This window comes from Macaca mulatta, chromosome 4 (assembly GCF_049350105.2).
Source record: "Macaca mulatta isolate MMU2019108-1 chromosome 4, T2T-MMU8v2.0, whole genome shotgun sequence".
NCBI lineage: Eukaryota > Metazoa > Chordata > Mammalia > Primates > Cercopithecidae > Macaca > Macaca mulatta.
In genome coordinates this window covers 163286644-163358732 of record NC_133409.1, presented here as the reverse complement: position 1 = coordinate 163358732, position 72089 = coordinate 163286644, and the positions used below count along the sequence as shown (strand labels likewise).

The 72089-nt window shown below is 39.5% G+C and overlaps 1 protein-coding gene across 1 annotated transcript; it reads right to left on the bottom strand.

The window, feature by feature from the left end:
- Window positions 1–47238: 47238 nt before the first annotated feature.
- Window positions 47239–49189, bottom strand: LOC106997837 (uncharacterized). The gene is made up of 2 exons (XM_015135666.3): window positions 48638–49189; window positions 47239–47875 (listed from the first exon to the last, which is right to left on the bottom strand). Exons 1-2 carry the CDS (start codon window positions 48995–48997, stop codon window positions 47798–47800), a joined length of 438 nt encoding a protein of 145 aa, XP_014991152.2. The 5' UTR covers window positions 48998–49189; the 3' UTR covers window positions 47239–47797.
- Between the last annotated feature and the right edge of the window lie 22900 nt (window positions 49190–72089).

Genomic DNA, 72089 nt, shown 5'->3' with positions numbered 1-72089 from the left:
CTCTAGAAATGTGATGGTATTGGCAAAGTTCTTGGCATCAGAGAATGCCAAAAGAATCTTTCCAAGATGCACGCATGGGTCAAATAACTTTTACAGAATGAGGAAGAAAATCTCCCCTCTAAGAATACCAGAAGGAAGAAAAAAAAATGGACCTGAAAAACTCAGGCCTGGGAGAAGATGGAACATTTATCTGATAAAGGATCTTTGGATTAATTTAATTCTGCTGACCACAAGCCTCGCTATCCCACACTCAATTTCTCTGATGCTTCCTCTCCCCTTGACCTTCCCTGTCACTATTCTAGTTCCTCATCTCTCACAGGTACTACTGCTAATGACTCCTTACTCTGCCTCTGACATCTGGGCTTAGGCCCCTCTCATCATTCCTCCAACCTTCCCTTTTTTCAAGGCATTTCCAATCATCTCATTCTGTTCAAAACTCTGCAACACCCTCCCATTGCCCACAGGGTACAATTCAACGGCTTTACACAGCAAACAAAGCTGTTCACAAACCAGATGCTTCTTATGTGTCAGGTCTCACCATTTCTTCTACCAAAATTTTTATCCCGTTTTGACTACTTAAGTACCATACTGTCTCTCACCTCTCTCTTTTATCCACATTCCCTCTGCCCAAAATATCCCAGCCCCCTTTGTAGGGCTCCTCCAGTATTAGCTCTGCTCTTTAGACCTTGATTTTAGGAATCCTAATGTTGCATCACGTGATTTGTTTGTTTGCTTTTGTGTCCATCTCTCTGCTGGATTGTAAGCTCCTTGAGAGCGAGTTTAGTATCTTTCATTTTGGGATCTCTAGATCTGTGGTACTGTATAAGCCAAAAGGGATACCCACTGGGCCAGCAGCTATGTTTTACAAAGCTTTTTTCACATTCATTATCTTATTTGATATGCCTAGAAATTGTGCCTTTTAGAAACCAGGTGTAACTGGTAGAGCAGGTTTGAGGCTTTTTTACATTGTCAAATGATAAAACCAAAATTAAGAAATATTCAGAAGTGGCAGACTAAGGTTACATAGAGAAAAATAGCAGAAGGTTTTCCTCAAACTCTTTCATTATCTTCACATTCTCTCTTCTGCTAGACTATGTGACCTCTGAGTATAGGATTAAGAGCAAAAGAAACTGAAAAATAACGTAAATCATATAGCAAGAAAGCAGAAGGGATTTTCAGATGCAACACAGTAAACGCATCTATTTCATCACTCCCTCGTTGTTAGTCACTCCTCAAAAAATTTACTCACACAAAAGAATTTTCTGAATTGTCTTCTATTTTCAAACCAAACAAAAAAATCTTTCAAAATTTATGATCTACTTATTTTTATTTTTTTGCTCTTTACAATCCTCAGCTTCAAATTTCCAAAATGTTATCAAGTATTACATTTAATTGTGTAACAAACTTACATCCCAGGTAGGATGTTGCCTATAGGACTCATGCTGGGTGATGCCTGGGTGATCCAAGCAGGGAAACAATATTCCTTTAAGCCACATTAGCTCTCAACGGTGTCACTGGTCACGCGTAGAGAGGCAAATTCACGAGCAGCATTGGGGAGTTAATGAACGGCTGGCCAGATGGTGCCTGTCAGAAGGTGTTGACTTTTTAGACAACTGGGACTGTTTCCTGCGAGTAAATGAGAGGTGCAGCAGGGACGGATTGCATCTCAATCACACAGAAACAGACAGATTCACTGCTAATGAAAATAATCACATAGCCAGGCATATTTTTCCTCTTTTGATTTTATTTGTTTGTTTTACCTGGTAGACATAGAGGAGGGTCTAGCTGAAACTATAACACCGTATTAAACGATGCAATGGAGTAAATATGAAAAGCTACCTATAAACTGTCTATTAGTATTCTTGATTAGGAAATATCAAATAGAATAAGGAAAAATAATGCAAATGAGTGGTAAACTAATCTGGAATTAATAAGGGTATTTTGATTTCTATAGCATGAACTACTTCAAAATAAATAAAATTTGAAATACAATAGTGACCTGCAGATGCTATTGAAACATCATTCAAACTGGTGGAGTCCATTAAGGATATTCTGGCACTTTTGATTTTCTAGCATAATACATCTGAAATGAACCACTTTTACCAATTGGACCATTTTCACTTGCTGCTTTACTGAACTGCTGAAGTACATGCTTATTGACATCTTTGGCAGGTAAACCTTGATACTCAATGCTCACATTTCAGCTGATACAATAAGCAGAAAACTTAATTGACTTTTTTGTTGCTATCAGAGAATATTACCTAAACATTTGACTGCGTGTTGTGGTTACTCTTAGGCATCACATAAAATCAGTTAAATAAATGCCATCACCAAATTATGGGTAGCCTGTTTGGTCAGAGTAACAGACTCAGCAGATTGGGCAACTCTATTTCTTACCAGCTATGTGAGCTTAGGCAAGTTGTTTAGCCTCTCCCCACCTTGGCGCCCTGGATAAAGTGAAGATTCTATGAAATGAATGAAAAGAGTTTGACATAGTGGCTAGTATGTAGTCAACTCTCATAATGCTTCTTTGTCCTGACTACAAAGAGCTCTCAGTCCAGGCCATTCATTCATTTCCTTCTTACGTTTCCATCCTCCTTGACTGCACACACTGGGTTTGTCTTCAACCTTGTGCCCATCCTAAACTGTCTTCTAGAAATTCAGAGCGACATATTTGGAAATTTGCCTTATTATCTAGTAAGAGGCAGTGACCATATGGAGGATAATATTAAGACACTTAATATTTTACCATCATTTTTTGCCACTTGAGTCAACCCCCCAGCAGGGGTCAATGTAATGGATTTCTCTAGTACAATTTCCTCTCTGCTTTGAGGATTTCCTGGGGGCAGAGGTTTCTTACAGACAGCTTAAACAACGCAATCAGCGGAAATAGATGAAGTTCCATATTCCTAGCACTGACCACAATATGTCATTTTTTTCTTTCTTAAATGTGATTTATTTTTATTTGTTTGGTTGTGAAACCAAACACACACACATTGCTCATAACATGAGGTTAAGCATTCACTCAGCTTCCATCTCCTCCTGCATTAGATATTGAAGCAATTGTCAAGATGTGGAACAGGATTTTCTTGTTGTTGGAATAACAATGGCATATATTTATTTCCAGTGGACTTAATAAAATACAATGAATAACAGAATTGGGAAAGATTTTGACAATTTCTACACGTGTGTAAATGGAAAGGAAGGCAAAAACACTCAAAAGAGAACATTAAAGATGTTCAGCACATCATGTTGCAATGTGATTAGCATGGTACAGAACAGAGAGGTGATGCTGTCCTTGGGTACCACATGTAGTTCATCCAACCTGGAATATGATGTGCAATGACCACCTTTTAGACGTGGACTTTAAAAACCATGATAGCTAACTCAGAAAAGTATCTGGTTTTTAAAACTTATCTTAATTTCAACTCAAGACATTCCATTTGAGACAAATAATCCTTGATGTTAATGCTGAATGACTAGAATTCTACTGAAACTATTATTAAGTTGATTTGAGTAATGCTTTGTGAAGACAATGACCTGTGAACAGAACTATGTATATTAAAAACCAACAATGTTTCTATGTTTTAATCTCTCGTCATGTCTCTCTCAAAACCATGCTTTTATCTGGTTCACAGCATCATCAGTGAGAATCACAGCATTAAGACCCAAGTATACTCAGCACTCTTGATTACTTTCACATTGAGAGTAATGCATGTATAATTGCAAATCAGTTGGCCTCCTAACTCTAACCCATTAGGTTTTCACATATCCATTAGTACAATTTACAGAATTAGAAGTGCTTCACTCACAAACATTTGCAGGCCACCTTTATGCAGTTATTTAAACAAGTTTACTTGTATATTGCATGTAAGATGGCCACATAAACGTGGATAGTATTCCACCTGGAACTGTGAAATATGCATGTCTCAAATAGAAGTTGAATTTTAACAAAGACTTTCTTCCCAAGGAACCATGATTTTCACACTGCAAGTTCAAAACTAGGATTAGCTTAATCTCAATTCTAGTTTCTTATTAGGAAAATAGCTTTCCTCCATTAGACTCAAACATGTTCAGAAGAAAAGAAGACTGAGGATTGAAATGATGCTCTGGATCATTTGGACCAAATCCACTCTATCCTCATGTATTTGTACCATATAGCCTTTTTGCCTCAGTTCTATTTTTCTCTTTTTCTTTGGAGACACAATTAAAGAAGATTAAATACTGATAGATAAAAGTTAGTCTCGCTATAACAATATAGTCAAATCAGCTGGGCACAGTGGCTCACACCTGTAATCCCAGCACTTTGGGAGGCCGAGGGTGGAGGATCAACTGAGGTCAGGAGTTTGAGTCCAGCCTGGCCAACATGGTGAAACCCTGTCTCTACTAAAAATGCAAAAATTAGCCAGGTGTGGTGGTGGGCACTTGTAATCCCAGCTACTCCGGAGGCTGAGGCAGGAGAATCACTTGAACCCGGGAGGCAGAGGTTGCAGAGAGCCAAGATCACACCATTGCACTCCAGCCTGGGTGACAGAGTGAGACTCTGCCACAAAAAGAAAAGAAAAAAAAAAAAACTAACAACAACAACAACAAAAAACACCCAAATTAACCAAACCAGAGAAATGCAGTAGTGTATTAACTCACCAGTGCTCATCAAATGAGGCTCAACAGGTTAAAAACTGGAATTTCTGGGCTTCTACCCCACTGTGATAAACCACTTATATAAAGGTTTAATTTCTGAGTACAGTGACCTTGAGTAAATTTCCCTGTCCCCCAGGCTTGTCCTCCCCCACAAAATCTTCCCTAAGAATTCTTCAAATTCCTTTCATGTGAAGCAAAATTTTTCATTTCAAAAATGGCTCCAGAAGAAACTATACACTTACTTAATTTTACACTAAGGTATGGATATCCTTAGAAGGGGTACTTCCTCTCTTAGTAAAACTCAAAGCCATTAAAATTTAGCACTGGAAGGAGAATCTACTACTGAGGAAGTTTGGTTTCTTGGGGCATCGACTCTTTCCTATTCCGCTCCTTGCCAGTTTTTTGTTTTGTTTGGTTTTGCTTTGTTTTTGTTTTATTTTGTTTTTTGAGACAGAGTCTTGCTCTGTCTCCCAGGCTGGAGTGCAGTGGTGGAATCTCAGCTCACTGCAACCTCTTCCTCCTGGGTTTGAGCAATTCTCCTGCCTTAGCCTCCCAGGAAACTGGGATTACAGTCACCACATCACCATGCCCACTAATTTTTTTTTGTATTTTTAGTAGAGACAGGGTTTCACCATGTTGGCCAGGCTGGTTTCGAACTCCTGATCTCAAGTGATCCACCCGCTTCAGCCTCTCAAAGCGCTAGGATTACAGGCATGAGCCATCGCACCCAGTCTCCTCACCAGTTTTACCGCTTTGAGTCCTCTCCCTGTGGTTTCTGTGGCAGCCCCCATGCTAAACCTCAGGAATACCATGCTCTTCTACTAATATTCTGAGTCATGTATGGCTAAGACTTCTTTTCTTAGTGCCTCTTAGCATAGCAGATACTGACTGGAACACCCAGGTCTTTATTCTGTATTAAAATACAATGCTGACAGGAGCAGGGGGAAATAGAGAAAAACAAGAAAAGGAAAGAAAGAAAGGGAAGTCACACGCTATGACTCTGTATCTAGGGGCTTTACATGTCTGGGAGCTATTTCATTTTGTCCCCACCTCAATCATATAGGGAAGGTTTCATTATTCATGCTTTGTAAGTGGTACAAGATTCAGAGATTTAGGAACTTGTGCAAGATCAATCATTGGTAAATGACAGTGCTGGAATCCAAACCCAGGTGTGTATGACCTCACAGAGCAAGGTCACACTTGGCTCACATCAAGGGCTTGCTCAGTTGAGGGCACCAAAGGACCCCCACAGCCTCTCTGTCAAGTTGCTTAGGTTCCCCAATAACTCCCCATAACCAATCTATCTCTGTAGGGAAGCTGCTGACACCTTCCAAAGGGAACCACCTCTCTGACATCTGACTAAACTCACGGGTCAGACCAAAAGAGTTACCCTGCCGCCCACCAGGATTTGTCTCTCTGGGTTTTGGCTGTCCAGCCTGAGACACTCTTTCCAAGGTGACCGAGACCCACTCAAATCCAGTAGGTCCCTGACCTTTACAAACACACCACGACACAACAGTTTCTTATGACTACACAGGCTTCCATATGCCTTCCACAAGGCAGTTACATACAATGTAACAACAGAGAATACTTCCCCTACAGACAACAGTATCCTATTCTTCTTTGAGGAGAATACTAGGTATAAAAAGGAGGAAGAATGAGGTAGAAACAACTGTGAGCAAACGGGCTAAAGAGCTGTTTGGGTGTAACAAAATCAGTTCCTTTCCCCTTTCTCTGTGAAGATCCTGCTCATTTCTGAGGCTCAGCGCAGATTCCTCGTCCTCATGAAGCTTTCTCTGTTGTCTCCATGTAGTCCCAATTTACCCCTTCTCTAATCCCACAATGTTCTGTTTCTACCCTTTTTATTGCCCTAAAATTATGCTGTCCTATGATATAATTAGTTGTTTATGGTCCTCCACCCCAAGTAAAGTGAAAGCTCCTTGTGAGCAATGATTGTGCCCAGTCTTACGCGGTTCCCCAGGCATGTGAGAGGTAGTAAGAGTAGTAATAATAGTAATGGTAATGGCCACCATTTATTGAGTACTTACCACTGAGTACTCCTAGCCATGCGACGCTAGTGATAAGGAACATTACCTGTCTTTTACAGATGTAGGAAACAAAGTTTAAAATGACTAAGCAGCCTCCCCAAAGTCACACAACCAATATATGGCTTCCATCCCACATCTGACTAACTCCCAAAGGACGTGGTTTTTCCCAGTCACCTCCAAGTAAGTGTTTACTGAAAGAATAAGAATAGTAAAACTTCACCTGTTTCCCAATTTTGCTCTGTGAATGCCTCCAAGTAAATCAAATAGGCAGAAAAAAATTTTGTTGTTGTTACTGTCCAATATGGTCCTGGCCAAGAAATCCAAATGTCATGGGCTTGAGCTTCTAAAGAGTATCAGTAGCTCTGACATAAACATGTATGCACATAAAAAATAAATACGTATCTAAAGATGTACCATTTTACTTTTACCTCTTCCATTATTTACATGGTCCTCTTATACTGGAGATACTCTTTTACCTATTATGAAGCAAGCTGGCTGACTCACTAACTGTTCTAATGACGGTCTGTCTCCCTGACAACTTCTATAGATACTCTAGGGATACTCACACCCTGTGGGAAGGTATAAAACCAACCAGAGAATTTTCTAAAATCTGTATTAGTATGTATTAAGCAATGTGAATTCAGTATTTTCATTTTTAATAGAATGAAAAATCTATAAGAAAACTAGTCTTCAGATTATTTTCTGTGGGGAAAATATGATTCATTCCTCGATTAATCAAGCTTCATGGCATTGTGCACAAAATCTGTTTGCCAGAGGTCAGTGCTGTGAATATTAAATGGTTTCTGTGCTAGCACAGATTCATCCTAGCGTTTGGATACAAAGACTATTACCACTCCACTGAGGCAGAGAAGTGTCTTCTATCTGATGATAGTGTGAAATCAGACATGAGCAGACAAGTAATGAAGAATATGAAATTGCCATTATTGATGGTGGGGAAGTTACAAGAAAGAAAAATAAGGAAGTCACACACACACACTTAAAGACACATTCTTGGGAGAAGAGACCAGGAAAAGAGATGCTATGGCCACTATGGTACATTGGGCAGTCATGATCTTACATCAGGACCAAAGCGATATGCTAACAGCAGCATAAATCTCCATTGATGTTACAAGGTTTTAAAAGTATCTTTCGCTCATTTAGTTCATCAATGAATCAAATATATATTTTTTTAAAACAACCTGACTAGGGTTATTCATTCTGTTGGGCTGTTATTGGGAAAACAGAAAAATTATAAAATATAGTTCTTTTCCTTGGGGCGCTCACAATGCTCGCCCGTCTCTCTTAGCCCACTAGACAAGAAATCTTCAAGTGTAGAAAATGACAAACCACGTAAAAAAACCATTACAACGAGGCTTAGTCAGTGCTAAGGGGGGCGATGGCCTTCAGAAGGCTTCTCAGAAGAGCTGTTGATTGGGATTATCTTGATAAATGACTAAATGCTAACTACATTTCATTGCAACATGGGCCTGAGCCACTCTTCCACTTTTAAAAAACAACAGAGAAAATTAGGCAGGCATGGCAGCCAGTGTTTCCGGAATCGGGTTCTTGGTCTCACTGACTTCGAGAATGAAGCCACGGACCCTCGCGGTGAGTGTTACAGTTCTTAAAGATGGTGTGTCCGGAGTTTGTTCCTTCAGACGTTCAGATGTGTCTGGGAGCTTCTTCCTTCTGGTGGCTTCGTGGTCTCGCTCTCAGAAGTGAAGCTGCAGACCTTTGTGGTGTGTGTTACAGCTCTCAAGAGCAGCTTCTCTGGAGTTCATGCTTCCTGGTGGGTTCGCGGTCTCGCTGGCTTCAGGACCGAAACCTCAGACCTTAGCAGGTGAGTGTTACAGCTCATAAAAACAGCATGGGCCCAAAGAGTAAGCACCAGCCAGATTTATTGCAAAGAGCGAAAAAACCAAACTTCCACAATGTTGAAGGGAACCCCAACGGGTTGCCTCTGGCTAGCTGGGGCAGCCTGCTTTTATTCCCTTGTCTGGCCCCATCCACATCCTGCTGAGTGGTCCATTTTAGAGGGCTGATTGGTTTACTTTACAGAGAGCTAATTGGTCCATTTTGACAGAGTGCTGATTGGTGGGTTTACAATCCTTGAGCTAGACACGGAGTCACAGAGTCCTAGTTAGCTAGATACAGAGTTAGCTAGACACAGAGTGCTGATTGGTGTATTCACAAACCCTGAGCTAGACACAGAGTGCTGACTGGTGCATTTACAATCCTTGAGCTAGACACAGAGTCACAGAGTGCTAGTCTCCAAGTCTCCACTAGGTTAGCTAGATATAGAGTACCAGTTGGTGTATTAACAAACCCTGAGCTAGACACAGAGTGCTGATTGGTGCACATATGATCCTCTGGCTATATATAAAAGTTCTCCAAGTCCCCATCCAATTCAGGAGCCCAGCTGGCTTCACCCAGTGAATTCTGCACTGGGGCTGCAGGCGGAGCTGCCCTTCAGTTCCAAGCTGCACCTGCACTCCTCAGCCCTTGGGCTGTCGATAAGACCAGGCGCCAAGGAGCAGGGGGCGGCACCCGTTGGGGAGGCTCAGGCCGCGCGGGAGCCCACTGCAGGGGAAGGAGCTCAGACATGACAGGCTGCAGGTCCGGAGTCCTGGCCCGCGAGAAAGTAGCTAAGGCCCAGCTAGAATTTGAGTGTGGTGCCGGCGGGCCATCACTGCTGGGGGACCCGGCGCAACCTCCGCAGCTGCTGGCCCAGGTGCTAAACCCCTCACTGCCCTGGACCCGTGGTGCCAGCCAGACGCTCTGTGTGCGGGCCCGCTGAGCCCACGCCCGCTGGAACTCGCACTGGCCCGCGAGCGCCATGTGCAGCCCTGGTTCCTGCCAGTGTCTCTCTCCACACCTCCCCACAAACTGAGGGAGGCAGCTTCGGCCTCAGCCAGCCCAAAGAGGGGCTCCCACGGTGCCATGGCAGGCTGAAGGGCTCCTGAAGCGCCGCCAGAGTGGACGCCGAGGCCGAGGAGGCACTGAGAGTGAGGGATGCTAGCACATTGTCACCTCTCAACAGCTACTCTCTTGGAAGGCTGAGGCATGAGAATTGATTGAACCCGAGAGGCGGAGGTTGCAGTGAGCCGAGATGATGCCACTGCACCCCAGCCTGGGGGACAGAGCAAGACTCTGCCAAAAAACAAAAAACCGGTATCCACATGGTAGCATCCCAGTGTCTTTAAGGGAATGGAAACAGAAGTGGCTGGAAACAATGGGAGAGGCCAAGCATAAAGGAACTCAGATACTTTCATCTGGAATTTGAACTTCATCCCATTAGTAATGGAGAAATACTAAGGAACTAAATGTACACAGACAAAAATATAACCAACAGTATAACGGAGTAAATATGAAGAACTAATGATTAAGAGCTAGAAGATCAGAGGTCCTGTCTAGGAAGGTGAATGAACAAAGAAATGAGAAGATTATTTGTGGCAGACATGACAACCATTTCTTACCCTCCTCTCTCTTGCTTGACTCTCACTACAAAGCCAAAAATCAGGATACTGGCTTTCTAGCTTCCTTTAGAATTAAAGTAGGTCATGTGACCAATCATGTTGCCAAAGGATCCTGGTTAGCACAATGAGCTTAAGAGAATATTCACTGGGGTTTTCTGCATACACAAACCCAAAGGAATTGTACTAGTTAACAAAGATTTTCCTTTCTTAATAAGAGTAAAGGGTCACCAAGCAAGATTTCTCTCATCCCCTGCCACTCCCTGTTTAATGCCTTTGTAACAACTACAATTTGGTGAATCCCGATACTACAATAGCCAATTTAGGATCATGATCAGAAGGTTCAGGGTACTGTTTCCTAAACTGAGATAAATCTCATCAAATAAATCATTCCTGCTTGAAGTGTCTTCTCTAGTGAACAGACCATCAGTAACCACCCAATTATCACAACTTCTTTTCTAAAGTAAGTAAACAAAACTTCATTTTGCAGCATCATCAGGTTCAACAGAGTCAGAAAAATAAACATAAACAGCAGATAAGTGAAGAATAAAGTGAAGTCCCATATGGGTTTTTGTTCAGATGGCCATGCAATGTAATTTAATAGAATGAGCACTAGACAGAAAGCCAGATTCTGGTACTTGCTTTGTTTTTCATTGGATTATCAGGTTAGATGAACTACAAAATGAGGAAGCCGACTGGAAATCTGGACCTGAAACAGGATTCATCCCCTGGGCTTGAAGTCACGCTGGGTACAAAGATGCCCATGAATAATGGCCCAGGAAAAGCCCAGGTGAACTACTGTGTTCTTTCTGCTGCTGTATTTTATTTCTGCCTTTCTTTATATTGGTGTTCTACTTCAAGATCTTTACAAGTTATGGTAAAAGGGATTATTAGCAGAACAGACACTTGGGTCCTGGGAGCTAACCAGGAATGTATTGCCATAACTGAGTTCCAGATCAGAGTGAGATCAATAGCCTTTAGAATTGTTATATCTAAATCAATGCTGCCCTTCCTTTCTAAAGTGGAACTGTTCTTGAAAACAGGGAGGTTGTCTGGCCACTCCTGGGGACAGGTACTGAAGCTATACAGGAAGGATGAATTCCCACCAGGACACGAGACAAGATCTGATAGGCTTCTTTCTATCTGGCTGAAATGAAGACCTAGAATCTCCAAGTTTACTCACTTCTGATTTTCCTGTGACTATTCTAGGATTCAATTCATAAATTTGCTAAAATGTAGAGCTACATAAAGTACAGATTTTCTGTACTTTAATTTTAGTAAGAGATGCTTAGAAGTAGGCTTAATCCCCCCAAAATTAATTGCAATGTGTATACGAGAACCTCTGGGAGATACAAATATACCTTACTTTATTGTGCTTCACAGATACTGGGAGTTTTGTTGTTATTGCTTTTGCGGTGTATTTAGAGATAGGGTCTCAGTTATCCTGGCTGGAGTGCAGTGGTGTGATCATAGCTCACTATAGCCTCGAACCCCTGGGCTCAAGCAATCCTCATGCCTCAGCCTCCTGGGTAGGTGGAATTACAGGCACAAGCCACCCCACCCAACAGATACTGTATTTTCTTTTTACAAATTGAGGGTTTGTGGAAACCCCGCTTTGAGCAAGCCTATTGGCATTTTTCCAATAGCATGTGCTCAGTTTGTGTATTTGTGTTACATTTTGGTAATTCTTAAAATATTTCAAACTTTTACATTATTGTAATATCTGTTATGGTGATCTGTGATCAGTGATCTTTGATGTTACTATTGTAATTTTGGGGAGTGGCGTAAATTGCATCCATATAAGATGGCAAATTTAATACACAAATGTTGTGTGGTTGTGTCTGTTCTGAATGTTCCACCAACCAGGCATTTGGCCATGTCTCTCCTTCCCTTGGGCCTCCCTATTTCCTGAGACACAATGATATTGAAATTAGGCAATTAAAAACCCTGCAATGGCTTCTAAGTGATCAAGCGAAAGAGTTGTACATCTTTCACTTTAAATCAAAAGCTAGAAATGATTAAGCTTTGTGAGGAAGGCATATCTAAAGACAAGTTGGGCTAAAAGCTAGGCCTTTAGCACCAAACAGTTAACCAACTTGTGAATGCAAAGGAAAAGTAATTCAAAAATAGTATTAAAAAGTGCTACTCCAGTGAACACACAAATGATAAGAACACAAAACGGCTTTATGGCTACTATGTAGATAGTTTGAATGGTCTGGATAGAATATCAAACCAACCACAACATTCCCATAAGTTGAAGCCTAATTCACAGCAAGACTCCAACTCTTAATTCTGTGAAGGCTGAGAGAGATGAAGTTGCAGAAGAAAAGTCTGATGCTAGCAGAGGTTGGTTCATGATGTTTAAGGAAAGAGGCCATCTCTAGAATATAAAAGTATAAGGTGAAGCAACAAGTGCTGATATAGAATCTGCAACAAGTTATCCAGAAGATCTAGCTAAGATCATTGATGAAGGTAGCTACACTGAACAGCAGATTTTCAGTGTACATGAAACAGGCCTATATTAGAAGAGGATGCCATCTGGGAATTCATAGCTAGAGAGGAGAAGCCAATACCTGGCTTCAAAGATTCAAAGGACAGGTTGACTCTCTGTTAGGGACTAATGCAGCTGGTGACATTAAGTTGAAGCTAGTGCTCATTTACCATTCCAAAAATCCTAGGGCCCTTAAAAATTATGCTAAATCTACTCTACTTCTGCTCCATAAATAAAACAACAAAGCGTGGATGACAGCACATCTGTTTACAGCATGGTTTACTGAGTGTTTTAAGCCCACTGTTGAGATCTTTCATTTGGGAAAAAATGCCTTTCAAATATTACTACTCATTGACAATGCACCTGGTTACCCAAGAGCTCCGATGGAGATGTACGGGACAGGCATGTTGTTTCCATGCCTGCTAACACAGCATTCATCCTGTAGCCCAGGTATCAAGGGGTCATTTCGACTTTCAAATCTTATTACTTAAGAAATACATCTTAGGTTGGACGCAGTGGCTCACGCCTGTAATCCCAGCGCTTTAGGAGGCCGAGACAGACGGATCACGAGGTCAGGAGATCGATACCATCCTGGCTAACACGGTGAAACCCCATCTCTACTAAAAATACAAAAAAAAAAAAATTAGCCGGGCGAGGTGGCGGCGCCTGTAGTCCCAGCTACTCAGGAGGCTGAGGCAGGAAAATGGCGTGAACCTGGGAGGCAGAACTTGCAGTGAGCCGAGATCGTGCCACTGCACTCCAGGCTGGGTGACAGAGCGAGACTCCATCTCAAAATACATACATACATACATCTTGTAAAGTCACAAGCAGTGATTCCTCTGATGGATCTAGGCAAAGTACATTGAAAACCTTCTGGAAAGAGTTCACCATTCTAGATGCCATTAAGAACATCCATGACCGGGCACAGTGGCTCACCCCTATAATCCCAGCACTTTGGGAGGCTGAACTGGGAGGATAACTTGAGCCCAGGAGTTGAGACTAAGACCAGCCTGAGCAACATGGCAAAACCCTGTCTCCAGGAGAAAAAAAACAACAACTAACTGGTTATAGTGGCATGTGCCTGTAGTCCCAGCTACTTGGAAGGCTGAGGTGGGAGATCTATTAAGCCCAGGAGTTCAAGGCTGGCTGCAGTGAGCCATAATCATGTAACTGCATTCCAGCCTGGGCAACAGAGTGAGACCCTGCCTCAAAAAAAAAAAAAAAAAAAAAAAAATCAGAATATCAACATTAACAGGAGTTTGGAAGAAGTTGATTCCAACCCTAATGGATGACTTTGAGGGGTTCTAGGCTTCAGGGGAGGAAAGAACCACAGATGTAGTAGAAATAACAAGAGAACTAGAGTTAGAAGTAGAGTCTGGGCCGGGCGCAGTGGCTCAAGCCTGTAATCCCAGCATTTTGGGAGGCCGAGGCAGGCAAATCACGAGGTCAGGAGATCGAGACCATCCTGGCTAACTCGGTGAAACCCGTCTCTATTAAAAAATACAAAACAAAACAAAAAAAAATTAGCCGGGTGTGGTAGTGGGCACCTGAGGCAGGACAAGGGTGTGAATCCAGGAAGGAGAGCTTGCAGTTAGCCGAGATCGCGCCACTGCACTCCAGCCTGGGCAACAGAGCAAGACTCCATGTCAAAAAAAAAAAAGAAAAAGAAAAAAGAAGTAGAGTCTGAAGATGTGACAATTGCTGTAATCTCACAATAAAACTTTAGTGCATGAGAAGTTGCTTCTTATGGATGAGCAAAGAAAGCAGTCTCTGGAGATGGAATATTTTCCTGATGAAGATGCTATGAACATTGTTGAATGACAAAAAAGGATTTAAAATATTACATAAACCTAGTTGATTAAGCAGTGCCAGGGTTTGAGAGGATTGACTCCAATTTTGAAAGAAGTTCTATGTGAGTAAAATGCTATCAAACAGCATCGCATGCTACAGAGAAATATTTTGTGAAAGAAAGTGTCAACCAATGTGGCAATCTTCACTGTTGTCTTATTTTAAGAAATTGGCACAGCCACGTCGACCTTCAGCAACCACCAACCTAACCACTCAGAAGCCATCCACATCCAGACAAGACTCTCCACCAACAGAAACATTATGACTCACCGAAGTCTCAGATGATTGTCAGCAATTTTTAGCAACAAAGTATTTTTAAATTATGCAAGTTTTTAAAGCCATAATGCTATATTGCACACTTTAAATAGAGTATGTATGGTATAGTGTAACCTTTATATGCACTGAGAAACCAAAAAACAAATGTGTGACTTGTTTTACTGTGACATTTGCTTTATTCTGGTGGCCTGGAACCAAACCTGTGATATCTCTGAGTTATGCCTATATAGAAGTAAAACAGAGCTTAAAGACAAGAACTATTCTTGGCCTGGCGCGGTGGCTCACGCCTGTAATCCTAACACTTTGGGAGGCCAAGGAGGGCAGATCACTAGAGGTCAGGAGTTCGTCTCTTCCAAAAATACAAAAACTTAGCTGGCCATGGTGGCAGGCGCCTGTAATCCCAACAACTTCGGAGGCTGAGGTAGGAGAATCTCTTGAACCCGGGAGGCAGAGGTTGCAGTGAGCTGAGATCGCACCACTGCACTCCAGCCTGGGTGACAAGAGTGAAACTGTCTGGAAAAAAAAAAGAAAAAACTATTCCCTAACTAGCTCTGGACTAATCCAATTTGTACACTATCTTTAAAAGTTCCTTAAGCATTACGTTAACAATAGGGAGTAACAAAAGTCATACTAAACTGACACTATCCCAAATTTATAAATACATTTTGTAAAAACCCTCCCTGTACTGTGGAATGTTTTATTGTTTACTTTTTGTATGATTTCTTATTGTTACATAGTTCTCTGCTGGGGTTTTGAATCTCTTAACACATCTTTTAGAGATTCTTAGTTTCACAGCTTCTGAAATGACAACACAGCTAAAACAGAAGAAAATACAGTATCAAACCCCTGCTGGTGTGATTCTGTATAGCTTATCCAGAATGGAAACATTGTGTTTATAAATTTGCATATCAACTCCAACCTGTGCAGGGATATCAGTTGCTTCCAGTAGCTGTTCTTCTCTTTGTTTTCCTGAAAATAAGGCATGCCAATGGAGTATACCAGTGAGCTAGTATCTTTTCTCTCCACACACACACAGGAATTATGCTAACCATTTAACTTCAATCTGTCTAGGAAACAGGTATCTTTTTTATTAGCAGATTTGAGAGCAGGTGTAACACTTACTATTAATAAAACAAATGATAAATCAATGCCAGATTTTAGTTACAACTAATGTATTTCTAATAAGTTTATTTTGACAAGTATATAGTATGGTATCTTCTCTGATTCTGATTAATACATTGATCATCAAATGAGACACTGGAATGTGGAATGCATTGTCTCATGTATCCTATTTCAAGGGCTTCAAATTGTGGCAATTGAATATAATCATTTCAGTGCCTTGTGATTGTCAATGTCTGATTCACAAATATGATATATGCCTGAAAAGATGCATTGTAAACTGTATCAGGGTAAAGCCTCAATAAATTAGTAGCTTGTAACTACTGGCATTTGAATCCAATAAAAAAGAAACACTAAGGAAGATAGTTTTAAAAATGGATCTGGTTGGGTGCAGTGGCTCATGCCTGTAATCCCAGCACTTTGGGAAGCTGAGGTGGGTTGATCACCTGAGGTTAGGAGTTCAGGACCAGCCTGACCAATATGGTGAAACCCTGTCTCTACTAAAAATACAAAAATTGGCCAGGCATGGTGGCATGCAGCTGTAGTCCCAGCTACTCAAGAGGCTGAGACACGAGAATTGCTTGAACCCAGGAGGTGGAGGTTGCAGTAAGCCGAGATCACGCCACTGCACTCTGGACAGAACGAGACTCCCTCTCAAAAAAAAAAAAAAGGATCTGGGTTCTGGAATAACATGACCATAATGCGGAACAAAAGATTCCGTTCAGAGGACCATGCCCACAGCTGCTACCAGCAAGGCCAGAACATTGCAACACTGTCTTACGTATTCAAGGCTGATCATGAGTGCTATGCTGGAGTTGTGGCTGCAAGAACTGCAGTTCTTTCTGCACTGTGTGTAAGAAAGAAGTCTTCACTTCTGGTTGCAGCAATCATTAACAGAACCTACCTCTACTAAAAACGATGCAGCCTATTTTTAATGTGATACCGCCAAGATCTGAATTGCCTTATGGTCTGACATGCCCACTGCTTTCAGGAACTGGGCCTGAGCATCAAAAGTATATTCACATTTCTAAATACTTTTAAGAATTATCTGAAATGTTCTTGGGCCCTTAACTTAATGTGCACCTTTATTAGTACAAGTCATCTAGAGCTGCTCTGACAGAAGTACTAAAGGAATATAGGATAAGCTTTACAGAAATGTCCCATCTCCATCTCACCCCTACTCGTTGCTAAAAATGTGTATTAATTATTTATATATTCTCGATAAAAGTTCCTTATAACTTTGTGGGTAAAAGACATTTTTTTGAAGAAATTCACAAAGAAACTTTAAATTTCATATAGAAATACAAAGAACCTAGAATAGCCGAAACAACTTTGAAAAACAACAAAGGGAGAAGATGAACACAGCGTAATTTCAAGATTTATTTTAAAACTACAATAATTAAGATGGTGTGCTATGGTGTTAAGATAGACAAAGAAATAGACGAGAGAGTCCAGAAATAGACCTATACTGTATTAGTCTGTTTTCACACCACTCTAAAGAATACCTGAACTGGGTAATGTATGCAGAAAAATGGTTTAATTGACTTACAACTTGCTATGCCTGGGGAGGTCTCAGGAAACTTACAGTCATGGTAGAAGGTGAAGAGGAAGCAAGGACCTTCACATGGTGACAGGAAAGAGACTAGGGGAAACTGACAGACACTTTTAAACCATCAGATCTGATGAGGAATCCCTCACTACCACAAGAACAGCGTGGGGGAAACCACCCCCATGACCCAATCACCTTCCACCAGCTACCTCCCCCAACAAGTGAGGACTACAATTCGAGATGAGATTTAGGTGGGGACACAGAGCCAAACCATACCGTATCACGTGCACATATAACAAATTGGAGGGTTTTTTTGACAACTATTCTAGGAAAATTCAATGGAAAAATGGAAAACTTTTCAATAACTGGTGTTAGAAAAAAAAAATCCATATGCAAAAAAGTGAAAACATTTGATTCACATACACCAAAAAATTAACTCAAAAGTGAATCACAGGCCAGATGCAGTGGCTCACACCTGTAATCCCAGCACTCTGGGAGGCGAAGCTGGGTGGATAACATCAGGTCAGGAGTTTGAGACCAGCCTGGCCAACATGGTGAAACCCTGTCTCTACTAAAAATACAAAAATTAGCCAGGTATGATGACCCATGCCTGTAATCCCAGCTACTCGGGAGACTGAAGCACAAGAATCGCTTGAGCCCAGGAGGCGGAAGTTGCAATGAAACAAGATCACACCTCTGCACTACAGCCTGGGCAACAGATCAAGACTCCATCTCAAAAAAAAAAAAATGGATCAGAGACAAATATAAAAATAAAATCATACAACTTCTAGAAGAAGGCACAGAAGAAAATCTTATTGACTTTGGATTGGGCAAATATGTTTTAACTAGAACCCAAAAAGAAAAAATTGATTGGATGTCATCAAAATGTTACAAGTTTGCTAAAATTTTGCTGTTTAAAAAACGCTGTTAAGGAAGTGAAAAGGTAGTCTACAAATTAGGAGAAAATATTTGCATAACATGTAACTATAAAGGTTTGTATACAAAGTGTTTGCTCTTTTTTTTTTAGAAACAGGGTCTTACTCTGTCACTCAAGCTGCAATGCAGTGGCATGGTTATAGCTTACTGTAACCTCAAACTCCTGGGCTCAAGCAATCCTCTTGCCTTAAATCATTGCTTATGGAAATGCAAATGGATCTGCCGCTTTGGAAAATAAATTATAAAGCAGTTCTTTATAAAGTTAAATATACACATACTATATGGTCCCGCAATTCCACTGTTAAGTACTTACCCAAGAAAAATGAAAGTATACGTCCATACAAAGATTTGTGTTCAAGTTCAGAGCTGCTTTATTTTTAATGTCAATAATTGTGAAAAACTAGAAAGAACTCAAATACCTATCAACTGGTGAAGGGATTAACTAATAAGTGAATTATTATTCAGCAACAGAGAAGAATGAACAGATAACAAACAGTAAGATAGATATTACAAAAAGCATTATATTAAGTGAGAGAACCAAACAAACAAAGACTATCAAATTCCATGTATATGAAATTCTAGAAAAGTCAGAGTATAGTGATAAAAAGCAGATCATTGCTGCCACGGAGTCAAGAGGCAGGTGAAAGGAGTCACTGCCAAGAGGCCCACTGCAACTTTTAGGGGTAATGGAAATGTTCTATATCATGATTGTGGTAGTTGTCACAGAGCTGCATACATTTGTCAAAATTTATCAAATTATATGCTTAAAATTGAACTTTAGGCCGGGGTAGTGGCTTACACTTGCAATCCCAGCAACCTGGGAGGCTGAGGCAGGAGGATCACTTAAGGCCAGGAGTTGAAGACCAGCCTGAGCAACAGAGTGAGATTCCCATCTCTACAAAAAATATATATATTTTTTTAATTGGCCAGTGTGGTGGTGTGTACCCGTAGTCTCAGCTACCTGGGAGGCAAAAGGATCCCTTGAGCCCAGGAGTTTTGAGGTTGCAGCGAGCTATGATCGCACTACAGAACTCCAGCCTGGGCAATGTGCAAGATCCTGTATCTAAAATAAAAAGAATTTTAAATTTTTGTTTATTTATTTTGAGACAGAGTGAAATTCTGTTGCCCAGGCTGGAGTGCAGTGGCATGATCTCAGCTCACTGCAACCTCCCCCTCCCATGGTCAAGCAATTCTCCTGCCTCAGCCTCTTCAGTAGCTGGGATTACAGGCATGCACCACCACACCTGGCTAATTTTTGTATTTTTAGTAGAGATGTGGTTTCACAATGTTGGCTGGGCTGGTCTCGAACTCCTGACCTCAGGTGATTCACCGGCCTCAGCCTCCCAAAGTACTGGGATTACAGGCGTGAGCCAGCGCGCCTGGCTAAGAAAAGTTTTATTATATGTAAATTATGCCTCAATAAAGCTAACAAAAAATAGGAAGTGGAAATCAATCCCATGTATATCCTACGTGGACATGCAGGGTGCCTCATTACCACAGTTCATATCCAGGAAAAACTTCCCAGAAGCTTTTAGACTGGTGAAATTAATAGTGCAAAATATCAGCCTCAACTAAAAAAACGTCACCTAGTAATATATTAAGCTAAAAATATTATTTTACAAATGCTATTTCTTATTTCCATAGGTTTTTGGGGGAACAAGTAGTGCTGCGTTACATAAGTTATTTAGTGGTGATTTCTGAGATTTTGGTGCACCCATCACCCATTATTGTAATCTGAAAAATGTAAAATTCTTCCTTGAGTTTAGATGTTAGGGTTACATAATATATGTAATTTGTGGACATGATAAGTATGGACTCTTCTTATAACAATGATTGTGGAGTTACTGGTCCCAGTTGATATTCTATCCTAGGAAAGCTACTTTAAGTTTTCTGCTTGCTAGGCCTCTTCAAAACAGTGAGCAGGAGTGATATCAAGAAATAAACTACTCTGATGCCTTACTTATATCTTAGAATAGCAAACGAATTAATCAATGAAATTTTGCTAAAAGGTTATGGACATGAATAAAATGAACAGACATCAAGTGAATGTTTGAGGCATCGTGGCAATGTCTTAAAGCAGACTTTTTTTTTTTTTTTTTTGAGACAGTCTCGCTCTGTCACCCAGGCTGGGGTGCAGTGGCACAATCTCAGCTCACTGCAAGCTCCACCTACCGGGTTTACTTACGCCATTCTCCTGCCTCAGCCTCCCAAGTAGCTGGGACTACAGGCGCCCGCCACCACGCCCGGCTAATTTTTTGTTATTTTTAATAGAGACGGGGTTTCACTGTGTTAGCCAGGATGGTCTCGATTTCCTGACCTCGTGATCCACCAGCCTCGACCTCCCAAAGTGCTGTGATTACAGGCGTGAGCCACCGTGCCTGGCCAAGCAGACACACGTTTTCTGTTCATGGGTATTTAATCTCTGATGAACCAAATGACTACAGATACGAGAAAACAATATGTGAGTATAGTCTGTTGGCTGCCAAGTCTAAAATCCAGGATTCTGTATTTACCAACACGGACATTAGTCAGGATTATACAAAAAATGACTGGCAGATGGAAAATACTATAATGGGATGTATTTTTGTCTGTTTGTTGAAACGGAGTCTCACTCTGTCACCCTGGCTGGAGTGAAGTGGCGCAATCTCTGCCTCCTGAGTTCAAGTGATTCTCCTGCCTCAGCCACCTGAGTACCTGGGATTAGAGGCGCCCGCCACCACGGCCAGCTAATTTTTTTGTATTTTTAGTAGAGACGAGGTTTCACCATGTTGGCCAGGCTGGTCTTGAATGCCTGACCTGAAGTGATCCACCTGCCTTGGCCTCCCAAAGTGCTGCGATTACAGGTGTGAGCCAGTGCGCCCAGCCTATATTTTAAAAAGATATGAAATGATGTGTACATATCTCAATGATTTTTTAAAGATACACAGGAGATCAAAAGACATACATAAACATGTTAACAGTGATTGTCGATGGATATTTTTTATTCCTTTCTATAATTTCCAAATTTTTATGAGAACATATTTTCATTATATTGACTTTAAGTAAACAGGACCACAAATAACACATCAGTGAGTTCATCATGATAGGCAATTTGTTTCACTCTACTAAGCCCACTATTTATAGTTCATGTGTTGCTTATTAGGAAAGAACTTTCACCTTGCACATAACGGTGTGACCTGCAAATAGTTCAGCTTCTACAAAATTCAAGTCAGTTGAGCAAGACAGCAATGGCTGGGAACACTTAACTAGCAGGGCAGGTAATTCAACACCTTAATATCAATAGTGCTCAGAAATGGAAACTTCCTCATTGTAAACGGCTTCTTCAAATGCTACATTCAGTTCCTTGTGACAAGCTTATTAGTGTATTTTTAATATGAGGTAAAGGTATAAAACCAAAGAAGTAATTTTCTTGAAAGTAAATGCACAACAAGGCATTATCTGTTATCAAAGCATATGAAATGTGTTGAAAATTCGCAAAGAAAACTGATGCTGTGGGAAAAGTTAAGTACATTTCATACTGACAACCCAAAATATGAGAAGTGTCTGGTGCATGTTTTGGGGAATGTTCATGCAAGATAACAGACTTTGAATATAAACAAGTACCTAGAAAACATTTTTGAATTACTAAAAATGGTATCTGTTCTTTTAAAAATGTATGGATTTGTGAAATACCAGAAAATACCTGAAGCGGTATAGTTATTGAGCTGGGCTACAAAGCTATGCGTTTTGCCGAAGACACTCTACTGACAAAAATGCAAAATGGGAAAGCCTGACTTTTTGCAAGGAAAAATAAAGCATAGGGGATCCAACTCAATCACAAAACATTATGCATTATAAAACATATTCATTTGAACCATTCCCTGAAATACAAACAATTGCTTCATCAAAGAGGTAATAATATCAAATATTTACTGAAATATCTAATATTTGCTGAATTTTTAGGATACACCAATGACTATTCTAAGAACTGATATTTTGTATTAATTCATGGAATATCTACATATTGGAAATAGTATTTTTCTTCTGACTTTTCCAGAATTGACAAAGCGGATGGTTGGCTCCTCTTGACCACTTCTCCCTAAGTCTATATCAAAAAAATTTAATTAAGTGGCAACATGGGTGTTTTTTTTTTTTAAATCTCATGCAACAAATTAATACTTTCAAAATTACCCTTAAAACCAGGGGAAATGCTCTTACCAATTATTCCTTGAAATTATTCAAATCCTACCTGACATTTTTCTGACTGATCATTGCTCTGTATTATTAAGTACATTTTGTCAAAGTATTTATCATTGTTCATTATTAGTACTATTCTATGTATTTATTGTCACAGATTAGTGTCTGTCTGGAACAATGTCTAACTATCTCATTTGAATGTAATGCTTTTTCCAAAGACTAAAAGCTCCTGGAGACTAGAGTCCAGTTTTATCTTTATTTGGGTGGGGATTGTGGGGCAGAACAGTGTAGGTACACTGTAGGTGGCTCACTTGCTTTGAGCTGAAGTCCATTAAGCACTAATGTTTGAAAAGAATTTTCTTCACCTTAGCATGCAGTCAGATAACCTTGAAAGAGAGTCTCAGGTGTCAGGCAATATTAAAAGTGCAAGGCTGCCTGCACAGGTAATTAATAGAAAGAAAGCAGGACTCAGCTCATTCCCTGGGAAAATTCAGTAGTGGCATCTTTAGTAGAGCAAAAATCAGTTTTCAAGTACAGTATTAAATGACCTTCCTTCCTGCTCTGGCTAGAAGTAAATTAAGAGGCATCAAACATGCACCCTCCTATGTGACATGTTCAGGCCCTGCTTGGGCTCATTACGAAGTAGGAAACTTTGGGCACCTCTGTGTGCCTTGCCCGGCCTCATTTTCCCTTTCTGTCACTTTGAACAACTTCAGGTCTTAATGAGGCAATGTAAGTAACGCACTTCCTCACTTAGTGAGTGCTCAATGGTAGCCAGCTGATCATTACGTCTCAGTAACCTGTTGGTGGAGCAAAACATGGATGTTTGGTTTCACAGCAGACTTTGGCAGATGGCTCTGTTAGTGAAAGAGAGCACTTCTCTCAGCCTGAAAGATGACTGAGCCAAAGGCCATGATGGCCCGGTACTGTTCATCTGGTGAATGCTGTATGGAACACCTTCAAAAACTTACTGTTTGCAAAACAGCTTTTTCCTGCCCACCCCCAATCCCCACCCCAGTGAGAATGTCACCTTTTTCTAGCTGTGGGGCACTAGACAGACTCCTCTTCCAGTAGCTCCAGAGATGAGTCCCACAGGTCCCAGCCACAGGTCAGCCCCCACTCTAGCTGTGGTGATCTTGAGCCCTCTCTCAAAAGCCTGATGGTCAGGCTCAGGAGTTGGAGTTAGGAGGTATATCAATTAGAGTTTACCAAAGAAATGAACCAATAGGATGGATATATATATACATATATATAGAGAGAGAGAAAGAGAAGAAAATATATTATGGGAATATGGGAATTGACTGCCTTGATTATGGAAAATGAGAGGTCCCACAATCTGCCATGTGCAAGCAGAAGAACCAGGAAAGCCAGTAGCATAATTCAGTACAAAGCCCAAGGCCTGAAGACTAAGCAAGCTAATGGTGTAAGTCCTGGAATTTCAAGACCCAAGGAGCAGAAATTCTGACGTCCTGGGGCAGAAGTTGGCTGTCCCAGCTCAAGAAGATTCACTCCTTTTCTGCCTTTTTGTTCTATCTGGGCCCTCAAGGATTGCATGGTGCTCACCCACATTGGTGAGAGTGGATTTTCTTCATTCAGCCCATGAATTCAAATGCTAATCTCTTCTGCAGACACCCTCACAGACACAGCCAGAAATGATGCTTTACCAGGTATCTGGGCATCCTGTAGCCCAGTCAAGTTGACACATGAATTACCCATTGGAGTGTGGGTATTGCAGAGAGAGAAACTGTGTAAAGGCTGGAAGGTTACGGTTACAGTGTATAAGTAGTTCTTCGCTGGCCAGGGAATAGAATGGATGTAGTCTACCGTTTCTAGTTTCCATGGCTGAATGGTGGTGTCACTCAACTGAACCTCAGTTTCCTCAAGTAGGCACATTTACCATCGTAACACTTGCCTTGCCAACCTCAACATGTTATTTGATAATCAGAGAAGCTAAGACTCACAGAAGTGTATTTTGGAAATATAACTGCTCATTATTTTTTCAAGACACAATTTGAAAAATATTCAACAGATGGATCTCCCAGCTTCCTTGGGAATTTTAGACAAGTCAATGGCCTCAGCTTGTCCGGAAAATGGGAATAACAACTCCATCTCACTAGGTTATTGTGAGACATGAAAATACAAATACTGTTTGCCTTCTGCAAATCCCAAAGTCAGCAAAATGTATATTAATTAAACGTATCTCCCACGGAGAAAACTTCACGTTTCTATCTGAGACATAATACAAGAACAGCCAGAAATCTTTCTACTGCAATATATTAAGGCAGGATTTCTACTGCTGCCTCGCCCCCAGCCACTCCCGGCTGCATCTGTGGCACGTGCTTTCTTTATTCTCACACAGTTTTCCTTCAATGTAGTTGGAAAGTCGAGTCCAATGTTTTGCCATTCCTTGCTCCCTCTTTTTTCTTTAGGTTGTTTATTTCCTAACAGGTTTTCTACACCCTATCATACCCCATGCCTTAGGAATTAAGAGTTGCCCCAAACAGTCCTTTGGGTAAAGCTCTGCACTCAGCATGCCTTGGTCCTGCTCATTCACAGACGACTGTGCCTGGATATGGCTGCTCCAGGGGTGGCATAGGACCCATGAAGTTCTTGCTTCCCTTGGAGATTTGAATTGCAAGGTTCACACGGGGTGCATTCAGCTCACACATACTTTCACACATACTTTCGGTCTCTGTAAAAATTAAAATGCAGCAGGTATTGTTCCTCCAAATCTCTATGCAAAAACATTCTGCCCGCGCTGGCCAAGGAAATCAAGCCCATTATAGCTCCTTGTGCTCATCCTTCCTTCCAAGAAAAGAGGACTCATACATATTAGACTGCTGTAAACAGCAAGAAGATTTTTTTTTAAATGCATTCTTTTTGGCTTTTAAGTCTCTTTGGCTTTTGAGTATGAGTGAGTTAATATGGTCTTTGACATGAGAAGAGTAAAAACCAACCACTGAAAAATGAGTATTGAAGATCTGAATAGAACTAAATATTCAAAATCTGATCAGAAAATGCTTGTCGATCCCTGTTTCTCCCCGTATCTAACACCCCCCAAACCATATATTCTTCTCAACAATAATACCAAAAGAAAAGATATTTAACCTACACAATCATATAGAGTGTGAATCTTAAAACATTAATTTCTCTCAAAGTAAATCTAGTGCCTATGGGCACTAGCGGCAGAGCATAGCTGCTAACACCTTCGTCCAACAAATGGACGTTTAAATCCTGGCCCTGCTCCTTGGTATCTAATGACCTTAATTAAAGTGTTGTAATATTTCTGAGGTATTGGGATTTGATTAGCGGCATCCACTGGCAGTAATCTGAGCAATGCTTTGACTGTATCATTCCAGGTACTGCTCAGGAACAATTCAGAGAATTCATCCTTAAGATTCTGTTCTTTTGGAAATACATCCAGTACCAAAATCTGTATCAGACAGTGCTCACTTAGAGAAGCAGCACCAGTGGGAGGTAGATGATAAAATGGTAATTATGTAGGCAGATAGATAATTCATTACAGAAAATTAGCTTACTATTGTGGAGGCTAAGCAAGTCCACATTCCTACCTCAGGGAACCAGGAAAGGAAAGATCATGAGCAGAATGAAACTCAGGGGCACAGGCCAGCGCTGCCATCCACAGATAGACTTTTATCTCTTTGTAAGAAAAACTTGGAACCGGGAGCGGTGGGCTCATGCCTGTAATCCCAGCACTTTGAGAAGCCTAGGCAGGCAGATCATGAGGTCAGGAGTTCGAGACCAGCCTGACCAACATGGTGAAACCCTGTCTCTACTAAAAATACAAAAATTAGCTGGGCGTGGTGGTATGTGCCTGTAATCCCAGCTACTCAGGAGGTTGAGGAAGGAGAATTGCTTGAACCTGGGAGGCAGAGGTTGCAGTGAGCTGAAATCGTGCCACTGCACTCCAGCCTGGGCGACAGTGCGTGACTTCATCTCAAACAAACAAAAAAAGTAAAAAAGGAAAACTTCAGCCCTGTTTTTAATGCCATTCCATTATTCAGTAAGGCTCACCCAGATTTTCTAGGGTAACCTCTCTCACTTAAGGTCAAGCGGTTAATGGCTTTAATCACACATGCAAAATGCCTTCACAGACATGTGTTTATGACATGACATGTTTGACTAACTGGAGACTGCAGTCTAGTCAAATCGACCCATTAAAACACCAGAAGTAGTTTTTTAAAAATTCCGATACCTAGGTATAAATCTAACAAACATCTGCCTGACCTCTGCATTTAAAACTGCAAATTAGGAAAGAAATGTTAAAAGAAATACATAAAAGGTTATATACCATGTTCACAAACTGGAAGGTTCAATGCTGTAAAGCTAACAGTGCTTCCCAACTTTAACTGCAAATTAAGGTAATCCCAATTTTATTCTAGCAAATTTTGTATTGATATTGGAAATAGAATTCTACAGTTTATATAAAAATGCAGAAGTCCAAAATTAACCAAAATGATTTTGTTTGTTGAACAAAACTTATACTCTAGGTATTAATACTTACGGAGTAATAATCATTAAAATATATATGGCTATAAAACACAAAACTGGGTAAGACTGATGAAACAGAATGGAGTCCAGGAACTGAAACACACATGAGATTAACTGATTTATGATGAGGAGGCCACTTACTACAATGCAATGGGAGAAATCAGAATTTTCTACAAATGATTCTGGCTCCATTGGATAACTATGGGGGGGGGAAAAAATCTTTATTCTTACTGTGTCCAGAATTGGTGGGTTCTCGGTCTCACAGACTTCAATACAAATGGTCCTGGCTCAATGGCATAGGTACGGGGAAAGAAAAAAACATCTTTACTCTTACTGTGTCCAGAATCGGTGGGTTCTTGGTGTCACTGACTTCAAGAATGAAACCGCAGACCCTCATGGTGAATGCTACAGTTTTTTAAAAAGGTGGGTCCAGACTTACATCCTTCTGATGTTTGGACGTGTTAGAAGTTTTCATCTCTTTTGGTGGATTGTGGTCATCTCAGCTTCTGAAGTAAAACTGCAGACCTTGAGTATTATAGCTCTTAAGACAGCATGTCTGGGGTTGGTTGTTTTACCCCATCTATTGCTTCCAAGGAGTTTCATGGTTTAACACCGGTCTCAAAAGTGAAGTTACAGATTTTAGTAAACATCACAACACATACACCAATCAAGACCAGAGACAATAAACACCAGTAAAATTTACGATAAAAACCAAAAGCAGCAGCTTTCCACACATTTGAAGGAAACTGGAAATAATTGCCAGTGCTGGCTTGGGCAGCCTGCTTTTATTCCCTTATCTGGCTCCACCCACATCCTGCTGATTGGTCCATTTTACAGAGAGCTGATTAGTCCACTTTCCAGAGAGCTGATTGGTCCATTTTGACAGGGTGTTGATTGGTGCGTTTACAATCTTCTAGTTAGACCTGAAAGTTATCCAAGTCCTTACCAGATTAACTAGACACAGATCACTGAAAGGTGCCTTTACAAACCTTGAGCTAGACACAGGGTGCTGATTGGTGTGTTTACAAACCTTGAGCTAGACACAGAGTGCTGACTGGAGTGTTTACAAACCTTGAGCTAGACACAGAGTGCTGACTGGTGTATTTACAATCCTTTAGCTAGACATAAAGGTTCTCCAAGTCCCCACTAGCTTAGCTAGACACAGAGCCCTGATTGGTGCACTTACAAGCCTTGAGCTAGACACAGAGTGCTGATTGGTGTGTTTACAAACCTTGAGCTAGACACACAGTTCTGATTAGTGTATTTACAATCCTTCAGCTAGACATACAGGTTCTCCAAATCCCCAGCCAATTCAGGAGCCCAGCTGGCTTCCCCTAGTGGATTCCGCACCAGAGCCGCAGGCAGAGCTGCCCGCCAGTCGTGCGCCTGCACGCCTCCACTTCTCAGCCCTTGGGCAGTCAGTGGGTCCCCGGGTCTCCGGGGCTGCGGTGCAGGAAGCGGCGCTCTCTCGGGCCGCTGAGGGAGCCCACCGCGGGGGGCGGCTCGGGCATGGCGGCCTGCAGGTCCCCGAGCCCTGCCCCACAGGGAGGCGGCTGAGGCCAGACGAGAATTCTAGCACGGGGCGGGCGGGCTGACAGTGCTGGAGGACCCAGCGCACCCTCTGCAGCTGCTGGACAGGGTGCTAAGCCCCTCACTGCCCTAGGCGGGCGATGCCAGCTGGCCGCTGGGAGTGCTGGGCCCGCCGAGCCCGCGCCCGCCCGGAACTCGCGCTGGCCCGTGAGCGCCCCGCGCAGCCCCGGTTCCCGCCCGCGCAGCCCGGGTTCCTGCCCGCGTCTCTCCCTGCACACCTCAGGGCAAGCATAGTGAGCCGGCTCTGGCCTCAGCCAGCCCAGAGCGGGGCTCCTACGGTGCACTGGCGGGCTGAAGGGTTCCTCAAGTTCCGCCAGAGTGGAGGCCGAGGAAGCACTGAGAGCGAGGGCAGCTAGCACGTTGTCACCTCTCATTACCTCATATCATATACACACAGGAAAATCTGTCCAAGAGGGACTGTAGATCTGAATGTGAAAGGTAAAACAATAAAACTCTTAGAAGAAAACATATGAGTATCTTCATGACTTTGAGGTAGGCAAAAATTTTACAAATAGGACACAAGAAGCACTAGGTATAAAAGTATACATTTTATGTTTTTTAAACTTACATATATTAAAATTAAGATTTTCTGTTAAAGGGCACCATTTAATCATTTCATGTTGTACATGTATATCAAAACATCACAACATACACCTTAAATATATATAATAAAAATAATAGTTGTTTTAGCAAACAAAACAAAGGGCATCATTAAGAACCAATAGAATGCAGAAATAGGTCCATATGTAGATAATCAATTGATTTTGGCAAATATGCCAAGATAATTCAACGGGAAAAAAAGTGGTACTGAAATAATTGAATCACCATGTAACAAAAAAATGATCTTTGAATCCTACCTCACACCTTTAAAATACAAATGCTCAAGATGTATCACATACCTCAATGTAAAAGCTATAACTACGTGCAGGTAATGGCCTGGCTCTTGATCTGGATGCTAGTTACAGGGTTGTTTATGTTTTCAAGCTATACACTACACTTTGTTGTATGTTTACTGTAATTCTATTAAAAGAAAACACTATGTACAATCATGCGCCACATAACGACATTTGGGTGGATGATGGAAGATTATAATAAGATTGTATGTAATCTTATGTCATAAGATTATAATACCGTATTTTAACTGTACTGTTTCTCTGTTTAGGTATATTTAGATACACAGATACTATTGTTACAACTGCCTATTCAATACAGTAATATGATGTACAGGTTTGCAGCCTATACCATATAGCCTGGATGTGTAGTAGGCTATACTAAGTTTGTGTATATACACTCCATGATGTTTGCACAAAGAAACTGCCTAATGATGCATTTCTCAGAACGTATGGCCATCATTAAGCGATGCATGACTCTGTGTGTGTATGTATGTGTGTGTGTATGTATACAATCATATATATGTATATGTATATATGTGTACACATATGTGTATATGTATATATGCGTGTATACATACTTACATATATTTTATATATACACACATAACTATACACTTATAAGGGTGTGTATGTGTGCATGTGTATTTGCTTCAAGCCCCACCCAATGTTCCAATATTACGAACTGTCTCTAATCCACACCCTAATTCCACAAGGCTAGAAGTACTCTCCTCTACTTTGAACTTTAATTGTATTTATTTGTAACTCCCTTATGCTGCATCTTTATTTCTTTCCTATAGTAATGTTGCCAGGATACAGATTGTATTTCCTCTACTAGACTGTAAATATATCCATCAAAGAGTTTAACATCGTGTTTTGGCCAGAGCAAGTGCTCAGTAATTTCATGTCGAAGGAAAGAATAAAACCTTAGTTTAGTTTTAAAACAAGCCTGAATCCTCAGTTTTTCTTTTTAAACAGCCATTATAGCATCAAAATATTTCTTCTGATTAAATGAATTATGGACAAACTGCAGTGTGAATTAATTTCAGGTATAAATTCTATAATTTTTTATACATAGCACCTTGTGTATTTTAATAAAGCAATTTGGTAATTTTTAAACAATTGATATCTATAGATTTTAATTTCTAACTTAAAATATATATTTCAACATGAAACAGTAGTCACTATTGAGAGAGAGGCATTACAGTTTGGTGGTCAATACCTTTAGTAGGTATCTGGACTCCCGTAGCACGTCACGTTAAACTGATTGTTACTCAGTCCACTTTCCTCCCTATACTTGGAGCCCCTCAAAGACAGGAACCACATCTTATTCTTTTTGCACATCCAAGATCAACTACAATTGCTCTGTGTGTACACATAGTACTCACAAATCATATATAAAATATTTTGATAAATAACAGAATGAGTGACTTGAAATAAGATCTTCATTTTAAGTCCTGCCTAGTTTTGACGTCTTCTTGTACGCCTAACAAAGTAAGAAGATATTTCTTTCCTTCCTTCCTTATTTTCTCCTTTTCTATCTACAATAATAACAATAATGCAGCTATGAAAATTATAGATAATTTCTATATCGAGTCTTCTTCTTACCAATGTAGTTTTTCTTCTTATCACCCATTATATTACACATTATAGTATTTCAAAGCAACTGTGACATCTGGTTTGGGAAAAGTTGAGTTTTAGGACTCTCCTGTGTCCTGGTATGTTTAAACATAAATACTTAAGATCAGCTAGGGTTAATAGGTCCCAGATAAGTGTCATGTCCATCATTTCATCCTGTCCTTTAAATTATTGGTCTCTCTAAATATTTTGGGGTTGCAAATATATTTTCTTTCAAATGTAACTCCAGTTGATTGATAGAGATATCTTGGGTTCGTCTATTGAGAAAGATTCTGAAGTTATCTTCAGTCTCAGCAAGACAGAATGCTATAGTTCATTAGTAAGGGAAGATGAACAACTGGTATGCATGCTATATTCCTGCCATCCCTTTTCCATGGCCCTTATTTAATGCCAAAACGAAAATTCAAATATCCATTCATGTATTCATTGTTTCCTCCCTCCGTTCAAGATACACATGCTGAGCACTAACTATGCTAGGCCCATAATGGCCAATATGATTAGAGAACTATCTAAGAACTCTGGAATAACACTTACTCATAGGTCATTTTGATAAGATATTTTCTTATTGTTTGTATAATCATTTTAATGGTGTTGATTAGTGAGATTTCATTGGCCATGCCTGTGTTAGACAATACTATTGTCTTTTAAACATGCTATTTCATTTATCTTAAAAAGCATTCCTGTTAATTGCAAGGGCACAGATGTTTCTATACCCATTTTACACATAAGAAACTGAGGCATAATAGAGCATGATGTAGCAAAACAGATAATTGGATTTGGGTTTCTCTAATCATAAAATGTTAGATTAAAAAAATGTCCTGGTAGTCATTCCAGTTTCTCCACAATAATGTTCTGTTTTTGCGACCTCCCAAGAAATGCCCTTTCATGAACTCATTCACTGCATGCCTAGACTTTGCTAAGTATGGAAAGGTCAGCACTTGAATGTTGGTGGGGAGTAAATTTAAATAAAATTGGCCGGGCGCAGTGGCTCAGGCCTGTAATCCCAGCACTTTGGGAGGCCAAGATGGGTGGATCACGAGGTCAGGAGATCGAGACGATCCTGGCTAATACGGTGAAACCCCGTCTCTACTGAAAATACAAAAAATTAGCCAGGCGTGGTGGCAGGCGCCTGTAGTCCCAGCTACTCGGGAGGCTGAGGCAGGAGAATGGCATGAACCCGGGAGGCGGAGCTTGCAGTGAGCCGAGATCCTGCCACTGCACTCCAGCCTGGGTGACAGAGCAAGACTCTGTCTCAAAAAAAAAAAAAAGAAAAGAAAAGAAAAAAAAAATTTAAATAAAATGAGAAAGTGGCATTATAATTACAACTGCCTTTAGGAAATGCAGAGTTTAAATAGTTGTATTTTCTCCTTTCCTCCCTTTTGAGTTTGCTTTTTGATACAGGTGTCAGAAAGGCATAGAAATTTTTTAAAATAATAATGTATTATACACCTGCAACCTTTGCAGCTGATCACCTAATGTATCTCATAATTTTTTTAAAGGTGTTTGAGTGTGTGTGTGTGTGTGTGAGAGAGAGAGAGACAGAGAGAGAGAAAAAAAGAGAGTAAGAGAAAGAGAACGAGAGAGAGAGAGTGTGTGTGTGTATATGTGTGTAATATGAAAGAAAAGGAGGAAGAAAGCTTATTCAGAAATCCCGCAGGAACAGAGCCCAGGGTGCTATTCTCTTTTCTTTGCATAAGAACCACAGGGCACTAGGAATGACCAGAGAGTAAAAGTCTTTGATTCTCTGCAATCCTAGGTCATGCCATGTAGATAAAATGAACCCTAAGATGTGGGTAATTTATTTTAAAAACGTGGTACTTTCTACCAGCTCGAGAGCTGGTTATCCCTCCTTCAAACCAAACTTATTTTCATTTTCTAATTTTATTTTCCAGGCAACTTCCCATGAAAAAAATTATGACAAAGTGTATTTCCTGGCGCTGTGTCAAGCTCTCAGGAGTGAATATATGGATAGGTAAGGCAAGTACCACATCACTAAGATCAAATGACGTCTCTGCTCTAATCTAAATTCAACCAATTTTAAATTTCAGGGTTCCAAGTTGCTTTTAGGTCCTATCTTTAGAGTCACTCCTTTCAATAATATATCTTTTCCTCCAGGTTGAGATTTTTAAAATATTGCTCAATTATTTCCTAGTAAAATATTATTGCCTAGGTGTTTCTTAAGGAATTTCTTGACTCTCGAAATTACTGGTCTATCAAACATTTGTGAATGTAATTAATTCATTTTCTTGATTTCATACTTGTGATATCACATGTACAAATTATAATATACAGATCTGCTTTCTGGCAGGGAGCACCATGTGTTTACCACAGCAATCTATTATACCACACACACATTATTCATTAACACTAATAGACATCATGTGCATAAAACCCACTCATTAATTGGAAAATTAAACTCCCTTGTGTATAAATAAATCACCTCCTCAGCTATATAAAGACACTTATTTTTATCTTTAAATTTGTATTTTAGTGATTGTTTAATAAATGCAATTGGATTGGTCTATAATATCTTTTATTGTAGCAAAGATTTGACTGTGCTGAGAACAAACTGCACATCATCCAAAAGTCTGACCTTCCTTTGGTTACTAACATTCCAAGTGTAGCCAAAAGACACCCGGTTGAAGTGTAGAAACATTCTGCAGGCTGATCAAAATGCAAGTAGGTCCTCTAAGTAGGAAAAACTTTTGGCTGAGTTTCAGGGGAAAAGGCTTCTTAAACTCAAAATACCACCTTTACCTGTTTCTTTACCTGAAATGCCCAGTGAACCGTCACGAGTCCCTGTGTTCTGACTTTCTCAGCTGTAAAGTGAGATACTAATAAGATCTATCTCGTTAGGCTGTTGGGAGGACTTAATGAAATGACAGACATGAAGGGCTTGCCATAGGATCTGGTAGACAGAGGCTGCAAAAGAAGAATGAGATGATCCACCACTTAAATTGTGGTAACACGGTCCTACTATGTGTCAGTCACTCTATAGAATGCTTGTCTTACCTTATCTCAAACAATCCTCACAATTCTGACAGAAAGTTATGATTATTCCCAATATACACACGAAAGACAGTTACAGTTCACAGGAATCGGGCTCAGGGAGGTCAAACAGCTCTCTCAAGGTCACACAGATTCTTGTGCAAGGATTCTGTGTGATTATGGTCTTGCTCTTTCCCTGATCAGAATAAGCTGAAGTATACATGCAGAAATAGGAGAATTTTTTGTCCTAGAAAAATGTCCAACGTCCCATAAATTATCATGATGTCCTTTTTTGTAGCTTCTCAGGGAATCCTTGAAGATAGTAGTTTTAGAAAACTGAAAAATATTTTTGAATAATATGTCTAAGTATAGATCGATTCAATGACAGAAACTAGAATATTAAGCATCTTTAACATCAAATAAATGAGTGCTGAGTAACTCTGGAACCTTGCAAGCTATCTCAGCTCACACTTGCCTTGCTTCACATATGTGGGGAAGAGAAATCCAGTTACATTCTTCTATTTGTTTGTCAACATTTCCTAATAAAACTGCCAAAATGTCAACCTAGAGTTTTAGAGAAAGAAAGCAAAGGACTGGGTTAAAATAAGTAACTACAAAAGAACAAGGATGATTTTATCCACATTTATACAGCGATTTTAAAAATGTTTAATCATAATATGATTAGTGTTTGGAAAGACTTATCTAGTTTAAAAATAGTTTTAAAGTTGTGAAAAAAATGTTTTAAATAAATAAGAGGCTCTGAGAACCATCTAGCATTTACAACATTGTTAAGAACTGATTGAAGTGTCATTTAAGTAATACTTCTGAAATTTCCTGCACAAACTAGTGCTTTTATATGTGGACATAAACAGTTTCTCCATTGCAAACAATATGTCTTCTTAGCTTTAAACAAAGATGAATCCTTCAAACAGAGATTAGTATCAGTGTTTCTTCAACACATAGTAAAAATTCATTATAACTTTCTATATTAATGTGTCCTCGCATAATTTATTTTACATTTGAACACAAGAAACTGCTGTAAAAATTTATTTGGAAAAAAATGCAGTTTATTGTATCTGAAAGAATTTTCCATATATGTACTGCAACTCTTCCTAGATACAAATGGAAGATTTTTAAACAGTTTTAACTAAAAAAACAAAAAAACAAAAAGACAAAAAAAAACATTAATAATATTTTGAGTTTTTTTTTCTCAAACTCAATACTGCCATATTCTTTGATTGGTACATTTTTTTATTTGTTACCACTCAGTATACCTAGGAATCTAAAATGCTGGCATTCTGAAACATAACCATTAGGATAGTTGTTACATATTTAATTTCATGCTCCACTCAGCATAAAGCAGTTGTGGGACTACAGACCAAAGCAAATTAAGTGGCTTCTTAGATAATTTCCTGCTTAATTGAAAGCAGGTAGCTTTTTAAAAGTAGTAATTGGTTTTGTTTCAAATGATTGTAAAGTTATTTCTTTTTTTGAATACATGGTTATAGAATAGCTTTCTACTTAATCCAAACACAATGAGTTGGGAGTCTCCCACTGAGTCTAAGGGACAAGAAGGTGACCTAGTTCTGGTAGCAAATAAATGGGGGGAGGAGTGGATGTGGGACAAGGGGCAGGTAGGGGAAGAATGGCACAACGTTTGAGTTGGAACACACACAGACATGCACATGCATATGTATGTACAGTTATACCAGTTACACAGGTTCAGGTTGAATATCCCTTATCTGAAATGCTTAGGACTAGAAGTGTTTCAAATTTCAAATTTTTTTTGGATTTTGGAATATTTGCATATACAGAATGAGATTATCTTGTGATGTTCCCCAAGCCTAAACACTAAATTCATTTATGCTTCACATATACCTTATACACATAGCCTAAAGGTAGTTTTATGTAATATTTTAAATAATTTTGTGCATGAAACAGTTTTGATTGCAACTCGCTACAGGAGGTCAGGTATGGAATTTTCCACTTGTGGTGTCATGCCAGAGCTCAAAACATTTCAAATTTTGGAGCATTTCAGATTTTTGATTTTTGAATTATGGATGCTCAATCTGTGTGTGTGTGTGTGTGTGCGCGCGCATGTGTACACAAATATATGTATTTATCATTAACATATACAATAGATTGGGTTTCATTTCTGTCTGCTCTACTCTTATTATTGGTCTAATGTTAACAAGTGGTCTATTATGAGATTGATAGCCCTTGTTCATACCTTACAGACAGGTCTTCCTTATTACAGTGTAAAAACAGACTATCTGATATGATGGTCTGTCATCACATAGAGATAGAGTATCAGCTGTAATGCTCTATGTTGCTTTTGGAGATACAGTCCTAGGAGTATGAATGTGAGCACTCTAATAAGGATACATGAAAGGAATTCGGTTAACATAAATGCCTATATACTGGGTGGACAATGGAGTTGTTTTGTCAGGAGTCAGTATTCAGAGTTTTCGTTTTTGTTTTGTTTTTGAAATGGAGTTTCGCTCTTGTTCCCAAGGCTGTAGTGCAATGGCGTGACCTCAAGCTCACTGCAACCTCCCAGGTTCAAGTGATTCTCCTGCCTCAGCTCCCAAGTAACAGGCACCCGTCATCATGCCTGGCTAATTTTTTATATTTTTAGTAGAGACGGGATTTCATCATGTTGGCCACACTGGTCTCGAACTCCTGACCTCAGGTGGTCCACCCACCCACCTCGGCCTCCCAAAATGCTGGGATTAAAGGCGTGACCCACGGCATACGGCCTCAGAGTTTTTCAAATAAATCAGAAAAAGCTTTTAAGTCACAAGAAAAAGAGAATGTTTCCTTGTTGCATAGATTGAACAGAATAAGAGAGACAGAGACAAATGAAAAGATATTTTTCAGAACCAAAACTTTTAAAACACTACAAGAAAAAAGTATATACTGAATTTTTACATTCATCAATTGCCATGGTGATTCATGCAACTGATAACAGTGAGCATCAGCACCCTAGAGCTATGGAGTAAGTGCTAAGAGATGCGCTTTTGGTATTTAATGAAATTCTAACTCACTTGCAGTTCTTTTTTTTTTTTTTTTTTTTTTCTGTCGCTGCTACTTTGGATCACTGCTGTCAACCAGGCTGTACTTGGAACCACTAGCTATGCTATCCACTAATTACAGTGCAATGTATTAACAAATCCATTTTTATTTTTAAATACTTGGAACCACCCTGTAGTACTAAACGCTTGGTTTCCCATTTTTGTGGCATTCCCAAGAATATTTTTAACAGTCATTTTTAAAATGTCAAAGGAAGGAAAGAAGAAAGGAAGGGAAAGGGAAGGGAGGGAGGACAGAAGGGAGGCAGGGCTTCCAGCAGAGGAGTCATGAGTGAGTCTTGTAGTAATGCTGGAAATAAATGTTCACCAGCTAGTTCAGTGTTCCACCTTCATGGCACAGACTCCATTTCCCTACCTACTTGAAGCTGGGCATGGTAACGCATGTGTTTTGGTCCTTGGAAAATCTCAATTGATGTTTATCAATTCTGCTAGGCAGAAGCCTTTCAGAGCCAACACAAGCTGTATCTTGCTTCCTCCCTTCCTTGTGCCACAGCCAGCAACTTTCTAGACAGTAGAGGTCCATCAGTCTCACTCAAACCTGGAAGGAGAAAACATTTAGCCAACCCGTCATGGACATGTAGCAGGAGCAAGAGAGAAATCTTTGTTTCTATAAGCAACTAAGATTTCACTGCAACATAACCTAACCCTAATTAATACAGCGGGTGATGGGAGAGAAATAAGAATTCATCTTGTAGCAGCAGTTGTCATAAAATTGAAAAGAAAAAACAAGGTGAAAAGAAAAAGATGGCATAAGAGGATATGAAGTTCTAGAATGAATATGAAACTGAAAATTCAAATACTGGCAATAACTAGTCAAGAAACAAAGAACAATGTTAACAGAATTCTGTCAGGTACCCCATAAAGCGAAGAGTAAAACAGTCCTAGGGAATATTAGTTTTGAGGCTGAGGAGGAGATTTTATGTCTCCTTTGACCTACTTTAGCGTTCTTTCAACATGACTTCCCTTAATGCTCAATATAATTTTTCAGAAGTTCCTGAAGGAAAAATGAGCGTAAGTTGGTTGTCGTTTGAGTGTGTTATATGAAAGAGAGGAAGATGGTTGCGTTTCTCACTTTAGGATCTGAATCAATGGTGGTACTGTTGAATGAGATGGAGAACACAGAAGGGAGATGAATTAGGATATGCTGAGATTGAAAAGCCTGTGTGACATCCAAATGGAGACATCCAGTGATAACTGCAGATTCAATAAATGAGTTTGAATCTGTTAGCTTTTTCACAAGACTAAAATTATAGAATTGGATAAGATTATCTAGGGGCAGTATATATAAGAAAAAGAAGGCAGAACCTCAAATTATATCAACATTTAAGGAATAGGTAAGAAAACAAAAACTCTCAAAAGAAAATGAGAAAGTACAGTAAGAGAAATGGGATGAACTTTACCTACTAAAATTTCCAGGCCCTAACCCTAACCTCAAACTTTTCTCCCAGTCTTTCACTTCCTGCTCATGGTTTTACCTCCATGTCTATTCTATTACCATAACCAATCACTTTTACCTATCATTTTGTATTCTCAATAGTCTTTCTTCTTGACTTACACCACTACCCTGCCATACCTTTTACCTTGGATCATTTTTAAAAATTCACATTTCCATTCTCACAAGGATATCTTCCTTAGAACTATTTTTCTAGCTATTCCTGAGCCTAAGAGTTAAGAGGCTTCCAGAGTAAGTCCTCTGACTCAAATACTTAGCCCAATTGTTTGGCTTCCTTAATCACTATTCAGGTAATATATAGAGCATGACCAAAAGAAGAAAGAATATTTGAACATGTATTACGTGTTAGTCATGCACTGTGGTGGGTCTTTTATATATAACATATTTAGTCTTAACAATATCATGAATTTTTATTGACCTTAAGAAAGCTAAGAATTTTGACCAAGATCTCATTGCAATACAGATATTCTGCCTCCAAAAGCCTTGTCCACACCATCAGGCTCGGCTGCCTTCCAAATAATAAGGCATTGTTCCTTTCTTCAAAATATTTTCACTGTTTGGGCAAGAGAAAGTCCACATATGCTAAAATTATTTTAAAACTGTTTCAAATCCAACAGAAGTAGAAACTGATACCCCTTCACAATGAAGGGGAGAGACTCTAATCTTTGTGTTAAACAGGCATAGCTAGGTTGTTTTTAACCCGGGTTGTACTTTTTAGAATCACCTACCTTTAAAAGCAACGGGTCTTCAATTTTCAGAAAGATGGAGTAGTGTTCCATCTATTTCAGACATAAGAAGGCCAAAGACAAGGTGAACAGAAGGCGGCAAATCAGCTAGGGAACTTGGGACCCGATGAACAACAGGTGGTGAGTGCCCTGGGTTAATTTTTTGCCTCAAATATCCCAGATTAGGTGCTGGAGGAGACAGAAACCCAGAAATACCAAGTACCAGCCTAAAAAGCCTCAACAGAAACCTGCCCTCTCTGGAAAAAGGATAAGCAAAATGGCTACCTAGCCAGATAGAAGATGCTTGGACAGTAATAGCCAAACACCACAGAGAAAACTGTGGCCCCACCTCCACCCCGACCAGCAAAAACTGAGTGGGAGGCTCCATTTCCACCATTGCCAGATACCCCAACACTCCTATCCAAGTGGTGTCATAGAGGAAAAGTAGAGAGCTGGGAACTTCATCTCCACCAGGCAATAAGGAGTCTTCACCACCTCCACACTGATGGTCCTCATGGAGACCACATGGAGAGTATGGACTTCTGTCCCACCCTGCAGTAATAAAATGCTCCTCCCCTCCTCGCTGGAGTGGCATCAGAAAAAGTTAGTGGAGAGGCAGAACTTTCACTACTCCCCAGCAGAAACCAGGCCACCCCAACTCAACTCAAGAATGTCAGTAGAGGCCAAGCAGTAATGAGTCTTCATGCCCGTCCCAGCCAGGATGATATCAGCAGAGGCTTAATGGAGAACCAGAACTTCCACCCTTGCTCAGGAGTTATGAGGAGTCCCCCACCTCCAGTTATTAACGTCGGCATGGATTTCTACTTCTGCTTGGCAGCAATAAAGCAGCACCGCCATAAAAATGTTTTAATGAGTAATTATGAACATGCCCAAAACAAATGAAAAAAAAATTTAAAGTCTCAGCAAGGAAATCAAAGATATAAATAAGAACCAAAAGGAAATTGTGTTAGTGGAAAGAGAGCAGAAATAAAAACTCAATGGATGACCTAAACAGCAGAATGGAGGGAACAAAAAAAGGAATCAGTAAACTTGAAGATAACAATAAAAATTACCCAATCTGAAAGACAAAGATTAAACTGATATTTTTAAAAATGAGCAGGGGGGGACCAGTAGGTTTATAACAAAACATCTAACATATCTTTAGAGACTAGGAAGGAGAGAAGAAAATGGGTGTGGCTGAAAAGTATTTGAAAAAATAACAACTGAAAATTCCCCAAATTTAGCCAAAGCATAAACTATCAATGAATGCCAAGAAGGATAAACCCAAAGAAATCAATACTGAAGCACATTATACTCAAACTTCTGAAAATAAAGATGGAAGAAGTCTTGAAAGTGGCAACAACAAACAATACCTTATTTATAGGGGAAAAATTTAAATGACAGATTTCTCAACAAGAAACATGGGGGCCATAAGGAAGTGGCACAACATTTTTCAAGTACTAAAAGAAAAGAATTGTCATCTCAAAATTCTATATCCAGTAAAAATATCCTTCAGTAATGAAGGAAAAATCAAGACATTTTCAGATGAAGAACAACTAAGATAGTTTGTCACCAACAGACCTATCTAAAAGAATGACTAAAGAGGACTGGGCATGGTGGAACACACCTGTAATCCCAGTGCTTTCGGAGGTTGAGGCAGAAAGATCACTTGAAGCCAGAAGTTCAAGACCACCCTGGGCAACAAAGCAAGACCCCATCTGTACAAAAAGATTTAAAAAGCTAGCTGGGGTGGTGGTGCTACATTGGAGGCTGAAGAAAGAGGATTGCTTGAGTGCAAGAGTTTGAAGCTGCAGTGAGCTATGACTGCAGGACTGAACTCCAGCCTGGCTGAGAGAGAAAGATCTTGACAAAAAAAAGCTAGAGTTCTCTAAACAGAAAGAAAATGATAATTAAAAACAGGAAACTTAGAACATCAAAAAGAAAGAAAGAAAATGGAATCATTAAAAAATGAAAAAATATAATAGATTTTCTTTCTCCTCTTGAGCTTTCTAAGTATTTGACTATTGAGACAAAGATTATAACACTATCTGGTAGGGTTCTAAATGTGTGTACAGGAAATACTTAAGACAATTATATTCATATTTATATTATAAAGTAAAGAGATATGAAGGGAGGGAAGATTTTAACAATTCACTTGAACTGGTACTTCATTAACACCAATAGAGGTAGTAAGTTATGTAACTATAATACAGTACCTACAGCAACCATTAAAAATGCTATAGAGTTGTACTCAAAAACACTATACATAAATCAAAATGGATTTTTATAAAATGTTCAAGTAGTCCAAAGCAAGAAAAAGAGTAAAAAAAAATGGAAAACAGAGTAAATATAAAATAAAATAGGAAACAAAAGCATAAACATATATCAATAATTACATTTAATGTAAATGGTCTAAATATACCTATTAAGAAAATGAGATTACAGAATGAAGTTTAAAAAAAGAGATGACCCAAGTATATGCTATCTACAAGAAGCTCACTTCAAATATAATGAAATAGGTAGGCTGAAAGTAAAAGGATAAAAAAAAGTCATGAAAGTATTCAAAGAAAGCAGGGATGGCTATATTAAAAGAAAGTAAATTTCAAAGCAAAGGACAAGAGACAGAGAGAAACATAATTCACCAAAAAGAATTACATAAGCAATTCTAAGTGAACTGTATTAGCAATTCTAAGTGAGTATGCACCAAATAACAGACTTACAAAATATGTGAAGCAAAAACTGATAGAACTGAAAAGAGAATTAGATATATCCACAATTATAGTTGGGGACTTCAACACTCCTCTCTCAACAACTGATAAAACAATTGGATAGAAAATGACCAAAGATATAAGAGAACCCAATAACACCGTCAAGCAACAGAAGCTAACTGACACTTTCAGAGCACCCCACCCAACACTAGCAGCATTCTCTTTAAGCAGTCACAGAGCATACACCAAGACAGATCATATCCATAACACAAACTCAGGAAATTTGAAAGAATTAAATCATACGGAGTGTATCCTCTGATCATAATGAAATTAAAGTAGAAATCAGTAACAGAAAGATAATAGGAAATAAACCAACACTTGGGAACTAAATTCCCTATAACATAATCCATAGCTCAAAGAGGAAGCCTAAGTGGAAATCAAAACATACACTAAACTGAATGAAAATAAAAATACAACATATCAAAATTTGTGGATGCAGCAAAAACAGTGCTAAGAGGGAAATTTATAGCACTAAAAGCTTACATTAAAAAGCAGAAAAAGTCTCAAATTAAAATCTAGGATTATACCTCAAGAGCATAGAAAAGGAAGGGGAAAATAAACCCAAAGAAAGCAGAGAGAGGGAATAATAAAGAGAAGAGCAGAAATCAGTGAAATTGGAAACAGAAAAACAAAATCAGTAAAAGATGGTTCTTTGAAAAAACTCAACAAAATGCACAAATCTCAAGTAAGACTGACAAAAAGGAGAAAAAAACACAAATTAATATTAGGAAAGAAAGAGGGGATATTACTAACAGATCCCGCAGATATCAAAGGAATAATGAGTAAATACCACATAAATTAGACAACTTAGATAAAATGACCACATTCCTCAAAAAGTACATATTACCCCAACTCACACAATTTGAAACAGATCATTTAAATAGTACTTTAACTATTGAGGAAACTGAATTTATAATTTTTTAAATTACAGAAAAAGAAAACTCCAGGGCCAGCCAGATTGTTTTACCATACTATTCTAACAAATTAAATTTAAAGAAGAATTAACACCAATTATACATACACTTTCTCCAAAAATAGAAGAGGCAGGAACACTTTCCAATTTATTTTAAGAAGCCAATATTATCCTGCTATCAAAACCAACCAAAGATTGCACAAGAGAGAGAGACAGGGAGACAGAGACAAACAGAGAAAGAGACAGAAACTACAGACTGATATCCTTCATGAATATAAATGCAACAATCAACAAAATATTCGCAAATGGCTTTCAGCACTATATCAATACAGAAGTCTACACCATAAGCTAGCAATGTTTATCCCAGGGATGGAAGACTGATTTAACATTCAAAAATAAATCAATATATTCATAACCTACCATATTAACAAGCTAAAGGGAAAAAAATCATATGATTCATCAGTTGATGCAGAAAAATTACTTAACAAAATTCAACATCCATTCATGATACAAATTCTCAGAAAACTGGGAATGCAGGGAAACTCCTCAAACTGACTTTTTAAAAACTTGAAGAAAAAAAAAACCCTGCAACTAACATTATACTTAATAATGAAAGACTGAATGCTGGCCTGGCGTGGTGGCTCACGCCTGTAATCCCAGCACTTTGGGAGGCCGAGCTGCGCAGATCACCTGAGGTCAGGAGTTCCAGACTGCCCTGGCAAACGTGGCAAAACCCCATCTCTACTAAAAATACACAAATTAGCTGGGCATGGTGGCACACATCTGTAGTTCCAGCTACTCGGGAGGGGGAGGTTGCAGTGAGCTGAGATTGCACCACTGCACTCCAGCCTGGGTGAGAGAGCAAGACTTGGTGTCAAAAAAAAAAAAAAAAAAAAAAATTAAATGCTTTCTCCCTAAGCTCAGGAACAAAACAAGGATGTCCCACCTCACTGCAAAACAGTACTGGAACTTCGAGCCAGCACAATAAGGCAAGAAAAGGAAATGCAAGGAAGAACTAAAACTGTTGCTATTTGCAGATGACATTCCCCTACGTTGCATTAAAAAAAAAAAAAAAAAATCCAAGGAAACTTCAAAAACAAACAAAAAACTCCAAAACAACAAAACTCCTAGAGCCAGTAAGTTTAGCAAGGTCACAGAAAGATCAACATACAAAAATCAACTGTGCTTTTATACACTGGGTCCTACTTGAGTATGGAGAGTGGGAGGAGGGTGAGGATTGAAAAACTGCCTATCAGATACTATGCTTATTACCTGGTGATGAAATAATCTATATGCCAACCCCCCATGATGCACAATTTACCAATATAACAAACTAGCACATGTACCCCTAAACCTAAAAGTAAAAAAAAAAACAAATAATTTAAAAATTAGATTTTATTAAAAACTTTTTCTCCAAAAGATCCTTTTTTTTTTTTTTTTTTTTTTTGAGACGGAGTTTTGCTCTTGTTGCCCAGGCTGGAGTGCAATGGCGCGATCTCGGCTCACTGCAACCTCTGCCTCCCAGATTCAGGCAACTCTCCTGCCTCAGCCTCCCGAGTAGTGGGATTACAGGCATATGCCATCAGGCCTGGCTAATTTTTGTATTTTCAGTACAGAGGGGGTTTATCCGCATTGGCCAGGCTGGTCTTGAACTCCCGACCTCAGATGATCCACCCACCTCAGCCTCCCGAAGTGCTGGGATTACAAGCATAAGCCACCGGACCCGGCCCAAAAGATCCTTTTAAGAAGATGAAAAGACAAGCAAAATACTGGGACAAACTCTTGCAAACCACATCTCTCAGGGGTCCTCAAGCCCTGGGCCTCAAACTGGTACAGGTCAATGGCCTGTTAGGAAGCTGGCAGCACAGCAGGAGGTAAGCAGCTCCTGGGCCAGCATCAGCACCTGAGCACTGTCTCCTGTCAGATCAGCCAGGGCATCAGATTCTCACAGGAGCGGGAACCCTATTGTGAACTTCAAATGCGAGGGATCTAGGTTGCACGCTTCTTATGAGAATCTAACTAATGTCTGATGATCTTAAGTGAAACAGTTCCATCTGGAAACCATTTCCCCCACCACCCCCACTTCCGTGGAAAAAACTGTCTTCCATGAAACTTGTCCCTGGTGCCAAAAAGATTGAGGACTGCTGATGTATTTGATAAAGGACTCATGTCTATAATTTAAAGAACCCTCAAAACTCAACAATAACAAAACAAAGAAGAAAACAAGAAAACGACACTAAGAGGGATTTCACTGAAGAGGATATGTGTATGGCAAATAAAGACATGAGAAAATGGTCGACATCACTAGTCATTAGGAAAATGCAAATTAAGACCACAGTGAGGTATCATTGCACACCTAATCCAAACAGTAAAATTAAAAAAATAGTGACAATACAAAACGCTGGCAAGGATGTGGAAAAACTGGATCTCTCATATATGGCTGCTGGGAATGTAAAATAGTACATTTCTGGAAAAGGGTTAGCAGTTTCTTTAAAAACTAAACACATAGGCCGGGCGCGGTGGCTCAAGCCTGTAATCCCAGCACTTTGGGAGGCCGAGGCGGGTGGATCACGAGGTCAGGAGATCGAGACCATCCTGGCTAACATGGTGAAACCCCATCTCTACTAAAAATACAAAAAACTAGCCGGGCGTGGTGGCGGGCGCCTGTAGTCCCAGCTACTCGGAGGCTGAGGCAGGAGAATGGCGTGAACCTGGGAGGCGGAGCTTGCAGTGAGCCGAGATCGTGCCACTGCACTCCAGCCTGGGTGACACAGCAAGACTCCGTCTCAAAAAACAAAACAAAACAAAACAAAACAAAAACTAAACACATACTTACCATATGACCCAGAAATCACACTCCTGGACATTTATCCCATAAAAATGAAAATTTAGGTCCACATAAAAACCTGCACGCAATTTTTCAAAGCAGCTTTATAATAGCCCCCCCAAAAAAGGAGGAGGAGGAGGAGAAGGGGTGAGGGGAGGAGAAGGAGAAGGGGTGGGGGGGGGAAGAGGAGGAGGAGGAGGAGGAGGAGGAGGAGGAGGAGGAGGAGGAAAGAACCAAAATGTCATATGATAGGTGAATGCTGAATGATTAAACAAACTGTGTTACACCCATAGTGTGGAATATCACTCAGTAATAGAGAGGAACAAACTAGAAATACCTGCAATAACTTGAATAAATCTCAAGGGCATTCTGCTGAGTTGGGTGGGGGAGGGAGCTAATCTTAGAAGGTCACAAGATGTGAGGACCAATTTATAAAACATTCCCCAAACGACAAAATCATAGAAATGGAGAACAGACTGATGGTTGCCAAGGATTAGGGATGGTGTGGGGAAAAGAAAGGGATGGCCATAAAGGGGCTATATGAGAGAGATTTTTGTGGTGTTGAAATAGTTTGTATTTTGATTGTGGTAATGATTACAACAGCCTTCAGGGATAAGGTGACACACAATCACAGGCACATTTTATCTCAGTGTCAATGTCCTGGCTTTATCATTGTGATCTATGTGGAATGTAACCAACAGTGGAGGCAACGTGGAGGCTCTATGAGACCTCTCTGTACTATCTTTGCAACTTCCTGTAAGTCTATATTCAAAATAAAAAGTTAAAAAAAATAGGTGCCCAGGCCATATCCTAAACCTTGTAAATTAAAATATCTAGGGGAGGAAACTAGCCAACTGCATTTTTTTTTTAAATGCACGAGGTAATTTTAAAGTGTAGCTAGAGTTAGGCACCACCGGCAGCTCGTATTATTACCGAAACTACAAGCAGGTGGAACACCTGTAAGTCTGGTGGAAGATAAGGAAGGAGAAAACTAAATATACAAATCTATGTTAGGTCTCTTGAGGGTGTTATTCTCCTAATGTTAAAACCTAGTATTTAAGTGAATCCAAATAATGTGGATGGGAAAATCAGTCATCCATTATGATACAGACCATTTTACACAAAAAAGGCCAGTCCCAATAGACTATTCTTTAGATTCTTAAGCATTTGGTATCGATGTTATAATTTTAAAATGCTAAAGAGCAATTACAATCACACTTAAACATGCAGCAATTTTAGAAAATCAATGTTTCACCGAGTTTCTCATTTTAGATGAGTAACAAAATGAGTTCAAATTTTTTATTTTATTGTGTTGACTAACACCAGCAGTGATCCTTGGGAAACATGTGAAAATCAAGTATTCGTATTTTGACTACATATTCTAATGTATTCGTTATTTATATTAATGATCACCAACTATAATCTAGTAGACTCTCTGGATTTAACTGTTTAGGAAGTGAGTTGTAGACATATAGAAGCCAAGGATTATTTTGAGCCAATAAACAGTGACTTGACCCACCAAATGCTTTGTGTGGTTATTAATCATTCTATATCACCATCATCATAAGACACTGTGCATCTACTCAGCTGGGCCAGGGGATTAAAGGTTTAGGAAAGAGTCCTTCCTTGCCTTTAAAGGGTTTAAAGTCTGTTTGAGGATGGGTCCAAATACATAAAATGATGAATAACAAAGAGAAGAACATGCTGAAATCTGGACTGACAGCAGAAAAGGGCCAAAGGGCTTGTTTTTACTGGAAGTATTTTTGCATAAGCTGGGAAGGGAGTTTGCATCTTCTGGACTCATAGATCAGACAGATGAGCAGCTTCAACAAAGCAGATTTATGCTATCCACCAGGAGGGTTTTGCTTAGTTGTCAGTTGTGGACCTTCTTCCAAAAGTGCAGCTGTTTTGAAGCAAGAAATCTGGCACCAAAAAATAAATAAAGTGAAAATTTAGAATAAGAATTACCTCCCACGCAACTCTAATCAACAGCTATGTCTCCCTTTCCTCCACCTTCAAGATTTAAAGGTCTGGGTGGAAACTGGAGGTGGGGGGTGGGAATGAGTTATTTGCCTTGCCCCAGACCACCAATCTCCTCTGTGTGTGTCTCTCTCCAAACACGACCCTCACACACTCTCTATCCTAATTTACACTGCTACGACTTCCCAGATTTGTTTTACGTTCTGGAAGGATTTTTCCATTTGGAAGCGTTCTTAAAAGTTGCTAACTGTCGCGAAGTTCGATTTGAAAGCAAAAGAAGGAATGACCGCGTTTGAACAGAGGAAGAGTGCAAATTCTTGTAAAGAAAGTTGTCTTGTGATTATGGGAGGTAATCAACAGCTACTCATTCTTCTTCTCTTAAACAGCTGAGGTTTATCATTTTCGCTATTATGACAATGAATTTTTTCCTCCTTTCCTTTATGCCTTTTGGCAGGAGCCTCGACTCTGCAGGTGTTAGCGCTGCAAGGGCCGAACCCAACCGCTAGAATGTCTGCCGAGCCTAGCATGGGATGCTGCCCAGCAAAACAGCGCCCAGGGAGAGGGCGACTGAGGAAGAGAGCCTGTAAGCGCGCTTCAGAAGGGACTGGGACCAGAGCCCTGGAAAACTAGAGCGAGTGGATTCCCTGGCAGGGGGAACCCGCGGGAGCCTGGAAAAAAAACGAGAGGGAGAGAAAGAAACTCACCCCCGCGCTGTGAAGCCCGGCGCAGGCAAGCGAGTGAGCGCGCAGGCTGGCTGGGCTGCTCCAGCTGGAAGTCATTCTGCGGGCTGGCGTCTGCGTTGTCAGGGCGACCGCCCGGCCGGCGCCAGCGAAGGGGGGGAGGCGGGCTCCGTGAATGGGTGACGTCACGCGGCCGGCGCCAGGCAGTCTGGGCGGCCGAGCCAATGAATCAGCTGTCCGGGGGAGGGAGCGCGGCGCGCGGGAGGAGGCTGCAGGAATGCGCCGGGAGCCGCGCGGCCCGGGAGGGCGGGAGATGCCTCCGCCAGCCCCATCGCCCCGCGGCCCCGCGGCGGTCGAAGGTCCCAGCGTCCCAGGCTCGGCCATCCCGGTGCCCCCCGCGCCTAGTCTGCGGCTGTGCCCGCGTCTCTCGTTTTCCGCCGGTTATCCCCACGGACGCGCGCTCTGCGGAGAGGCCCATGAGCTGCGGCGGCGGGGGAGGGGCGCTGGGGCGGTGTCAGAGAGGATTTGTTTTCACTTACTGCGACTGTAGCACTTATTTAAAAGGAAACATACAATAAAACTTGTCCTTGTTGATAAAATAGACTTTGAAAGTGTTGATGAATCCACCGCTACCTTACTGTGCGCTCCGCGTCGTGCTGGGTGTTGGGTATCACAATGAAAGGACCAGGGCTCAGAAGTTCCCAAAATTGAACTGGGAAGAAAAACGTGTAAGGAACTCATGATTCCTTAGACTTAGAGCCGACTGCTCTTACAGTATTCTACAGCGCGGGACTGTACGGTGCCTTTAAGGTTCTAGAAGGCAAATGGCTCCGAAAATCTCCAATGTTTTGGTGTTTCTGTGTTTTGCTTTTCCTCTGTCCTGCTTTGCTCTCCATTACAGTACCCTGACGGTGGCCAATTACTGGGTTATGGTCATTTCAGTATCCCCAGCATTTGACGCTCTCCTGGACTCCTGGTAAGGACTGGACATTGTTGATGGGTAATCCACAATGCAAGAGCAAATAATGTTTAAGTAAAGGCTGGAATAAAAGGACTACTTCTGAATTCCTAACCATCTTTTTTGGGTGCTTACTTGTTGGTTTTTAGTGGTTTTTCAAGAGTAGTGATGCATTGTTACTGAATCTGGAAAACCAGAGAGTGTGGCCCAGACTCACTCACATAGTAGATGTCGTTAAATCGGCCCTTCCTGCTGAAGTCTGGGCCTCTTTTTTTTAGTCTGGAATATGAGGAGATCTGGTGAGATATTCTCTTAAGACCCATGAAGTTGTAGCAGCCTATCATTGTATTTATCAACCTTTAAAACGATTGAGTTTATTCCTATCATTGTATGTGGTATATGTGACATTCATTTAACACTTTAGGGTCCCTGCTATGTGAATAGTATGTACTAGAAGTTTTAACTGAAAATTTTTTGGAATAAAAGTTAAGGGCCTGGGGCGGTGGCTCACGCCTGAATCCCAGCACTTTGTGGGGCCGAGGTAGGGAGTTCAAGACCAGCCTGACCAACATGGTGAAACCCCATCTCTACTTAAAAAAAAAAAAAAAAAAAAAAAAAAAAAAAATAGCTGGGTGTGGTGGTGCACGCCTGTAGTCCCAGCTACTCAGGAGACTGAGGCAGAATCACTTGAAGGAGGGGGAGGTTGCAGTGAGCCGAAATGGTGCCACTTGCACTCCCACCTGGGCAACAGAGCAAGTTTCCATCTTTAAAAAAAAAAAAAAGAGAGAGAGAGGAGAGAGAGAGAAAGAGAGGGAGAGAAGGAAGGAAAGGAAAGGAGAGGAACGGAAAACTAGAAAACAAAGCAAGTGGTAATAAACGGGTATCGGCCCGTTCATCTCGACATTTGATGTGCGTGAAGTCACCTGGCAATTGGTTGAAATGCAGAAAAGGCTTGGGATTCTGCATCTTTAACAAGCCCCCAAGTGATGTTGATATTGCTAACCCTGAACTGCACTTTGAGTAAAGAGCATCTTGACCACAGAGTACCAAGGAAAGCATAAAGTAAGAATATAATGGATATAAAGTGGTCTGGGTTCCTGAAAGCCTGCGGAGAAGATGAGCCTGAGTCAGGTGATTGTGCATATGATTGGCTGAGGGAATGAAAAAGCAGAAGAAACAGCATAAATAAACGCATTGGAAGGAAAGAAGCAAAAAATAAGTTGAGGGGTGAAGAGGATTTTGTCTGACTTCAATTAAGAATATTTAGGGAAACTATAAAAAATGGGTTTGAAGATTTACTGGTGGGGTAAGACAACCTTGGAGGTTATGAATCCCAATTAATTTGGTGTAGTCGAGGAAACCGAGCAGCTGTACAATCTCGTTAGATAATGGCAGCGCTCAGAATGGAAGCCAAATCTGAGAAATTTAGATTACAAATACCTTACACATAGAGTCCTCGATATAAGGAAAACCACTTGCCATTGTGCAAGGTGAAAATATGAGGCAAGAACAAAAACAAGCGAAGAGACCCATAGGAAATCATATCGTCCAAGCATGGAGTTTTGGGGAAGGTTTGGTCTAGGGAATATGAGGAAATATCAGGAGAAGAGATAAATCAGAAAAACTTCGTGTTTGCGTGAATTGTAATGGCTGCCACCAGCTGATTAAATCATCCATTTATGTAAGAAAAGGAAAAAAATTCCCTCCATCCCTCCCATGGTCCAATGAAGCATTTTTCAACCCTGACCTCACATCGACGTTACTATTTTTTTTCAATAGGAATTCCTGAGCTCCACCCCACAGAAATTTAATCAGAATCTCTGGGAGTGGAGCCCTAGAATCAGTATTTTTAAAGGCTCCCTAGGTGATTATAATGTGCAGTCAGTGTTGAGAATCACTAATCTAATATACAGTCATCAGCTCATTTTGTAGGCTTCATTTCTGCCCCTGAACATTTTCCCCAGTGTTATCTATTATACTAGCACTAGATCATTTTTAATACTGGGTGTGTTTTGTGGTGGATTTTGATGGTTTATAGCACATTCTCTAAGCTCAATGTCTTCCACCCCTCATTAACTGCCATGGTTTAGTTGTGAACATATCCTGATATCTCTCATTGGCAAGAGAAGGAACAGTGATTTGGCACATGACTGGATGGAAATGATAAACCTGGTTTATGAACCTATATGGTACCATAGTGTGGCAGTGCAGTTATTTTACTTGATTTTTTATCTTTGCTTTAATAATCTACTTTAACAGCCTCTTTAGGATTAGAGCTGATAAATGAGCACTTAAAATAGCGACTTGGACCATTGGAACTTTTATTTTGCGTCTTCTCTAAAAAATAATCGTTACTTGCTGGAAAAAAAATCTGAATGTGAGAAGAGTGTGTAGTCGTTTCCTTCGTGACTAAGTTAACTTTTAAAACTTCATTGATTCATTTATTCCTCTAAAATTAATTGAGTACCTCCTATGTGCCAGGTACTTTTTCAGATAGGAGGATGCCAAGAGAAGAAAATCATTTTCTCTGTCTTCAAAGAGGAAAAGATGAGCATAGTGAATTTCGGGTACTGTATTTATTCAGCTTGGACGTTTAAAAGATACTTGGCTTTCCCATACTATCTTAAGATGCATTTAGTGAATATTTTAAAAAATTCATTTATTTACTTTTTTTAAAAAAAAAGTAATGAATACATGTGGTTCAAAAACCAAAGAAAATATTTTCCCCCTCATTCTTGTCCTATGTCTGCCTAATTCCCTCTCACACCCTACAGAAGCCACTATTAATTTCTTACCTATCCTGAGAGTATTTTTGTGAATATACTAGCAAATATAAACATGTTCTTATTTTCTCCCATTTTTACACTGTTCTATATCTTTTTTAAATTTAAAAATATCGGGAGGATATCTTTCTATATCGGCACATTCTGTTTTCATTTTGTTATTCTTCCATAATATTCCATTGTCTCAGAGTACCACAATGTATTTCTCTTACTGCTATTGATGGTAATTTAGGTTGTTTCCAATCTTTTGTTACGAAATTACATAAACAATCTTCTGCAACATCTGTGTCATTTTGCCCATGTGCACATGAAGTATTATCTGTAGGATAAATTTCTGCAAGCAAAACTATTGGGTCTTTTAAAGGGTGTATGTTAACATTCCTGATTGTTTCCTTAAGATAAATTCCTAGGCATGAAATTCCTGGGTTGACTAATATAAATACTTTGAAGGTTTTTGATATTCACTGAGAAACTGCCATCTAGAGAGTTCATACTGATTCATTTTCTCACTTGCATGGTATAAAAGTCCCCATTTCTCTGAAACCTTGCCGGTATTGGAAAATACCTTTTTAAAAATATATTTTTGTTTATTTCATGGGTAAAGAATTGCATATCTATTACCTTAGCATGCATTTCTATGAATAATATATAATTTGAACTTTACCATATGTTTATTAGCCATTGCATGATTAGAGGTTTGTCCATCTCTTTTGTCCAATCTTGAAGAATTTTTATTTTTATTACTGGTTTGTAATACATTAATACACTAATCATAATAATTATCTGTTTATTAAACCCTTGCCTTGTTCCAGGTACTGTGCTAAGCATTTTTAATTGCTCCTATGTATTGTAAATATTTTATCTGAGTTTGGTATGTGTCTTTAATACTTATTTAATCATTATTTCCTCTTAAAAACCTTTAGAAACTGTACAAATTATGTGATAACATAAACCAATCTTTTGTGTGTTTTTGTTTGCTCGCTTAACACATAGGAAAGTCTGTTCACTCTAAAGTCAGCTTAGCATTCACTTTATTTTTGCTAGTTCCTGTAGGACTTTAAGTAATTTTTAAAACAAATTAATTACTATTTACAAACGGTTAGCTAACCACAATGTAACTATCTTTTTCTGTTTCAAGAAAATATTTTTATACTTTTTAAAGCAATTATTTTATTATTATTATTTTGTGATAGAGTCTCGCTCTGTCGCCCAGGCTGGAGTGCAGTGGCGTGATCTTGGCTCACTGCAACCTCTGCCTCCTGAGTTCAAGCGATTCTCTGCCTCAGCTTCCCAAGTAGCTGGGATTATAGGTGCCCGCCACCATGCCCGGCTAATTTTTTTGTACTGTTAGTAGAGACGGGGTTTCGCCATCTTGGCCAGCCTGGTCTTGAACTCCTGACCTTGTGATCCACCCACCTCAGCCTCCCAAAGTGCTGGGATTACAGGCGTGAGCCACTGTGCCCGGCCAAAGCAATTATTTTTACACATATGAATAACTAAAAACATAGGGGCAGGGGAAGGACTAAAACTCCCCACAATCCCATCAACCTGAGACAATCTCTGTTAACATGTAGAGCAAATCTAGTTGATTTTCTATATGCAAATAAATATCTGTATACTATGTATTTTTTACAGAAATGGCATTATATTATGCATATGTTTTGTTGCTTGCTTTTCCCCCCATTAGCCGTGTAGAGTGAATAACATCTTTTTATGTCAGTAACTCCTCATCCTCATCATTATCCATTGTATGGAAGAGAACTCTTTAATGAGATCAATTTCCCCTTCAGAAGCAGGAAACCTGGGCAGAAGCATTCCACGAGAAACCTCACCTGCCTGTTTGATGTTCAGCCGTTCAGAATTTCCTAAGGCAGTTTAATCCCATTGTTTCTCAACTACTTTCCGTTTCTTTGAGGGCCTAACAGCCTACAAGAAAAGGGGAACGCAGTGGTCAATCATTAACCTGCTCCAACTAGAGAGACAACTCAGAAAGAAGACAAAAACAGTTTTTTTTTTTTTTTTTGGCAAGACATGGTTCAAAATCTTATAGATTTTTTTCTGCAAATTGTTTTCAGTCTTCTTTCCCATACCCCATTGTCTTCGTCTCCCTAGCCTACATGCACACCTCCCTTCAGATAATTTTTAACTTACGCTATTTATTTCTTAATAAAAATAATGACATGACTTGCTCTCCCAGAGCTCTGACCTTAGGTTTGTTCTAGCTGCAACACTAGTATAGATCATTCTATTAATTATGAATGTATTCATGTGTATAGAGGCAATGGTAGACCAGTGGTAATGTTACCTTATTCTGGAGACTTACACTTATAAATAAATAATGAGATGCTTCTGTGAAATGCCTTTAGCAAAGGCAGGGGAAAGCATTACTTCTCAAAAGACTGTACATTTGAAAGATTGAAAGCTGATACCAAAGGCTCTTCAATAAGATATAAACCACTTCTGTGGAAAAAAAGAAAATAACATGAAAGAAGTGAACTGGAAATTCTATACTGCTAAACTGGGGACCAAAATTTTCTAACTGGCAAAGTGTAAAATCTAAGTGAACAGATCAGAGAACCTAAAATAGATTCTTGAAGGTGTAGGAAAACTGATCTCTGATCCTCCAAATATCTTTCTATGTTATACGTTTAAAATAAATCACTACACTTAAAAATCTGAGATGTTATTTATAATAAAATGCTACGTTCCCATCATATCCTGTTAAAGACGATATTGAAAAGTTGTGTTAAATTAAGTAATTCCAATGAGAGATTGGTATGTATGATTGATTGTTATTATTAAACAGCTTTTTTTTCTATCTTAACTAACTTATATTAGGCTTGTGTATTAAGCTAGATATTCAAGTCTAGATACTAATTAAAACAACTTCATGAAGTATAGTGGCCACTGGCTTCCTCGGAACATTTTTTCTGCACTGAATATTCTAGTCCAGTTTCTAGCAAATAGAAAATGCTTTGTGGTTGCCACTAGAGGGCAAATAGCCTCCTGGACTTCTCTTTGACCAAAGAGTATCTTGGTCCAAGCAGCCAGTTTTAAGGTCTCATATAAACTACTCTTAAATCTTGCATTGCCAAGTCTTAGTCAGCTCACCAACTCAGCAAACTCAGAACATTTTAATTTGTTTTAAATCCAAATTTAAATATGTTCTTTTACTAGTCTATTTACATGGTCCAACTTGGGATGATAGATCTCTTGGCTGAGTGCACTGACTTCTGACCTTCTTATCCTACCCCTTTCCGATGTAGATATTAAATCCCACTGCTCGGCCAGCAAGGTGACCTATCTTCGTGGCATTCAACAGCATTCTTAGACCTTAGGTGACATCAAAGGCACTTTCCAGTCTGATTCGTTTCTGCTTCACTTTCCAATCTCTCCTCCTGCCATTCCCTCATAGTCCCTTTATTCTGCACTAGTTCAGAGTTGCTGGCACTTTCTCAAATATATGATGTTATTTCATGCCCTTGTGTCTTTACTCAGGCTGTTACTTCTACCTGGGATTCTGTCACTGCCCATCACACACTGTTGAAGACTCAGTTCAGGTATTACCTATAAGAAGCCTTATACTCTTTGCTGCTCCCCTTTTTCTTTCCCCTCTTTCTTTCCAGAGCAATAGATTGAGTTTTCCCTCCTGTATGTTCCTCTAGCATCTTTTACACACCTCAATAATAATACTAACCCTGCTCTTGTGATTATGTCTAGCAGAATATGAATATTCAATCTCTGTTGAAATGGCAACTCAATTGTTTTGTCTTTTCTTTGCTGCATTAGGAATTGTTAGGAGTTCTAGAAGAGGGATGGAATGCAAACAACAGCTCCCTTCCTCTCCAGGAAGCAGAGACCTGAAGCCCACGATTGTGGTTTTTGAAGACTGAGCTCTCTCTGCTCTTGAGTAAGGAGGTCCAAGATTTCTCCTTGATAAAAATGTGGACTGCAATGCTAGTTAAAAGAAGCAATTGGGGCTTTTGGTATAGAGAAATATTTGGAAGCTGAAGAGACTGAGGTGGACTGGAAAAGCTTCGGAGATGCCAAACATCACAACTTAGAGACAGGAAAGTGGTCTGAAAATATAGCAGCTGCCTGGAGGTGCCAGGTGAGTGGGCTTGGAGAAGAGCCACGATGAGGGCCACTGTTGGAGCCATACTGAACAAACTCTTCACAGCCCTCACCAGAGGACTTTGCAGTTAAGTGGCAATTCTGCCTCATGTAGACAAATAATCATGGGAGGTGATTTGCAGCCTGTGATCAAGTTCTTTTTTATCCAAGCAAAAATAAATGATTCCTGAAAATTATCAAAATAATCAAACACAAGCAGAGTCTGAGAAACTGTCACAGCCAAGAGGAATCTTAAGGTGACATGATGGCTAAAGGCAATGTGGTACTCTAAATGGGATCCTGGAAAAGAAAAAGAACATTGGGGAAAACTACAGACATCTGAATAAAGTAGAGACTTTAGTTAATAATAATGTATCAGTATTGGTTTGTTAATTATAATTATATAGACCATACTAAGATAAGATGTTAATAATATGAGAAATTGGGTGTGAAGTATATCCAATGTATCTATCTTTCCAATGTCTTTGTAAATCTAAAATAGTTCTAAAATTAAAGTTTATTTAAAAAGAAAGAGAAAGAGAAAAACACAGACTAACCTGGGAGGATGTGTCCTCCAAAACCCTCAGGACCCTAGAAGCACCCAGGAGACCCGAACTCATGAATTCCTTGAGTATAGGAATTGATTCATGCTGACATTCTCCGGGGCCAGTGCACAGTATCTGGTTTTAATAGTTACTGAATTAAAATCTATTTCCAGTAAGGAAGAAGCAAGAGGCAATAAAGAGAATGTTTTTCTTCTGATGATAAATAAAACTGCAAACTATATTTTGTGTACTTAAGTTGATTGAAAATTTTGTAGGGATATCCAGTTCAACAGAGTTTACCCTGACATTTGGAAAAAAACTGTGCTCTTAATGCAGAAAGTAACACAAGACTCCATTCTTTAAGAATACTGCTATTTTGCCAGATGCAGTGGCTCACGCCTGTAATCCCAGAACTTTGGGAGGCTGAGGTAGGCAGATCATGAGATCAGGAGTTCGAGACCATCCTGGCTAACACAGTGAAACCCTGTCTCTACTAAAAATACAAAAATTAGCCAGGAGTGGTGGCACGTTCCTGTAATCCCAGCTACTCAGGAGGCTGAAGCAGGAGAATTGCTTGAAAACCCAGGAGGCAGAGGTCATAGTGAGCTGAGATCGTGCCACTGCATTCCAGCCTGGGCAACAGAGCGAGACTCCATCTCAAAAGAAAAAAATATATATATACTGCTATTTTTTCTGATGTTAACCTGGAGGTAAACCATCCTTATAAAAACAAGGTATTAAAATCAGGGAAGAAAATACACAAATAGAGATCGGGTACATAATGTCTAATAGTTTTAAGTAAGGAACAAAAGTTCAATTTCTTTTTCATATAAAAGGAAGCAAACATATTAAAATTCTCCTAAGTACTAATATTTGAAGTACATAGACTGAAAATTGAAAGTGCTCATATATTTTGGATATGAAATTGTTCTCTGATGTTTTCTAGTCTAGTAAAAGTCCCTTGACAAATGATACTTATTAAGTAGTATTTTATCCATGAGGGGTTACTTCAAAATAATTTGTAACATAGACATTGTATTTTTAAAGTTTGTCTATTTCATGAAATTTGTCTTTCAGCATGGTAAGGTATAGTAGAAACTTTATACTTAAAAGAAGAAGATGTTGCAGAAAGGAAAGATGGCCAAAAACTAAAGGTTCATATCATGAATTTGAAGCTTTTCTCTGTCCAGATTCCCCACATTGACTGAATCAGTTGGGGGTCTTGCTGACTCAGGACCCTGCTAAACTGTCTTGCTTATCACAAGGGTGACTATCAGCCACACAAATATAAAGCTGTAACCCTCTATCCTTGGCAAGGAAGTAAAAGCCAAATAGATTTTTAGCTTAACAGACAATGCAAACTGATAGTTTATTCTTGACATATTGAGAAAGATATAAAGGTCATTTTTTGGTATTGTCAGAATAAATCAGTGATATTTTAAAAGGTACTCATGTCCAGATGATGGTAATTAATTACATGAGATAGATGTGGTGTTTCTCTCTCAAAATAAATAAATGAGAGGAATGAAGAAAAGGAGAGAGAACAAAGAAATGCATATGATTGAAAGCAACAGGGTAGTAAGAGGTTTGGGTGGTATAGAGAGGAAAGAAAACTGGGTAGATACCCTCTCTTCCAGCCAATAACTCTATGGGTTGACTATCTAACCCACTTTAAGGCCTACTACGCTTGTAAGTTTGTGTGCCTGTTTTTTTTTGTTGTTTTTTTTTTTTGAGACAGTCTTGCTCCCTCGCCCAGGTTGGAGCGCAGTGACGCGATCTCGGCTCACTGCAAGCTCCGCCTCCCAGGTTCACTCCATTCTCCTGCCTCAGCCTCCCGAGGAGCTGGTACTACAGGCACCCACCACCACGCCTGGCTAATATTTTGTATTTTTAGTAGACAGGGTTTCACTGTGTTAGCCAGGATGGTCTTGATCTCCTGACCTCATGATCCACCCGCCTCGGCCTCCCAAAGTGCTGAGATTACAGGCGTGAGCCACCACCCCGGGCATTTAGGTGCCTTTTCTAACTTTCTTAACAACTTCAACAAATCAATTATTATGCATATATTTTAGAAATGAGGATGCTGGGGGGTCAGATTGTTTACTAACTGATCCAACGTCATCTACCTAGTAGGAAGCAAACCCAGGGGTCAAATGTAGATCTATTTGATTCCACAAACCTTGGAACCTTCTATACTACCTCTCAGAATTTCCCTGTCAAAACTTTTCTGGAATGATTTTGGATTAAAAATTTTGATTGGTTAATTCATAGTAATAAGAGCTACCAAAAATCCAATTCATTGTTGAAACTAATTGAACCTTATCAATTATTTCAACTTTTTTTGTATCTCTAATCTTTGCTATCTTTTGTGATCCTAAAAAAGGTTTTCTTATTTATGCCAAATTCTTTATGCTATACTATGATACAAACAAAGTCAATCTGCAGTTTATTGCACTGGTCCCATTATGCTACATCCACACGCAGAATGTTGAGAGCAATGCTCAAAAATCTGATTTTCTGTATATGTTATTTGTGACCCATATAGTGTTTTAATTCTGAACATTTCTTTTGGTTAATTATTATTGCTTCCAGTTCTCTGTGGAAAGTTTTCATCTTGACTCTTAATTTCTTAAAATATCAGTGGTGGCCATTTTAAAGTCTGTGTCTGAAAACACCATTATCTGGATCCCACTGTAGGTCTGTTTCTTGTGCCTGTTTTTCTTTTGTTTTTTGGTTACATCCTGTCTCATTGTTTGCCTGGTTGTTTTCTTTTCTTTTCTTTTTTGAGATGGAGTCTCGCTCTGTCACCCAGGTTGGAGTGCAGTGTTGTGACCTCTGGCTCACTGCAACCTTCACCTCCTACGTTCAAGTGATTCTCCTTCCTCGGCCTCCTGAGTAGCTGGGATTGCATGCATGTGCCACCACACCTGGCTAATTTTTGTATTTTTAGTAGAGACAGGGTTTCACCATGTTGGCCAGGCTGGTCTCAAACTCCTGACCTCAGGTGATCTGGCCACCTTGGCCTCCCAAAGTGCTAGGATTACAGGTGTGAACCACCATGCCCAGCCTGCTTGGTTGTTTGCTATTGCCAGATATTGCATGTGGAAATTGTCACAAGACTCTGTATGATGCTTTGTTCCTCTAGAGAAAATGTACACATGCTTTTGGCAAGCAGCTAGGTTAGACATACTAGTAACCTCAAAACACTTTAATCCAATCAGCAATGGGAGATCATCTGAGGTTGAGTTTCAGTTCCTGTTAGATTTGACATAGTTCCAGTTCAGTATTATCCTTAGGTGTAACTCCTCTGGATCCATATTGCCTGCCTGAGATATTTACCACGATCCCTACTCTTTAACAAACATTGACCTCCCATTTTTGGTCCCCCAGCCTCATGAGTCTGTCCAGCTCTCTGTTTCCAACCTTTAAGCCACAGCTTTCAAAATCAGCAATCACCTTTAAGAGAAAAGTGAACCCAAATACCAGGTTTACCTCCATAGACTTTCATCTTCTCCCTGCTCTTGACTGCATAATTCTTCACTGTTTTGTTGGCTCTGCAAAAATTTCAGATTTTAATATTTTTTGATATTTAGTTCGACTTTTCTAGCCAAACTATGAGATATTTGGTTTCTCATAAAAAATTAGGAGTTATGGCAAACTGATCCCGAGTTCCTGCTTATCAGCCATCTGTTGAATCAGAGTAAGGGCTGCCACTTAGAGATGGGTCAGGCAGCATCCAGTTCACAAGCATAGTTTGTTTCAATATCTTAGTTTCTTATACCAGAAACTTGACAAGTGGCAGAATGCCTAAAACTAAGAGTAAGAAACATCTAAATACCTAAAACTAAGATGTAAGAAACATCTTAGTTTCTTACACTTTTATTCATTTCTGCCACTTGTCTGGCCCTTTTAGGCATTTGCTTTTGTGACCTCTGGTTCAAGTGAATAATTACAAACTAGGCAAAGGGGATCCAAATAAAATATCCCAAGCTCTTTTCCGACAATATGATTTAGCACCCAGCAGCAACACTGTTCTGCTTAGTCCCACTGATAAACCCTCAGAACTAAAGAAACGTTTGTTCATATACTTCTGTTCACTTACTTGAAGTAAATCTCAGAACATTGTTTTTATAGGATATTCTACACCAAATTTGGATTCATAGACATTTCTCTTTTTACTCACAAACTTGGATTATCTACAACATAACCAAGCAATTCTAATCTATATCAATTATTTAAAGACTTACAATTTCTTCTTTAATTGAATCATATCCTTGTTTCCTCAACTGAACTAACTAAATGATTGTGCATGGAATTTTGCAAAAATTAATTTGAATAATAGTGATTGTTAAGGTTTCAGGGGAAAGGTTAACTTTCTCATACATTCTATCCATGACTGTCAAATATTCATTCCATTTCTCACTCATCAAATATTTGAGCAGACGCCCTGTACCAGGTAGGCAGTGTCCTGAACGCTGAAGATGCCAAGATGAATGAGACACAAGCCCTGACCTAGAGAAGCTCACTGTGGTAGGGCGACAGACATGAAAAACAGTCCTTACAACACTCTGTGATAAATATTATAATCGAGTTATGAACCAAGAGCTATGGAAGTAAATGACTAGGTATGTCTGAGGAGTGAAAAAAAAACAAGAAAAAGACTTCTCAGAGCAAGTGCCATTTCAACCCGCTCTTCAAAGGATAATCTAAGTGCTGGTCAGGTACAGAAGAGGAAGGGGTTTTTGTGTCTTCTTACCTGAACCTTGCTACCCCAAAAGCTCCCGCTGGTAACCCTGCCTCACATTTTTAACTCTAGCAATCCATTATCTATACTGATTTTTTTTTTAAATTATTTTATTTTGAGATGGAGTTTCGCTCTTGTTGCCCAGGCTGGAGTGCAGTGGTGCAATCTCGGCTCACTGCAACCTCCGCCTCCCAGGTTCAAACAATTCAACTGCCTCAGCCTCCTGAGTACCTGGGATTACAGGTGCCCACCACCATGCCCAGCTAATTTTTTGTATTTTTAGTAGAGATGGGGTTTCACCATGCTGGCTAGGATGGTCTTCAACCCCTGACCTCAGGTGATCCACTCGCCTCAGCCTTCCAAAAGTACTGGGATTACAGGCGTGAGTCACCGCGCCTGGCCTATACTGATCTTTCCAAATTATAAATATTATCACTGATTTCCCATCCTTTTCACAATGAATTCAGACCTCTTGGCTGGCCTCCAAGGCCTTTGTCATTCTAAGCCCTAACTCAACATCCAGCTCCGAGGCAGGGTATGTGCTGCCGGTGGAATGGAACTTAAAAGACCATGGTACCACATGTCTCCATGTCTTTTGCATGAGTTTCCTCTGCCTCATGCATGTCGTCTAAGCCCCTTTCCATAGCACTTTATGAATGCCTGTATTAGCACCTATCCACTGTATAGTAAACCTAGTTATCTTATCTGGGTCCATCCAAAAGACCACTGGGTCCATAGAGCTTGGCCCATTACTTAACACAAAACTGTTTCTCAATGTATATTTGGGGTCAATTAATGAATTAAAGAAACACTGCAGTAATTAATATGGCTAAATTCGAGGGTAAAGGGAGAACCTGGAACGTGATGAGATGTATAAGGTACCACTACGTATGAAGATAACAATATCCTAGGTTATATACATACTTTTATTAAGATGCTGCTGCTAAATCTCTTAGAAATACTGTTCTTCACTTGTGTCCAAGAGTGTATCATAGCCAACAGATTTTTCAGTATCATTTGGTTTTAAAAAATATCCTTCCTGGATCATAATAATAAAGGAAAATTTGAGAAACCCTGACAGTGGCACCAGAAACACACACACACACACACACACACACACACACACACACACACACACGTATGTATGTGTGTATATATTATGTAAAGTAAAATATAAGTATAGCTACATCTTTAAAGTCAGGGTTTTTCTAAGGCTTTTGTCTGTGCTGTTTCTATTTATTCTTCCTGATTGCAGATCTCAGTTGTTATCCATTGGGTCTGAGATCTTTATAGGTCTAACTCGGGTCCTAATTTTCCTCAAAAGTTGGAGTTCTAAATGTAATTTGGTACCCAGATTGTACTCTGGAATGGAAAAAGCACATTAGTGGAAAAACTGGTGAAATCCAAATGAAGTTTGTAGCTTAGTTGTAATATAACTAAGTTCTTGATAATCACAAATGTGCCATAGTTATGGAAGATGAAAGCATCTGGGAAAACTGGATAAAGAGTGTATAGAAACTATCTGGATCTATCTTTGCAACTTTTCTGTACACCTAAAATTATTCAAAATAAAAATTTTATTTTTTAAAAAGTTGAGGAACATTAAGAATTATGTTCAGGGCATTGTATCACCTACAGAGAAATCAAATTCACTCGAAGACTGACCCATGACATATTACTACAATCTGATAAATCTTAGGCACCTCATACTGCAGGGAATCAATGACTTCCTTTACAAACATTCTTCTGTGCTGTTCTTTGCCTGCCAGACTTTCTGGATTTTAGATTTGTATGTATATTCTAAGGAAAATTCCCATGTATCTTTTTTTTTATGCATATTGTTTTCACCTAGAACTGATATTCCCAGGGTCCCTCATTAAGATATAAAAGCCACTGGGAAGTAATCTGTATTCTTTGAATAATAATGCTAAACAAGAACAGCTAATTATAAAAAATAAAAAACATTTACCATAGAAATTCTTTGGTGGTATATTTCTTTTTCATTTTTAGTATCACTGACTTGAAATATCAGATAATTGGCTGGGCACGGTGGCTCACACTTGTAATCCCAGCACTTTGGGAGGCCAAGGCGGGCAGATCACCTGAGGTCATGAGTTCAAGACAAGCCCGGCCAACTTCGGGAAACCCCATCTCTACTAAAAATATGAAAATCAGCCAGGTGTGGTGGCACACGTCTGTAATACCAGCTACTTGGGAGGCTGAGGCAGGAGAATTCCTTGAACCCGCAAGGCAGAGGTTGCGTTGAGCCGAGATTGCATCACCGTACTCCAGTCTGGGAGACAGAGTGAGACTCTGTCTCAAAAAAACAAAAAGCAGAGAACAAAAAACAAGGAAATATCAAATAATTAGCCAAGCTAGCTGCCTAATCTGCTCTGTAGAACATCTCAGCTTAATAATAAAGTTATTAAGTGACCCATTCTTCTCCAAGACTGCTGGCTACTAACAGGGCTTCTTTTTTTTTTTTTCCAGTGGCTTCTATATTTATGTTTTTATTTTTAAAGTTCTATGTGAATTTTTTTTCAAACGACTCTATCTTTTTTTTTTTTAAATTATACTTTAAGTTCTAGGGTACATGTGCACAACGTGCAGGTTTGTTACATATGTATACATGTGCCATGTTGGTGTGCTGCACCCATTAACTCGTCATTTACATTAGGTATATCTCCTAATGCTATCCCTCCCCCCTCCCCCCTCCCCACAATAGGACCCGGTGTGTGATGTTCCCCCTCCTGTGTCCAAGTGATCTCATTGTTCAATGCCCACCTATGAGTTAGAATATGCGGTGTTTGGTTTTCTGTTCTTGTGATAGTTAGCTGAGAATGATGGATTCCAGCTGCATCCATGTCCCTACACAGGACACGATCTCATCCTTTTTTATGGCTGCATAGTATTCCATGGTGTATATGTGCCACATTTTCTTAATCCAGTCTGTCACTGATGGGCATTTGGGTTGATTCCAAGTCTTTGCTATTGTGAATACTGCTGCAATAAACATACGTGTGCATGTGTCTTTATAGCAGCATGATTTATAATCAACAGGGCCTCATCTTAATGCCACCAAGAAGAGTATTCTCTCTCTGATAACATGCAAAAATATCATTGTAATATATGAGATTCTGAAATCCACAGGCAAATGGATCAAATAAAGAAAGGACTAACCTAAGTGGGAATAATTTTGTTTGGCCCTGACAAAGCGCCTGGGCAAATGAGACCAGATCCATAACCAGAGTTTCCAAGTGACTGGCAGCGCTGTTTCCTGACCAAAGTTAGAGAAGTGCAAAAAATACAAGTGACCTCACAGGCTGCCTGACAAACCCCTGAATGTTCTCTGGGGTAGTCAGAGATGAAAGAAGGGTAGGAGATAAGAGGACTTTTAAATTACAGATCTCAGCGTCAATGTGTGCTAGCTGAAGAGGAGGCTCAGAGGGTGATGAACACACTACAAAGAGCCTTGTGAAGTGGGGCATAGAGTGTGTCCCCTAATCAGCGGACATTCTATTAGAGTGCATTCATTCATTTCGTGTATCTTATTTACAAGGAAACCCAGGACTACTTTTAAATGCCAAGTAAGAAAAAGAGAAAGAAATATATATTTTTTGACTTAGAGAATTTGGAAAAGATTCTTCTACAATACATTCTTCCACTTGGAAAGTAGGCACTTTGGGTGGCTGTATCAACAGTAGGAAAACACAGAAAAGCATTTTTTTTGGAAGAAATTACTAGATGGTATCCTAGCAGACTGAATTTAGAAACAGGTGATAATAGTTTTACGCAAATTGATATGCTCCTATCTACGTTCTGAATATAGCAAATTTAAAAGTTGTCTTTCTTTCCTGTGCTTGCTGTCCCAACACACAAGATGATGTAGATAAGCACCTCCCATTTTAATGAGGTCTTCCCTTGCTTGTGAGGTTTCTTCCAGGCTGTGTTATATTAACAGCATTTGACCTGACTGAGGAACTCCCTGCTCCTTGAAACCATTTCTTTCCTTCTCTTCTTCTCTTGCTCGCTGGCCACTCTTCTCACACTGATTTTCTGCTTCCTCTTCTCCCCAACCTTGGAACGGTGAAGGGATCCAGAACTCAGTTCTGGGAGCTCCTCTCTGCCTACTCTCTCTTCCTGGAAGACATTCTCCAGTCTTACCATTTCCTATTCTGTTCACGTAGAGATAATCACTCCCAAATGCATATCTCCAGCCCAAATGTCTCCCCTGAACAATGGATTTAGATGTCCAACTACCTACTCAACATTGCCATACTAATGCATAGTAGGCATCTCAAATTAATATTTGCAGAATTAAACGCTTCTTCCCCCAACCCTGCTCCTCACACAGGATTCCCTGTCAATATCAATGTCAACCCTGTCCTTCCAGATGTTGAGACCAAAAGCTGCAGATTTGTTTTTGACTCTTCCTTATGACCCACATTTGCTCCATAGGCAAATCCCACCGGCCACGCCTTTCAAATACATTCGGTTACTTCTCAATACCTCCGCAGAATCACCCTGGTCAAAGCCTGGATGATTACAGTAGCCTCCTCCTTCCTTCTGTTCTTCTGTTCCACAGAATGGTCTCAACACAGCAGCCAGAGGCTCTTTCCCTATGTCTCTCAATATCTTACTGACCATTGCTTAAAAACTTACTTGAGGGAATGGCTATCATTCCTGTGGGAGACAAATCATAACAGCCTGCAACTTAAATTTGTTTGAAAAGAAGATTCCATAAGAACATGTTAATTAATTAATTGGAAGCATATAATACTGGGGTTGAGCAGAAAGTTACAAATTAATCAGTTCCTTTTTTTTTTTTTGAGAAAGAGTTTTTCTCTGTCACCCAGGCTGGAGTGCAGTGGTATGATCTCAGCTCACTGCAACCTCTGCCTCCCAGGTTCAAGCAATTCTTCTGCCTCAGCCTCCCAAGTAGCTGGGATTACAGGCGCGTGCCACCAAGCCTGGCTACTTTTTGTATTTTTAGTAGAGATGAGGTTTTGACATGTTGGCCAGGCTGGTCTTGAACTCCTGACTTCAGGTGATATGCCTGCCTGGGCCTCCCAAAGTGCTGAGATTATAGGGGTGAGCCACCACACCCAGCCCTCAAATCAATCAATTTTATGCTCTCATTGCATTGAAGAGAAAGCTGAAGCAGAGAAGATTAAATGAGCCTCACTCAGTCCATGGTAGAGCTAGCACCACAGTCAGATTAGGTCTCAGGTCTCATTACTACTCAGAGTAGAGATCCATAAGGATTTATTTATTTATTTATTTATTTATTTATTTATTTTCCCCCCAGAATATTTTGCAGAGGATTAATTACATTTCCCCCCAGATCAACTGATTTTTTTCTTCAGATAATGCATTAATTACAGAGGTTTTATAGTTCAGTTTCATTAAAAGGTATATTGTAGGTAACTTCAGTTTAAAATGAAGTACCAGAGTTAATAATATGTTTCTCATGATTTATAATTCTGTTGAATTTTGAGATCTTTTAGGGAGTGAGCTCATGTTGTTCTCACCAAACTCACTGAAGAGTTCTCATTGTCAGAAGAAGGGCTCCACCCTCGCCTTTGCTGGCTCTGATCAACATTAATGCCAAAGCGGCTGTGGTGGTTACACTGCATTGGGAGTTCTCCAAAGCGAAACTTGGCTGGGTAAACTCTACTCCTCCTTTCTCTCCTAAGAGGCTATATTTGGAGAACCAGTTTGCCCTGCTCATCTTGGGGTTTTTGTATTTATTTTTTGACAAATTCTTCCCTGGCTTGATATTAAGCTTGAAAATATAGCATGTACATGAATACTAGTATTTAAATGATTAGTGGTTAGACTTCTAAGACTAAGCATACTGTATAGGCATATCTATCTATATAGATATTGCTTGGTCTCCCAGGCTCAGGTAATTCTCCCACTTCAGCCTCACAAGTAGCTGGGACTACAGGCTCGCCAACATGGCTGGCTAATTTTTGTATATTTTGTAGAGACAGGGTTTTGCCATGTTGCCCAGGCTGGTTTCAAACTCCTGGGCTTAAGCAATCAGCCCACGTTGACCTCCCAAAATTGTTGGGATTACAGGTGTGAGTCACTAAACCCAGCTTTTAAAGTTCTTCTCCTACCTTTACTGATGGCAACTGCTGAATAATTTTAGCCTTTCATTTTAAGATAACATCTTTCAGAATTGTTGTGAGGTTAAAGGTTACATCTATATGTAGAGCCATTTCATAGTGCTTAATACATAGTCAATAAATAATAAATAATGCATATACTTCTCTAAATTGTAAACTTTAAGTAACACAGTTACAAGGAAACTGGCTATTTATTTCCCTGCTTTAATCAGAAGATTGAATTTGCCAATGCTCTGTTGCATTTGAGGTAAGTTGTTGCAAATTCTTTTTAGAACCATACAGACTCTACTTTCTAGTGTTCATAAAAAAGCAAGTCAGTAAAAATGTGGAAGATAACAAGAATTCATGTGTATGATAAAACTATAGAGTAATGGGTATATTTTTCTTTGATGATTTATAGAAATAAACATTGATCATTTAGAACCATATTTTTTAAGATCATAGCTACTAAATATCCTCCAATTTGCAGATGAGACTATTGTGTTAGATGGTAAACAAGGCACACACATAGCAAACTGGATGCCTTAAAATAAGTGCTAAATCTTTTGCAAAATAAAATATTAGTGTTATTGATACAGGCCAAGTACCTTCATCACGAAGATGCCTGTTTATCTCTTGGCTGCTCCTACTAAAGTGATATTAGGTATTCAAAAGTGAAGTCCAGTGAAGCATTTTACTAAATCTATAATTGTAAAGCGAACTGGATATTGCAAGTTAAGAAGAAATAGCCAGCACAGTGATGTAAGAAGGCTGTGGAATCAGAATCATACGTTTGTAAGAGATCTAGATAATTTCTAGTTCAATCACCTAGCCAGATCATATTATTCTACTTTAAATATCTGAATGAAGGGGAAGTTCCATGTATTTAGTAAATAGATCACGTTCTAGTAACTGTAATTAACATAGCTCATCGGTTCAAAATACAGTCTCTAATATTTTTGCCTCCTTGTATTTGCTTTCCTAAATGTCAGACCTGGATCCCTGACCACATCCCTTGTATTTTCTTGTCTATGTTATATCTGAAAAGTTTGGGCATTTGCTTAGTTAGTGTCTAGATACTTCTGAATCGCTAATCCATTCTACTTTCTCTCCATCCACCACCAACTATAAAATACCCTTTATTCAGCATGTTTTACAATCATTGATAAAATCATAAAAATTAAATAGGCCCAAAGAGAAGTCATATTGTTCTAGATGTGTGATTTTTATTCATGACACAGGAAGGAGAATAGCAGGGAGATCCTGAGCCAGTTCCCCTTCTCTGCCATGTACCATCCCATTAGCAAGTTGAAAAATGGTCTTTAGAGCTGGCTACCACACTAGCTTCACCTGTTTACTCACCCCTAATATCTAGGATTATCTCCAAAATTAGTGACAAGAACAGTAGAAATAGAACTATGGTCATTACATCTTTCTACTTTTTGAAACAATTCTAAGTTTGATCAAGGCATAGGACAGATAACACTTATTTTTTAGGCTACTCACATAAGAAGGAAGGAGGAGGCCCCTTTATAACACCTGCCATAAATATTGTAGAACCAGCATTTTAAGAAAATTACAGCCAATCTTCTTCAGCTCACCAGATACAAAGATGCTTCAGGAGCCTGATGCCTAGGCAAACACACTACTGCAGGATACTATCACCATTTCATGTCCTTTCAGAAATTAAATAATAGATTTTTGATAGCCTGGATTATAAAACTGCTATTTCATCAACAAGTTAAAATATTAATCATATTCCAATTGGAAACATGAGAAATCATTTTTATTCTAAGAATCTTTTTATTCCAAGACAAATTTTGCCAAAACAAACAGCATGCATTGATGAGATCATAGCCATTTTAAAACTCATATTGTTGGACAGAACACTTATACTTACTTAAATTAGATAACTCTGTGTTTGGTCATTCCATAAAATAAATGAGCATCTGAATCTCTAAAAAGAAACTTCTTTTTATCAAAAAAGAATTTTTTGATAAACATTGCTTTTCTATTTACTTAGGCCTCATTTACATTTTTAAACAATAGGAGAGTGGGTTCATCTTTTGCCATGATATCACAGTTTAGCAGTTACCACGATTTCAAAAGAAAACTGGTCCAACCTAGGGGAATAAAAATATTTGGGTCAATAAAGGTAAATATAGTGATTAGTTGGTGTGCAGAAGAGATATAAACTCTATTGCCAAATTGTTTGTAGCCGCATTTATGTTCTGGTTCTAGGAGATGACTGAGCAAGAAAATAAAGAGTTGAAAGGAAAGAACAGGAAGTTGAGCCTAGCGAAGAATCCTGAGTAGAGAGAGAACCAACAGGGGCAGTAGAAGTCCTAACATGATCCGACTCATCGTGTACGTCACGGTTCCTGTTCTTGCTCTTGCAGAACTCCCACATGCTCTTCTTTCTACCCCCATAGCCTCTCCTTCCCATTACTTTCCTCACCTGAGAAAATTTCTAGAAAATTTATAATTTAAAGTTTTAGTTGCTCTCCTAAAGCCTTTTGCTAAGTGTACTAGAACCTTCCCGGGACATCACCTGGTCTGATGGATACACCACCGTTCTGCTCCAGCCCTTTTGCTTCCCATGTCAACAGGCCAGCCACTCTCTGAACATACGCAAAATCTACAGGTCATCTCTAAACAACTGTATATTGGGATGTCCTCCTAGTAGATTGTGACAATCCACCTGGGCAGCCTTGTTATACGAATAATTCTCTTTACTGACCTGTAAAAACATAAGGAAGAAATGACCTTGCCTCTAAGATGCTTTGCTTTAATCGAAGATCTAAAACACATAATCCTGACATAGCTTGAAAAGAATTGTATAGTATTATGTCAACAAATGCACACTCTCCTGCAACACTGAGAAAAAAAAAGCACAGCAGACATGTAAGAGTACACAGCAAAAAAAAAAAAAAAAAAAGAAAACAACTAAAATATTTATTTTAAAAATTTGTTAGGTTGTGGCATGTCTATATAATAGAATATTATATAACCATAAAAAGTATGACAATGAAAAGTAACTATTGCTCTGGAAATATATCTACATTATGCAAAGCGAAAAATTTGATATTCAAAAAAAGAAATACTATAATTTTTGTTCAATAAATATTTATATGCATAATACTTACATACATAAAGAAAATCTGGAAATATGCACAATAAAATAGTTACAGAGGTTATTTTTGGTGTTGGTTTGTGGATTACTTTTAATTTCATCTTTATGTTTTGCTGATATTTTTCTTTATGTTTTTTGACATTTTTGCAATTTGTGTATGAAAAAGAAAATAGAAATACATAAATAAATAGAAAATAAAGAAATAAAAGAAAATCAATAAAGTTATTTTAAAATAAGCATAACTAGGGAGTTAATGATAGATGGCTTCCTGAGCGAAGAACCATGCATCACTAAATCCTACCATGTTGTTTTTTAAGAGCTGATTACTGTGGTTTGGAAGAAGAGAGAGTGGGAAGTGTTTTAGATAGAAACAGTGTCCTGAGATGAGGTAAAATACTAATTGAATAAAAGGAAATGAAAGCTGAGTGTTTAAACTGAAGCAGAGCAAAGAACAAGGGAGAATCTTGCAGTTCCACTCCTCCAAGCTTCTGCACACGCTGTTTTCACTACCACGGAACATCTTCTGCTGATGAAGTCCTCTTTCAAAATCAAGTTCCAGTAACTCTTCCTCCATCAAATTTCCTTTGACTCAGGTTTTGGCTTTTGCCCCCACTCTGCCCTCTCCATGCCAGTATTGTTGAACAGAACACACTGTATTGCATCAATCGATTTTTAATTTGTTTAAGTCATTTTTCTAATTCACAAGTTCCATGAGGGTAAAGGACTTATTTTTCTTGAACACAGTCTTGTCATATAGTAAATGTACCATACATGTTTGTGTAGAATTGGCTTGAATTGGCTTGAATGGAACCGAAACCATTCTGGAGAAGACTGGTTAGCCAAGAGCCTTAAAAGTGGGACTGAAGAGCTACGGTTGCTAGAATTCATAATATAGAGGTTTTAAGCATATACCTCATTGGTATAGGAGGATGGTTCTTCTAGAAGCTGGATAAAAAAAGCATTACCATTTTTCAGCCATGTTCTCCAGAGTTGGGAGTTGGCAGTTCTGGAAAGGCTGTTAATGGACAATGTTGGAAGGTGCCAAAAATGATCCATTTAACAATCTGCCAAAGTGCACATTTATTTT

What these genes read in the sequence shown, in the direction of transcription:
- LOC106997837 (XM_015135666.3), bottom strand. Translation starts at nt 48,997, where the DNA reads ATGGCCGAGCCTGGGACGCTGGGACCTTCGACCGCCGCGGGGCCGCGG. An exon ending in CCGGGCTTCACAGCGCGGGG is followed by an intron (nt 47,876 to 48,637) that starts GTGAGTTTCTTT and finishes TTTTGGTGCCAG; the next exon opens with ATTTCTTGCTTCAAAACAGC.